Here is a 66,250-nt window from a genome sequence, read left to right as displayed (position 1 = left end):
TTCAATCTATCTATATTCTGCTGTATTCTCTGACAGTCCCCTTCACTATCTGCTACTCCACCAATCTTAGTGTCGTCTGCAAATTTGCTAATCAGTCCACCTATACTTTCCTCCAAATCATTAATGTATATCACAAACAACAGTGGTCCCAGCACGGATCCCTGTGGAACACCACTGGTCACACGTCTCCATTTTGAGAAACTCCCTTCTACTGCTACTCTCTGTCTCCTGTTGCCCAGCCAGTTCTTTATCCATCTAGCTAGGACACCTTGGACCCCAAGCACCTTCACTTTCTCCATCAGCCTGCCATGGGGAACCTTATCAAACGCCTTACTGAAGTCCATGTATATGACATCGACAGCCCTTCCCTCATCAATCAACTTTGTCACTTCCTCAAAGAATTCTATTAAGTTGGTAAGACATGACCTTCCCTGCACAAAACCATGTTGCCTATCACTGATGAGCCCATTTTCTTCCAAATGGGAATAGATCCTATCCCTCAGTATCTTCTCCAGCAGCTTCCCTACCACTGACGTCAGGCTCACCGGTCTATAATTACCTGGATTATCCCTGCTACCCTTCTTAAACAAGGGGACAACATTAGCAATTCTCCAGTCCTCCGGGACCTCACCCGTGTTTAAGGATGCTGCAAAGATATCTGTTAAGGCCCCAGCTATTTCCTCTCTAGCTTCCCTCAGTAACCTGGGATAGATCCCATCCGGACCTGGGGACTTGTCCACCTTAATGCCCTTTAGAATACCCAACACTTCCTCCCTCCTTATGCCGACTTGACCTAGAGTAATCAAATATCTGTTCCTAACCTCAACATCCGTCATGTCCCTCTCCTCGGTGAATACCGATGCAAAGTACTCGTTTAGAATCTCACCCATTTTCTCTGAGTCCAAGCATAACATTCCTCCTTTGTCCTTTAGTGGGCCAATCCTTTCTCTAGTTACCCTCTTTCTCCTTATATATGAATAAAAGGCTTTGGGATTTTCCTTAACCCTGTTTGCTAAAGATATTTCATGACCCCTTTTAGCCCTCTTAATTCCTCGTTTCAGATTGGTCCTACATTCCCGATATTCTTTCAAAGCTTCGTCTTTCATCAGCCGCCTAGACCTTATGTTTGCTTCCTTTTTCCTCTTAGCTAGTCTCACAATTTCACCTGTCATCCATGGTTCCCTAATCTTGCCATTTCTATCCCTCATTTTCACAGGAACATGTCTCTCCTGCACGCTAATCAACCTCTCTTTAAAAGCCTCCCACATATCACATGTGGATTTACCTTCAAACAGCTGCTCCCAATCTACATTTCCCAGCTCCTGCCGAATTTTGGTATAGTTGGCCTTCCCCCAATTTAGCACTCTTCCTTTCGGACCACTCTCGTCTTTGTCCATGAGTATTTTAAAGCTTACGGAATTGTGATCACTATTCCCAAAGTAGTCCCCTACTGAAACTTCAACAACCTGGCCGGGCTCATTCCCCAACACCAGGTCCAGTATGGCCCCTTCCCGAGTTGGACTATTTACATACTGCTCTAGAAAACCCTCCTGGATGCTCCTTACAAATTCTGCTCCATCTGGACCTCTAACACTAAGCGAATCCCAGTCAATGTTGGGAAAATTAAAATCTCCTATCACCACCACCCTGTTGCTCCTACATCTTTCCATAATCTGTTTACATATTTGTACCTCTATCTCACGCTCGCTGTTGGGAGGCCTGTAGTACAGCCCCAACATTGTTACCGCACCCTTCCTATTTCTGATTTCTGTCCATATTGCCTCACTGCTCGAGTCCTCCATAGTGCCCTCCTTCAGCACAGCTGTGATATCCTCTTTGACCAGTAATGCAACTCCTCCACCCCTTTTACCTCCCTCTCTATCCCGCCTGAAGCATCGATATCCTGGGATATTTAGTTGCCAATCATGCCCTTCCCTCAACCAAGTCTCAGTAATAGCAATAACATCATACTCCCAGGTACTAATCCAAGCCCTAAGTTCATCTGCCTTACCTACTACACTTCTTGCATTAAAACAAATGCACCTCAGACCACCAGTCCCTTTATATTCATCATCTGCTCCCTGCCTGCTCTTCCCCTTAGTCACACTGACTTCATTATCTAGTTCCTTACAGGCTTTTGTTACTACCTCCTTACTGTCAACTGACCTCAATTGGTTCCCATCCCCCTGCCACATTAGTTTAAACCCTCCCCAACAGCGTTAGCAAAAGCACCTCCAAGGACATTGGTTCCAGTCCGGCCCAGGTGTAGACCGTCCAATTTGTAATAGTCCCACCTCCTCCAGAACCGGTCCCAATGTCCCAAAAATCTGAACCCCTCCTTCCTGCACCATCTCTCAAGCCACGCATTCATCCTGACTATTCTTTCATTTTTACTCTGACTATCACGTGGCACTGGTAGTAATCCTGAGATTACTACCTTTGAGGTCCTACTTTTTAACTTGGCTCCTAACTCCCTAAACTCTGCATGTAGGACCTCATCCCGTTTTTTACCTATATCATTAGTGCCTATGTGCACAATGACAACTGGCTGTTCACCCTCCCCCTTTAGAATGTTCTGCAGCCGATCTGAGACGTCCCTGACCCGTGCACCTGGGAGGCAACATACCATTCGGGAGCCTCGTTTTCGACCACAGAACCGCCTATCTACTCCCCTTACAATCGAATCCCCTACGACTATAGCCCTTCCACTCTTTTTCCCGCCCTTCGGAACAGCAGAGCCAGCCACGGTGCCATGGACCTGGCTACTGCTGCCTTCCCCTGGTGAGCCATCTCCCTCAACAGTATCCAAAACGGTATACTTGTTTTGGAGGGAGATGACCGCAGGGGATTCCTGCGCTGCCTTCCTGCTCTTCCTCTGCCTTTTGGTCACCCATTCCCTTTCTCCCTCAGCAATCCTAATCTGCGGTGTGACCAATTCACTAAACGTGCTATCCACGACCTCCTCAGCATCGCGCATGCTCCAAAGTGAGTCCATCCGCAGCTCGAGAGCCGTCATGCGGTCTAACAAGAGCTGCAGCTGGACACACTTCCTGCACGTGAAGGGGTCAGGGTCATCAGCCATGTCCCTGAGCTCCCACATTGAGCAAGAGGAGCATGATACGGGTCTGAGATCTCCTGCCATTTTTAATCTTAAGTTTAAACTTAGTTAAATGAAAAAGGAACGAAAAGTTTTTACCAATCACAATAAAACCAGAGAAATCGAAAAAGCCTTACCTTATAAACACCCCACCGAGTCCTTTTTTTTGGTTAGAGGAGGAGGGTGGGTGGGAGACACTACAAGTGTGGTGTCTCGGGTTCAGAAACCGCCCAAATATATAGTGTTTTACTTACCCAGCAGCCCCCTGGCCTCCGCCTGGGGAAGGTGTCTCAGTGTGTGGGGAAGGGGTTTCAGTGTGTGTGAGGAAGGTGTTTCAGTGTTTGGGGAAGGTGTTTCAGTGTGTGGGGAAGGTGTTTCAGTGTGTGGGGAAGGGGCTTCAGTGTGTGGGGAAGGGTTTCAGTGTGTGGGAATGGGTTTCAGTTTGTGGGGAAGGGTATCAGTGTGTGGTGAAAATGTTTCAATGTGTGCGGAAGGGGTTTCAGTGCGTGGAGAAGGTATTTCAGTGTGTGGCGAAGTGTTTCAGTGTGTGGGGAAGGGGTTTCAGTGAGTGGGGAAGGGGTTTCAGCGTGTGGGGAAGAGGTTTCAGTGTGTGGGGAAGCTGTTTCAGTGTGTGGGGAAGGGGTTTCAAAGTGTGGGGAAGGGTTTCAGTGTGTGGGGATGGGTTTCAGTGTGTGGGGATGGGATTCAGTGTGTGCGGAAGGGGTTTCAGTGTGTGGGGAAGGTATTTCAGTGTGTGGCGAAGTGTTTCAGTGTGTGGGGATGGGTTTCAGTTTGTGGGGATGGGTTTCATTGTGTGCAGAAGGGGTTTCAGTGTTTGGGGAAGGTGTTTCAGTGTGTAGGGTAGCTGTTTCAGTGTGTGGGGAAGGGGTTTCAGTGTGTGGGGTAGGGGTTTCAGAGTGTGGGGAAGGGTTTCAGTGTTTGGGGTAGGGATTTCAGTGTGTGGGGAAGGTGTTTCAGTGTGTGGGGAAGGTGTTTCAGTGTGTTGGGAAGGTGTTTCAGTGCGTGGGGATGTGCTTCAGTGTGTGGGGATGTGTTTCAGTGCGTGGGGAAGGGTTTCAGTGTGTGGGCAAGGTGTTTCAGTGTGTGTGGATGGGCTTCAGTGTGTGGGGATGGGTTTCAGTGTGTGCGGAAGGGGTTTCAGTGTGTGGGGATGTGTTGCAGTGTGTGCGGAAGGGGTTTCAGTGTGTGGGGATGGGTTTCAGTTTGTGGGGATGGGTTTTAGTGTGTGGGAATTGGTTTCAGGGTGTGGGGAAGGGGTTTCAGTGTGTGGGGAATGTGTTTCAGTGTGTGGGGAAGGGGTTTCAGAGTGTGGGAATGGGTTTCAGTGTGTGGGGAAGGTGTTTCAGTGTGTGGGGAAGTTCTTTCAGATTGTGGGGAATCGTTTCAGTGTGGGGGGAAGGTGTGTCAGTGTGTGGGGAAGGGGTTTCAGTGTGAGGGGCATTGTTTCACTGTGTGCGGAAGGGATTTCAGTGTGAGGGGAAGGGGTTTCAGTGTGTGGGGAAGGTGTTTCAGTGTGTGGGGAAGGGTTACAGTGTTTGGGGCGGTGTTTCAGTGTGTGGGGAAGGTGTTCCAGTGTGTGGGGAACTTATTTCAGTATGTGGGGAAGGTATTTCAGTATGTGGGGAAGGGGTTTCAGTGTGTGGGGAAGGGGTTTCAGTGTGTGGGGAAGATGTTTCTGTGTTTGGGGATGTGTTTCCGTGGGTGGGGATGTGTTTCAGTGTGTGGGGAAGGGTTTCAGTGTGTCGGGAAGGTGTTTCACTGTGTGCGGACGGGTTTCAGTGTGAGGGCATGGGTTTCAGTGTGTGCGGAAGGTGTTTCAGTGTGTGTGGTTGGTATTCCAGAGTGTGGGGATGTGTTTCAGTGTGTGGGGAAGGAGTTTCAGTGTGTGGGGAATGTGTTTCAGTGTGTGTTGTAGGGGTTTCAGTGTGTGGGGAGGGGGTTTCAGTGTGTGGGGATGGGTTTCAGTGTGTGCGGAAGGAGTTTCAGTGTGTGGGGAAGTGGGTTCAGTGTGTGGGGATGGGTTTGTGTCTCTGGGGATGGGTTTCAGTGTGTGGGGATGGGTTTCTGTGTGTGCGGAAGGGGTTTCAGTGCGTGGGGATGGTGTTTCAGTGCGTGGGGATGGGGTGTCAGTGTGTGGGCATGGGTTTCAGAGTGTGGGGAAGGGGTTTCAGTGTGTGGGGTAGGGGTTTCAGTGTGTGGGGAAGGTGTTTCAGTGTGTGCAGAAGGGGTTTCATTGTGTGGGGATGTGTTTCAGTGTGTGGGGAAGGGGTTTCAGTGTGTGGGGAAGCGTTTCACTTTGTGAGGAAGGGGTTTCAGTGTGTGGGGAAGGGGTTTCAGTGTGTGGGGATGGGTTTCAGTGTGTGCGGAAGGGGTTTCAGTGTGTGGGGATGGTGTTTCAGTGGGTGGGGATGGGGTGTCAGTGTGTGGGCATGGGTTTCAGAGTATGCAGAAGGGGTTTCAGAGTGTTGGGTAGGGGTTTCAGTTTGTGGGGAAGGTCTTTCAGTGTGTGCGGAAGGGGTTTCAACGAGTGGGGAAGGGGTTTCAGTGTGTGGGGATGTGTTTCAGTGTGTGGGGAAGGCGTTTCAGTGTGTGGGGAAGGGTTTCGCTGTGTGAGGAAGGGGTTTCAGTGAGTGGGGAAGGGGTTTCAGTGTGTGGGGAAGGTGTTTCAGTGTGTGGAGATGTCTTTCAGTGTGTGGGGAAGGGGTTTCATTGTGTGGGGATGTATTTCAGTGTGTGAAGAAGGGGTTTGAGAGTGTGGGGATGTGTTTCAGTGTGTGGGGAAGCGGTTTCAGTGTGTGCGGAAGGGTTTCACTGTGTGCGGAAGGGGTTTCATTGTGTGGGGAAGGTGTTTCAGTGTGTGTGGAAGGGGTTTCAGTGTGTGGGGAAGGGTTTCACTGTGTGGGCATGGGTTTCAGTGTATGCGGAAGGGGTTTCAGTGTGTGGGGAAGGTGGTTCAGTGTGTGGGGATCTGTTTCGGTGTGTGGGGAAGGGGTTTCAGTGTGTGGGGGTGGGGTTTCAGTGTGTGGGGATGATTTTCAGTGTTTGGGGAAGGGGTATCAGTGTGTGGGGAAGGTGTTGCATTGTGTGGGGAAGGTATTTCAGTGTGTGGGGAAGGGATTTCAGTGTGTGGGGAAGGGTTTCACTGTGGGCTGAAGGGGTTTCATTGTGTGGGGATGTAGTTTTGGAGTTTGTGGAAGGTGTTTCAGTTTGTGAGGAATGGATTTCATTGTGTGTGGAAGGGGTTTCAGTGTGTGTGGAAGATGTTTCAGTCTGTGTGGAAGGGGTTTCAGTGTGTGGGGAAGGGGTTTTTGTGAGTGGGGATATGTTTCAGTGTGTGGGGAATGTGTTTCAGTGTGTGGGGTAGGGGTTTCAGTTTGTGGGGAAGGGGTTTCAGTGTGTGGGGATGGGTTTCAGTGTGTGTGGAAAGAGTTTCAGTGTGTGGGGAAGTGGTTTCAGTGTGTGGGGATGGGTTTGTGTCTCTGGGGATGGGTTTCAGTGTGTGGGGATGGGTTTCTGTGTGTGCGGAAGGGGTGTCAGTGTGTTTGGATGGTGTTTCAGTGTGTGGGGATGGGTTGTCAGTGTGTGGGCATGGGTTTCAGAGTGTGGGGAAGGGGTTTCAGTGTGTGGGGTAGGGGTTTCAGTGTGTGGGGAAGGTGTTTCAGTGTGTGCAGAAGGGGTTTCAGCGTGTGGGGAAGGGGTTTCAGTGTGTGGGGATGTGTTTCAGTGTGTGGGGAAGGGGTTTCACTGTGTGGGGAAGGGTTTCACTGTGTGAGGAAGGGGTTTCAGTGTGTGGGGAAGGGGTTTCAGTGTGTGGGGATGGGTTTCAGTGTGTGCGGAAGGGGTTTCAGTGAGTGGGGATGGTGTTTCAGTGTGTGAGGATGGGGTGTCAGTGTGTGGGCATGGGTTTCAGAGTATGCGGAAGGGGTTTCAGTTGTGGCGAAGGGGTTTCAGTGTGAGGGGAAGGGGTTTCAGTGTGTGGGGAAGGGTTTCAGTGTGTGGGGAAGTGTTTCAGTGTGTGGGGAAGGTGTTTCAGTGTGTGGGGAAGGGTTTCAGTGTGTGGGGAAGGTGTTTCATTGTGTGCAGAAGGGGTTTCAGTGTGTGGGGAAGGTGTTTCAGTGTGTGGGGAAGGTGGATCAGTGTATGGGGAAGGTGTCTCAGTGTGTGGGGAAGGGGTTTCAGTGTGTGTGAGGAAGGTGTTTCAGTGTTTGGGGAAGGTGTTTCAGTGTGTGGGGAAGGTGTTTCAGTGTGTGGGGAAGGGGTTTCAGTGTGTGGGGAAGGGTTTCAGTGTGTGGGAATGGGTTTCAGTTTGTGGGGAAGGGTATCAGTGTGTGGTGAAAATGTTTCAATCTGTGCAGAAGGGGTTTCAGTGCGTGGAGAGGTATTTCAGTGTGTGGCGAAGTGTTTCAGTGTGTGGGGAAGGGGTTTCAGTGAGTGGGGAAGGGGTTTCAGCGTGTGGGGAAGAGGTTTCAGTGTGTGGGGAAGCTGTTTCAGTGTGTGGGGAAGGGGTTTCAAAGTGTGGGGAAGGGTTTCAGCGTGTGGGGAAGGTGATTCAGTGTAAGGGGATGGGTTTCAGTGTGTGGGGATGGGTTTCAGTGTGTGGGGATGGGATTCAGTGTGTGCGGAAGGGGTTTCAGTGTGTGGGGAAGGTATTTCAGTGTGTGGCGAAGTGTTTCAGTGTGTGGGGAAGGGGTTTCAGTGAGTGGGGAAGGGGTTTCAGTGTGTGGGGATAGGTTTCAGTTTGTGGGGATGGGTTTCATTGTGTGCAGAAGGGGTTTCAGTGTTTGGGGAAGGTGTTTAAGTGTGTGGGGAAGTGATTTCAGTGTGTGCGGTAGGGGTTTCAGAGTGTGGGGAAGGGTTTCAGTGTTTGGGGTAGGGATTTCAGTGTGTGGGGAAGGTGTTTCAGTGTGTGGGGAAGGTGTTTCAGTGTGTTGGGAAGGTGTTTCAGTGCGTGGGGATGTGCTTCAGTGTGTGGGGATGTGTTTCAGTGCGTGGGGAAGGGTTTCAGTGTGTGGGCAAGGTGTTTCAGTGTGTGTGGATGGGCTTCAGTGTGTGGGGATGGGTTTCAGTGTGTGCGGAAGGGGTTTCAGTGTGTGGGGAAGGTGTTTCAGAGTGTGGGGATGGGTTTCAGTTTGTGGGGATGGGTTTTAGTGTGTGGGAATTGGTTTCAGGGTGTGGGGAAGGGGTTTCAGTGTGTGGGGAAGGTGTTTCAGTGTGTGGGGAAGGGCTTTCAGATTGTGGGGAATCGTTTCAGTGTGGGGGGAAGGTGTTTCAGTGTGTGGGGAAGGGGTTTCAGTGTGAGGGGCATTGTTTCACTGTGTGCGGAAGGGATTTCAGTGTGAGGGGAAGGGGTTTCAGTGTGTGGGGAAGGTGTTTCAGTGTGTGGGGAAGGGTTACAGTGTTTGGGGCGGTGTTTCTGTGTGTGGGGAAGGTGTTTCAGTGTGTGGGGAACTTATTTCAGTATGTGGGGAAGGTATTTCAGTGTGTGGGGAAGGGGTTTCAGTGTGTGGGGAAGGGGTTTCAGTGTGTGGGGAAGATGTTTCTGTGTTTGGGGATGTGTTTCCGTGGGTGGGGATGTGTTTCAGTGTGTGGGGAAGGGTTTCAGTGTGTCGGGAAGGTGTTTCACTGTGTGCGGACGGGTTTCAGTGTGAGGGCATGGGTTTCAGTGTGTGCGGAAGGTGTTTCAGTGTGTGTGGTTGGTATTCCAGAGTGTGGGGATGTGTTTCAGTGTGTGGGGAAGGAGTTTCAGTGTGTGGGGAATGAGTTTCAGTGTGTGGGGTAGGGGTTTCAGTGTGTGGGGAAGGGGTTTCAGTGTGTGGGGATGGGTTTCAGTGTGTGCGGAAGGAGTTTCAGTGTGTGGGGAAGTGGGTTCAGTGTGTGGGGATGGGTTTGTGTCTCTGGGGATGGGTTTCAGTGTGTGGGGATGGGTTTCTGTGTGTGCGGAAGGGGTTTCAGTGTGTGGGGATGGTGTTTCAGTGCGTGGGGATGGGGTGTCAGTGTGTGGGCATGGGTTTCAGAGTTTGGGGAAGGGGTTTCAGTGTGTGGGGTAGGGGTTTCAGTGTGTGGGGAAGGTGTTTCAGTGTGTGCAGAAGGGGTTTCAGTGTGTGGGGATGTGTTTCAGTGTGTGGGGAAGGGGTTTCAGTGTGTGGGGAAGGGTTTCACTTTGTGAGGAAGGGGTTTCAGTGTGTGGGGAAGGGGTTTCAGTGTGTGGGGGTGGGGTTTCAGTGTGTGGGGATGATTTTCAGTGTTTGGGGAAGGGGTATCAGTGTGTCGGGAAGGTGTTGCATTGTGTGGGGAAGGTATTTCAGTGTGTGGGGAAGGTATTTCAGTGTGTGGGGAAGGGTTTCACTGTGGGCTGAAGGGGTTTCATTGTGTGGGGATGTAGTTTTAGAGTGTGTGGAAGGTGTTTCAGTTTGTGAGGAATGGATTTCATTGTGTGGGGAAGGGGTTTCAATGTTTGGGGAAGGTGTTTCAGTGAATGCGGACGTGGTTTCAGTGTGTGCGGAAGGGGTTTCAGTGTGTGGGGAAGGGGTTTCAGTGTGTGTGGAAGATGTTTCAGTCTGTGTGGAAGGGGTTTCAGTGTGTGGGGAAGGGGCTTTTGTGAGTGGGGATATGTTTCAGTGTGTGGGGAATGTGTTTCAGTGTGTGGGGTAGGGGTTTCAGTGGGTGGGGAAGGGGTTTCAGTGTGTGGGGATGGGTTTCAGTGTGTGCGGAAAGAGTTTCAGTGTGTGGGGAAGTGGTTTCAGTGTGTGGGGATGGGTTTGTGTCTCTGGGGATGGGTTTCAGTGTGTGGGGATGGGTTTCTGTGTGTGCGGAAGGGCTGTCAGTGTGTTTGGATGGTGTTTCAGTGTGTGGGGATGGGGTGTCAGTGTGTGGGCATGGGTTTCAGAGTGTGGGGAAGGGGTTTCAGTGTGTGGGGTAGGGGTTTCAGTGTGTGCGGAAGGTGTTTCAGTGTGTGCAGAAGGGGTTTCAGCGTGTGGGGAAGGGGTTTCAGTGTGTGGGGATGTGTTTCAGTGTGTGGGGAAGGGGTTTCAGTGTGTGGGGAAGGGTTTCACTGTGTGAGGAAGGGTTTTCAGTGTGTGCGGAAGGGGTTTCAGTGTGTGGGGATGGGTTTCAGTGTGTGCGGAAGGGGTTTCAGTGAGTGGGGATGGTGTTTCAGTGTGTGAGGATGGGGTGTCAGTGTGTGGGCATGGGTTTCAGAGTATGCGGAAGGGGTTTCAGTGTGTGGGGTAGGGGTTTCAGTGTGTGGGGAAGGTGTTTCAGTGTGTGCGGAAGGGGTTTCAACGTGTGGGGAAGGGGTTTCAGTGTGTGGGGATGTGTTTCAGTGTGTGGGGAAGGCGTTTCAGTGTGTGGGGAAGGGTTTCGCTGTGTGAGGAAGGGGTTTCCGTGTGTGGGGAAGGGGTTTCAGTGTGTGGGGAAGGTGTTTCAGTGTGTGGAGATGTCTTTCAGTGTGTGGGGAAGGGGTTTCATTGTGTGGGGATGTATTTCAGTGTGTGAAGAAGGGGTTTGAGAGTGTGGGGATGTGTTTCAGTGTGTGGGGAAGCGGTTTCAGTGTGTGCGGAAGGGTTTCACTGTGTGCGGAAGGGGTTTCATTGTGTGGGGAAGGTGTTTCAGTGTGTGTGGAAGGGGTTTCAGTGTGTGGGGAAGGGTTTCACTGTGTGGGCATGGGTTTCAGTGTATGCGGAAGGGGTTTCAGTGTCTGGGGAAGGTGTTTCAGTGTGTGGGAATGTAGTTTCGGTGTGTGTGGAAGGTGTTTCAGTTTGTGCGGAATGGATTTCATTGTGTGGGGAAGGGGTTTTTGTGAGTGGGGATATGTTTCAGTGTGTGGGGAAGGAGTTTCAGTGTGTGGGGAAGGGTTTCACTGTGTGCGGAAGGGGTTTCAGTGTGTGGGGAAGGGGTTTCAGTGTGTGGGGAAGGTGTTTCACAGTGTGTGGAAGGTGTTTCAGTGTGTGGGGAAGGGGTTTCAGTGTGTGGGGAAGGGTTTCACAGTGTGCGGAAGGTGTTTCAGTGTGTGGGGTGGTGGTTTCAGTGTGTGGGGAAGGTGTTTCAGTATGTGCGGAAGGGGTTTCAGTGTGGGGTAAGGGGTTTCAGTGTGTGGGGATGGCGATTCAGTGTGTGCGGAAGGGGATTCAGTGTGTGCGGAAGGCGTTTCAGTGTGTGGGAAAGGGGTTTCAGTGTGTGGGGAAGGAGTTTCAGTGTGTGGGGAATGTGTTTCAGTGTGTGGGGAAGGGTTTCAGTGTGTGGGGAATGTGTTTCACTGTGTGGTGAATGGGTTTCAGTGTTTGGGGAAGGGTTTCAGTCTGTGGGGAAGGGGTTTCAGTGTGTGGGGAATGTGTTTCAGTGTGTGGGGTTGTGTTTCAGTGAGTGGGGATGGGGTTTCAGTGTGTGGGGAAGGTGTTTCAGTGTGTGGCGAAGGGGTTTCAGTGTGAGGGGAAGGGGTTTCAGTGTGTGGGGAGGGTGTTTCAGTGTGTGGGGAAGTGTTTCAGTGTGTGGGGAAGTTGTTTCAGTGTGTGGGGAAGGGTTTCAGTGTGTGGGGAAGGTGTTTCATTGTGTGCAGAAGGGGTTTCAGTGTGTGGGGAAGGTGTTTCAGTGTGTGGGGAAGGTGGATCAGTGTATGGGGAAGGTGTCTCAGTGTGTGGGGAAGGGGTTTCAGTGTGTGTGAGGAAGGTGTTTCAGTGTTTGGGGAAGGTGTTTCAGTGTGTGGGGAAGGTGTTTCAGTGTGTGGGGAAGGGGCTTCAGTGTGTGGGGAAGGGTGTCAGTGTGTGGGAATGGGTTTCAGTTTGTGGGGAAGGGTATCAGTGTGTGGTGAAAATGTTTCAATGTGTGGGGAAGGGGTTTCAGTGCGTGGAGAAGGTATTTCAGTGTGTGGCGAAGTGTTTCAGTGTGTGGGGAAGGGGTTTCAGTGATTGGGGAAGGGGTTTCAGCGTGTGGGGAAGAGGTTTCAGTGTGTGGGGAAGGTGATTCACTGTATGGGGATGGGTTTCAGTGTGTGGGGAAGGTGTTTCAGTGTGTGGGGAAGGTATTTCAGTGTGTGGCGAAGTGTTTCAGTGTGTGGGGAAGGGGTTTCAGTGAGTGGGGAAGGGGTTTCAGTGTGTGGGGATGGGTTTCAGTTTGTGGGGATGGGTTTCATTGTGTGCAGAAGGGGTTTCAGTGTTTGGGGAAGGTGTTTCAGTGTGTAGGGAAGCTGTTTCAGTGTGTGGGGAAGGGGTTTCAGTGTGTGGGGTAGGGGTTTCAGTGTGTGGGGAAGGGGTTTCAATGTTTGGGGAAGGTGTTTCAGTGTGTGCGGACGTGGTTTCAGTGTGTGCGGAAGGGGTTTCAGTGTGTGGGGAAGGGGTTTCAGTGTGTGTGGAAGATGTTTCAGTGTGTGCGGAAAGGGTTTCAGTGTGTGGGGAAGGGGTTTTTGTGAGTGGGGATATGTTTCAGTGTGTGGGGAAGGAGTTTCAGTGTGTGGGGAAGGAGTTTCAGTGTGTGGGGAAGGTGTTTCACAGTGTGGGGAAGGTGTTTCAGTGTGTGGGGAAGGGGTTGCAGTGTGTGGGGAAGGGTTTCACTGTGTGCGGAAGGGGTTTCAGTGTGTGGGGAAGGGGTTTCAGTGTGTGGGGAAGGTGTTTCAGTATGTGCGGAAGGGGTTTCAGCGTGGGGGAGTGGGTTTCAGTGTGTGCGGAAGGCGGTTCAGTGTGTGCGGAAGGGGATTCAGTGTGTGCGGAAGGCGTTTCAGTGTGTGGGAAAGGGGTTTCAGTGTGTGGGGCAGGGGTTTCAGTGTGTGGGGAATGTGTTTCAGTGTGTGGGGAAGGGTTTCAGTGTGTGGGGAATGTGTTTCACTGTGTGCTGAATGGGTTTCAGTATTTGGAGAAGGGTTTCAGTCTGTTGGGAAGGGGTTTCAGTGTGAGGGGCATGTGTTTCAGTCTGTGGGGATGTGTTTTAATGAGTGGGGATGGGGCTTCAGTGTGTGGGGAAGGTGTTTCAGTGTGTGGCGAAGGGGTTTCAGTGTGTGGGGAAGGTGTTTCAGTGTGTGGGGAAGTGTTTCAGTGTGTGGGAAAGGTGTTTCAGTGTGTGGGGAAGGGTTTCAGTGTGTGGGGAAGGTGATTCATTGTGTGCAGAAGGGGTTTCAGTGTGTGGGGAAGGTGTTTCAGTGTGTGGGGAAGGTGGATCAGTGAATGGGGAAGGTGTCTCAGTGTGTGGGGATGGGTTTTAGTGTGTGGGAATTGGTTTCAGGGTGTGGGGAAGGGGTTTCAGTGTGTGGGGAATGTGTTTCAGTGTGTGGGGAAGGGGTTTCAGAGTGTGGGAATGGGTTTCAGTGTGTGGGGAAGGTGTTTCAGTTTGTGGGGAAGGGCTTTCAGATTGTGGGGAATCGTTTCAGTGTGGGGGGAAGGTGTTTCAGTGTGTGGGGAAGGGGTTTCAGTGTGAGGGGCATTGTTTCACTGTTTGCGGAAGGGATTTCAGTGTGAGGGGAAGGGGTTTCAGTGTGTGGGGAAGGTGTTTCAGTGTGTGGGGAAGGGTTACAGTGTTTGGGGCGGTGTTTCAGTGTGTGGGGAAGGTGTTTCAGTGTGTGGGGAACTTATTTCAGTATGTGGTGAAGGTATTTCAGTGTGTGGGGAAGGGGTTTCAGTGTGTGGGGAAGGGGTTTCAGTGTGTGGGGAAGATGTTTCTGTGTTTGGGGATGTGTTTCCGTGGGTGGGGATGTGTTTCAGTGTGTGGGGAAGGGTTTCAGTGTGTCGGGAAAGTGTTTCACTGTGTGCGGACGGGTTTCAGTGTGAGGGCATGGGTTTCAGTGTGTGCGGAAGGTGTTTCAGTGTGTGTGGTTGGTATTCCAGAGTGTGGGGATGTGTTTCAGTGTGTGGGGAAGGAGTTTCAGTGTGTGGGGAATGTGTTTCAGTGTGTGGGGTAGGGGTTTCAGTGTGTGGGGAAGGGGTTTCAGTGTGTGGGGATGGGTTTCAGTGTGTGCGGAAGGAGTTTCAGTGTGTGGGGAAGTGGGTTCAGTGTGTGGGGATGGGTTTGTGTCTCTGGGGATGGGTTTCAGTGTGTGGGGATGGGTTTCTGCGTGTGCGGAAGGGGTTTCAGTGTGTGGGGATGGTGTTTCAGTGTGTGGGGATGGGGTGTCAGTGTGTGGGCATGGGTTTCAGAGTGTGGGGAAGGGGTTTCAGTGTGTGGGGTAGGGGTTTCAGTGTGTGGGGAAGGTGTTTCAGTGTGTGCAGAAGGGGTTTCAGTGTGTGGGGATGTGTTTCAGTGTGTGGGGAAGGGGTTTCAGTGTGTGGGGAAGGGTTTCACTTTGTGAGGAAGGGGTTTCAGTGTGTGGGGAAGGGGTTTCAGTGTGTGGGGGTGGGGTTTCAGTGTGTGGGGATGATTTTCAGTGTTTGGGGAAGGGGTATCAGTGTGTGGGGAAGGTGTTGCATTGTGTGGGGAAGGTATTTCAGTGTGTGGGGAAGGTATTTCAGTGTGTGGGGAAGGGTTTCACTGTGGGCTGAAGGGGTTTCATTGTGTGGGGATGTAGTTTTAGAGTGTGTGGAAGGTGTTTCAGTTTGTGAGGAATGGATTTCATTGTGTGGGGAAGGGGTTTCAATGTTTGGGGAAGGTGTTTCAGTGAATGCGGACGTGGTTTCAGTGTGTGCGGAAGGGGTTTCAGTGTGTGGGGAAGGGGTTTCAGTGTGTGTGGAAGATGTTTCAGTCTGTGTGGAAGGGGTTTCAGTGTGTGGGGAAGGGGCTTTTGTGAGTGGGGATATGTTTCAGTGTGTGGGGAATGTGTTTCAGTGTGTGGGGTAGGGGTTTCAGTGTGTGGGGAAGGGGTTTCAGTGTGTGGGGATGGGTTTCAGTGTGTGCGGAAAGAGTTTCAGTGTGTGGGGAAGTGGTTTCAGTGTGTGGGGATGGGTTTGTGTCTCTGGGGATGGGTTTCAGTGTGTGGGGATGGGTTTCTGTGTGTGCGGAAGGGGTGTCAGTGTGTTTGGATGGTGTTTCAGTGTGTGGGGATGGGGTGTCAGTGTGTGGGCATGGGTTTCAGAGTGTGGGGAAGGGGTTTCAGTGTGTGGGGTAGGGGTTTCAGTGTGTGGGGAAGGTGTTTCAGTGTGTGCAGAAGGGGTTTCAGCGTGTGGGGAAGGGGTTTCAGTGTGTGGGGATGTGTTTCAGTGTGTGGGGAAGGGGTTTCAGTGTGTGGGGAAGGGTTTCACTGTGTGAGGAAGGGGTTTCAGTGTGTGGGGAAGGGGTTTCAGTGTGTGGGGATGGGTTTCAGTGTGTGCGGAAGGGGTTTCAGTGAGTGGGGATGGTGTTTCAGTGTGTGAGGATGGGGTGTCAGTGTGTGGGCATGGGTTTCAGAGTATGCGGAAGGGGTTTCAGTGTGTGGGGTAGGGGTTTCAGTGTGTGGGGAAGGTGTTTCAGTGTGTGCGGAAGGGGTTTCAACGTGTGGGGAAGGGTTTTCAGTGTGTGGGGATGTGTTTCAGTGTGTGGGGAAGGCGTTTCAGTGTGTGGGGAAGGGTTTCGCTGTGTGAGGAAGGGGTTTCCGTGTGTGGGGAAGGGGTTTCAGTGTGTGGGGAAGGTGTTTCAGTGTGTGGAGATGTCTTTCAGTGTGTGGGGAAGGGGTTTCATTGTGTGGGGATGTATTTCAGTGTGTGAAGAAGGGGTTTGAGAGTGTGGGGATGTGTTTCAGTGTGTGGGGAAGCAGTTTCAGTGTGTGCGGAAGGGTTTGACTGTGTGCGGAAGGGGTTTCATTGTGTGGGGAAGGTGTTTCAGTGTGTGTGGAAGGGGTTTCAGTGTGTGGGGAAGGGTTTCACTGTGTGGGCATGGGTTTCAGTGTATGCGGAAGGGGTTTCAGTGTGTGGGGAAGGTGTTTCAGTGTGTGGGGATCTGTTTCGGTGTGTGGGGAAGGGGATTCATTGTGTGGGGAAGGGGTTGCAGTGTGTGGGGGTGGGGTTTCAGTGTGTGGGGATGATTTTCAGTGTTTGGGGAAGGGGTATCAGTGTGTGGTGAAGGTGTTTCATTGTGTGGGGAAGGTATTTCAGTGTGTGGGGAAGGGATTTCAGTGTGTGGGGAAGGGTTTCACTGTGGGCTGAAGGGGTTTCATAGTGTGGGGATGTAGTTTCGGAGTGTGTGGAAGGTGTTTCAGTTTGTGCGGAATGGATTTCATTGTGTGGGGAAGGGGTTTCAATGTTTGGGGAAGGTGTTTCAGTGTGTGCGGACGTGGTTTCAGTGTATGCGGAAGGGGTTTCAGTGTGTGGGGAAGGGGTTTCAGTGTGTGTGGAAGATGTTTCAGTGTGTGCGGAAGGGGTTTCAGTGTGTGGGGAAGGGGTTTTTGTGAGTGGGGATATGTTTCAGTGTGTGGGGAAGGAGTTTCAGTGTGTGGGGAAGGGTTTCACTGTGTGCGGAAGGGGTTTCAGTGTGTGGGGAAGGGGTTTCAGTGTGTGGGGAAGGTGTTTCACAGTGTGTGGAAGGTGTTTCAGTGTGTGGGGAAGGGGTTTCAGTGTGTGGGGAACGGTTTCACTGTGTGCGGAAGGTGTTTCAGTGAGTGGGGTGGGGGTTTCAGTGTGTGGGGAAGGTGTTTCAATATGTGCGGAAGGGGTTTCAGTGTGGGGTAAGGGCTTTCAGTGTGTGGGGAAGGCGATTCAGTGTGTGCGGAAGGGGATTCAGTGTGTGCGGAAGGCGTTTCAGTGTGTGGGAAAGGGGTTTCAGTGTGTGGGGAAAAAGTTTCAGTGTGTGGGGAAAGTGTTTCAGTGTGTGGGGAAGGGTTTCAGTGTGTGGGGAATGTGTTTCACTGTGTGGTGAATGGGTTTCAGTGTTTGGGGAAGGGTTTCAGTCTGTGGGGAAGGGGTTTCAGTGTGTGGGGAATGTGTTTCAGTGTGTTGGGTTGTGTTTCAGTGAGTGGGGATGGGGTTTCAGTGTGTGGGGAAGGTGTTTCAGTGTGTGTCGAAGGGGTTTCAGTGTGAGGGGAAGGGGTTTCAGTGTGTGGGGAAGGTGTTTCAGTGTGTGGGGAAGTGTTTCAGTGTGTGGGGAAGTTGTTTCAGTGTGTGGGGAAGGGTTTCAGTGTGTGGGGAAGGTGTTTCATTGTGTGCAGAAGGGGTTTCAGTGTGTGGGGAAGGTGTTTCAGTGTGTGGGGAAGGTGGATCAGTGTATGGGGAAGGTGTCTCAGTGTGTGGGGAAGGGGTTTCAGTGTGTGTGAGGAAGGTGTTTCAGTGTTTGGGGAAGGTGTTTCAGTGTGTGGGGAAGGTTGTTTCAGTGTGTGGGGAAGGGGCTTCAGTGTGTGGGGAAGGGTTTCAGTGTGTGGGAATGGGTTTCAGTTTGTGGGGAAGGGTATCAGTGTGTGGTGAAAATGTTTCAATGTGTGCGGAAGGTGTTTCAGTGCGTGGAGAAGATATTTCAGTGTGTGGCGAAGTGTTTCAGTGTGTGGGGAAGGGGTTTCAGTGATTGGGGAAGGGGTTTCAGCGTGTGGGGAAGAGGTTTCAGTGTGTGGGGAAGCTGTTTCAGTGTGTGGGGAAGGGGTTTCAAAGTGTGGGGAAGGGTTTCAGCGTGTGGGGAAGGTGATTCAGTGTATGGGGATGGGTTTCAGTGTGTGGGGATGGGTTTCAGTGTGTGGGGATGGGATTCAGTGTGTGCGGAAGGGGTTTCAGTGTGTGGGGAAGGTATTTCAGTGTGTGGCGAAGTGTTTCAGTGTGTGGGGAAGGGGTTTCAGTGAGTGGGGAAGGGGTTTCAGTGTGTGGGGAAGGGGTTTCAGTGTGTGTGTGGAAGGTGTTTCAGTGTTTGGGGAAGGTGTTTCAGTGTGTGGGGAAGGTGTTTCAGTGTGTGAGGAAGGGGCTTCAGTGTGTGGGGAAGGGTGTCAGTGTGTGGGAATGGGTTTCAGTTTGTGGGGAAGGGTATCAGTGTGTGGTGAAAATGTTTCAATGTGTGCGGAAGGGGTTTCAGTGCGTGGAGAAGGTATTTCAGTGTGTGGCGAAGTGTTTCAGTGTGTGGGGAAGGGGTTTCAGTGATTGGGGAAGGGGTTTCAGCGTGTGGGGAAGAGGTTTCAGTGTGTGGGGAAGGTGATTCACTGTATGGGGATGGGTTTCAGTGTGTGGGGAAGGTGTTTCAGTGTGTGGGGATGGGATTCAGTGTGTGCGGAAGGGGTTTCAGTGTGTGGGGAAGGTATTTCAGTGTGTGGCGAAGTGTTTCAGTGTGTGGGGAAGGGGTTTCAGTGAGTGGGGAAGGGGTTTCAGTGTGTGGGGATGGGTTTCAGTTTGTGGGGATGGGTTTCATTGTGTGCAGAAGGGGTTTCAGTGTTTGGGGAAGGTGTTTCAGTGTGTAGGGAAGCTGTTTCAGTGTGTGGGGAAGGGGTTTCAGTGTGTGGGGTAGGGGTTTCAGTGTGTGGGGAAGGGGTTTCAATGTTTGGGGAAGGTGTTTCAGTGTGTGCGGACGTGGTTTCAGTGTGTGCGGAAGGGGTTTCAGTGTGTGGGGAAGGGGTTTCAGTGTGTGTGGAAGATGTTTCAGTGTGTGCGGAAAGGGTTTCAGTGTGTGGGGAAGGGGTTTTTGTGAGTGGGGATATGTTTCAGTGTGTGGGGAAGGAGTTTCAGTGTGTGGGGAAGGGGTTTTTGTGAGTGTGGAAGGGTTTCACTGTGTGTGCAAGGGGTTTCAGTGTGTGGGGAAGGAGTTTCAGTGTGTGGGGAAGGTGTTTCACAGTGTGGGGAAGGTGTTTCAGTGTGTGGGGAAGGGGTTGCAGTGTGTGGGGAAGGGTTTCACTGTGTGCGGAAGGGGTTTCAGTGTGTGGGGAAGGGGTTTCAGTGTGTGGGGAAGTTGTTTCAGTATGTGCGGAAGGGGTTTCAGCGTGGGGGAGTGGGTTTCAGTGTGTGCGGAAGGCGGTTCAGTGTGTGCGGAAGGGGATTCAGTGTGTGCGGAAGGCGTTTCAGTGTGTGGGAAAGGGGTTTCAGTGTGTGGGGCAGGGGTTTCAGTGTGTGGGGAATGTGTTTCAGTGTGTGGGGAAGGGTTTCAGTGTGTGGGGAATGTGTTTCACTGTGTGCTGAATGGGTTTCAGTATTTGGAGAAGGGTTTCAGTCTGTTGGGAAGGGGTTTCAGTGTGAGGGGCATGTGTTTCAGTCTGTGGGGATGTGTTTTAGTGAGTGGGGATGGGGCTTCAGTGTGTGGGGAAGGTGTTTCAGTGTGTGGCGAAGGGGTTTCAGTGTGTGGGGAAGGTGTTTCAGTGTGTGGGGAAGTGTTTCAGTGTGTGGGAAAGGTGTTTCAGTGTGTGGGGAAGGGTTTCAGTGTGTGGGGAAGGTGATTCATTGTGTGCAGAAGGGGTTTCAGTGTGTGGGGAAGGTGTTTCAGTGTGTGGGGAAGGTGGATCAGTGAATGGGGAAGGTGTCTCAGTGTGTGGGGATGGGTTTTAGTGTGTGGGAATTGGTTTCAGGGTGTGGGGAAGGGGTTTCAGTGTGTGGGGAATGTGTTTCAGTGTGTGGGGAAGGGGTTTCAGATTGTGGGAATGGGTTTCAGTGTGTGGGGAAGGTGTTTCAGTTTGTGGGGAAGGGCTTTCAGATTGTGGGGAATCGTTTCAGTGTGGGGGGAAGGTGTTTCAGTGTGTGGGGAAGGGGTTTCAGTGTGAGGGGCATTGTTTCACTGTGTGCGGAAGGGATTTCAGTGTGAGGGGAAGGGGTTTCAGTGTGTGGGGAAGGTGTTTCAGTGTGTGGGGAAGGGTTACAGTGTTTGGGGCGGTGTTTCAGTGTGTGGGGAAGGTGTTTCAGTGTGTGGGGAACTTATTTCAGTATGTGGGGAAGATATTTCAGTGTGTGGGGAAGGGGTTTCAGTGTGTGGGGAAGGGGTTTCAGTGTGTGGGGAAGATGTTTCTGTGTTTGGGGATGTGTTTCCGTGGGTGGGGATGTGTTTCAGTGTGTGGGGAAGGGTTTCAGTGTGTCGGGAAAGTGTTTCACTGTGTGCGGACGGGTTTCAGTGTGAGGGCATGGGTTTCAGTGTGTGCGGAAGGTGTTTCAGTGTGTGTGGTTGGTATTCCAGAGTGTGGGGATGTGTTTCAGTGTGTGGGGAAGGAGTTTCAGTGTGTGGGGAATGTGTTTCAGTGTGTGGGGTAGGGGTTTCAGTGTGTGGGGAAGGGGTTTCAGTGTGTGGGGATGGGTTTCAGTGTGTGCGGAAGGAGTTTCAGTGTGTGGGGAAGTGGGTTCAGTGTGTGGGGATGGGTTTGTGTCTCTGGGGATGGGTTTCAGTGTGTGGGGATGGGTTTCTGTGTGTGCGGAAGGGGTTTCAGTGTGTGGGGATGGTGTTTCAGTGTGTGGGGATGGGGTGTCAGTGTGTGGGCATGGGTTTCAGAGTGTGGGGAAGGGGTTTCAGTGTGTGGGGTAGGGGTTTCAGTGTGTGGGGAAGGTGTTTCAGTGTGTGCAGAAGGGGTTTCAGTGTGTGGGGATGTGTTTCAGTGTGTGGGGAAGGGGTTTCAGTGTGTGGGGAAGGGTTTCACTTTGTGAGGAAGGGGTTTCAGTGTGTGGGGAAGGGGTTTCAGTGTGTGGGGGTGGGGTTTCAGTGTGTGGGGATGATTTTCAGTGTTTGGGGAAGGGGTATCAGTGTGTGGGGAAGGTGTTGCATTGTGTGGGGAAGGTATTTCAGTGTGTGGGGAAGGTATTTCAGTGTGTGGGGAAGGGTTTCACTGTGGGCTGAAGGGGTTTCATTGTGTGGGGATGTAGTTTTAGAGTGTGTGGAAGGTGTTTCAGTTTGTGAGGAATGGATTTCATTGTGTGGGGAAGGGGTTTCAATGTTTGGGGAAGGTGTTTCAGTGAATGCGGGCGTGGTTTCAGTGTGTGCGGAAGGGGTTTCAGTGTGTGGGGAAGGGGTTTCAGTGTGTGTGGAAGATGTTTCAGTCTGTGTGGAAGGGGTTTCAGTGTGTGGGGAAGGGGCTTTTGTGAGTGGGGATATGTTTCAGTGTGTGGGGAATGTGTTTCAGTGTGTGGGGTAGGGGTTTCAGTGTGTGGGGAAGGGGTTTCAGTGTGTGGGGATGGGTTTCAGTGTGTGCGGAAAGAGTTTCAGTGTGTGGGGAAGTGGTTTCAGTGTGTGGGGATGGGTTTGTGTCTCTGGGGATGGGTTTCAGTGTGTGGGGATGGGTTTCTGTGTGTACGGAAGGGGTGTCAGTGTGTTTGGATGGTGTTTCAGTGTGTGGGGATGGGGTGTCAGTGTGTGGGCATGGGTTTCAGAGTGTGGGGAAGGGGTTTCAGTGTGTGGGGTAGGGGTTTCAGTGTGTGGGGAAGGTGTTTCAGTGTGTGCAGAAGGGGTTTCAGCGTGTGGGGAAGGGGTTTCAGTGTGTGGGGATGTGTTTCAGTGTGTGGGGAAGGGGTTTCAGTGTGTGGGGAAGGGTTTCACTGTGTGAGGAAGGGGTTTCAGTGTGTGGGGAAGGGGTTTCAGTGTGTGGGGATGGGTTTCAGTGCGTGCGGAAGGGGTTTCAGTGAGTGGGGATGGTGTTTCAGTGTGTGAGGATGGGGTGTCAGTGTGTGGGCATGGGTTCCAGAGTATGCGGAAGGGGTTTCAGTGTGTGGGGTAGGGGTTTCAGTGTGTGGGGAAGGTGTTTCAGTGTGTGCGGAAGGGGTTTCAACGTGTGGGGAAGGGTTTTCAGTGTGTGGGGATGTGTTTCAGTGTGTGGGGAAGGCGTTTCAGTGTGTGGGGAAGGGTTTCGCTGTGTGAGGAAGGGGTTTCCGTGTGTGGGGAAGGGGTTTCAGTGTGTGGGGAAGGTGTTTCAGTGTGTGGAGATGTCTTTCAGTGTGTGGGGAAGGGGTTTCATTGTGTGGGGATGTATTTCAGTGTGTGAAGAAGGGGTTTGAGAGTGTGGGGATGTGTTTCAGTGTGTGGGGAAGCAGTTTCAGTGTGTGCGGAAGGGTTTCACTGTGTGCGGAAGGGGTTTCATTGTGTGGGGAAGGTGTTTCAGTGTGTGTGGAAGGGGTTTCAGTGTGTGGGGAAGGGTTTCACTGTGTGGGCATGGGTTTCAGTGTATGCGGAAGGGGTTTCAGTGTGTGGGGAAGGTGTTTCAGTGTGTGGGGATCTGTTTCGGTGTGTGGGGAAGGGGATTCATTGTGTGGGGAAGGGGTTGCAGTGTGTGGGGGTGGGGTTTCAGTGTGTGGGGATGATTTTCAGTGTTTGGGGAAGGGGTATCAGTGTGTGGTGAAGGTGTTTCATTGTGTGGGGAAGGTATTTCAGTGTGTGGGGAAGGGATTTCAGTGTGTGGGGAAGGGTTTCACTGTGGGCTGAAGGGGTTTCATAGTGTGGGGATGTAGTTTCGGAGTGTGTGGAAGGTGTTTCAGTTTGTGCGGAATGGATTTCATTGTGTGGGGAAGGGGTTTCAATGTTTGGGGAAGGTGTTTCAGTGTGTGCGGACGTGGTTTCAGTGTGTGCGGAAGGGGTTTCAGTGTGTGGGGAAGGGGTTTCAGTGTGTGTGGAAGATGTTTCAGTGTGTGCGGAAGGGGTTTCAGTGTGTGGGGAAGGGGTTTTTGTGAGTGGGGATATGTTTCAGTGTGTGGGGAAGGAGTTTCAGTGTGTGGGGAAGGGTTTCACTGTGTGCGGAAGGGGTTTCAGTGTGTGGGGAAGGGGTTTCAGTGTGTGGGGAAGGTGTTTCACAGTGTGTGGAAGGTGTTTCAGTGTGTGGGGAAGGGGTTTCAGTGTGTGGGGAACGGTTTCACTGTGTGCGGAAGGTGTTTCAGTGAGTGGGGTGGGGGTTTCAGTGTGTGGGGAAGGTGTTTCAATATGTGCGGAAGGGGTTTCAGTGTGGGGTAAGGGCTTTCAGTGTGTGGGGAAGGCGATTCAGTGTGTGCGGAAGGGGATTCAGTGTGTGCGGAAGGCGTTTCAGTGTGTGGGAAAGGGGTTTCAGTGTGTGGGGAAAAAGTTTCATTGTGTGGGGAAAGTGTTTCAGTGTGTGGGGAAGGGTTTCAGTGTGTGGGGAATGTGTTTCACTGTGTGGTGAATGGGTTTCAGTGTTTGGGGAAGGGTTTCAGTCTGTGGGGAAGGGGTTTCAGTGTGTGGGGAATGTGTTTCAGTGTGTGGGGTTGTGTTTCAGTGAGTGGGGATGGGGTTTCAGTGTGTGGGGAAGGTGTTTCAGTGTGTGGCGAAGGGGTTTCAGTGTGAGGGGAAGGGGTTTCAGTGTGTGGGGAAGGTGTTTCAGTGTGTGGGGAAGTGTTTCAGTGTGTGGGGAAGTTGTTTCAGTGTGTGGGGAAGGGTTTCAGTGTGTGGGGAAGGTGTTTCATTGTGTGCAGAAGGGGTTTCAGTGTGTGGGGAAGGTGTTTCAGTGTGTGGGGAAGGTGGATCAGTGTATGGGGAAGGTGTCTCAGTGTGTGGGGAAGGGGTTTCAGTGTGTGTGAGGAAGGTGTTTCAGTGTTTGGGGAAGGTGTTTCAGTGTGTGGGGAAGGTTGTTTCAGTGTGTGGGGAAGGGGCTTCAGTGTGTGGGGAAGGGTTTCAGTGTGTGGGAATGGGTTTCAGTTTGTGGGGAAGGGTATCAGTGTGTGGTGAAAATGTTTCAATGTGTGCGGAAGGTGTTTCACTGCGTGGAGAAGGTATTTCAGTGTGTGGCGAAGTGTTTCAGTGTGTGGGGAAGGGGTTTCAGTGATTGGGGAAGGGGTTTCAGCGTGTGGGGAAGAGGTTTCAGTGTGTGGGGAAGCTGTTTCAGTGTGTGGGGAAGGGGTTTCAAAGTGTGGGGAAGGGTTTCAGCGTGTGGGGAAGGTGATTCAGTGTATGGGGATGGGTTTCAGTGTGTGGGGATGGGTTTCAGTGTGTGGGGATGGGATTCAGTGTGTGCGGAAGGGGTTTCAGTGTGTGGGGAAGGTATTTCAGTGTGTGGCGAAGTGTTTCAGTGTGTGGGGAAGGGGTTTCAGTGAGTGGGGAAGGGGTTTCAGTGTGTGGGGATGGGTTTCAGTTTGTGGGGATGGGTTTCATTGTGTGCAGAAGGGGTTTCAGTGTTTGGGGAAGGTGTTTCAGTGTGTAGGGAAGCTGTTTCAGTGTGTGGGGAAGGGGTTTCAGTGTGTAGGGTAGGGGTTTCAGTGTGTGGGGAAGGGGTTTCAATGTTTGGGGAAGGTGTTTCAGTGTGTGCGGACGTGGTTTCAGTGTGTGCGGAAGGGGTTTCAGTGTGTGGGGAAGGGGTTTCAGTGTGTGTGGAAGATGTTTCAGTGTGTGCGGAAAGGGTTTCAGTGTGTGGGGAAGGGGTTTTTGTGAGTGGGGATATGTTTCAGTGTGTGGGGAAGGAGTTTCAGTGTGTGGGGAAGGGTTTCACTGTGTGTGCAAGGGGTTTCAGTGTGTGGGGAAGGGGTTTCAGTGTGTGGGGAAGGTGTTTCACAGTGTGGGGAAGGTGTTTCAGTGTGTGGGGAAGGGGTTTCAGTGTGTGGGGAAGGGTTTCACTGTGTGAGGAAGGGGTTTCAGTGTGTGGGGAAGGGGTTTCAGTGTGTGGGGAAGGTGTTTCAGTATGTGCGGAAGGGGTTTCAGTGTGGGGGAGTGGGTTTCAGTGTGTGCGGAAGGCGGTTCAGTGTCTGCGGAAGGGGATTCAGTGTGTGCGGAAGGCGTTTCAGTGTGTGGGAAAGGGGTTTCAGTGTGTGGGGCAGGGGTTTCAGTGTGTGGGGAATGTGTTTCAGTGTGTGGGGAAGGGTTTCAGTGTGTGGGGAATGTGTTTCACTGTGTGCTGAATGGGTTTCAGTATTTGGAGAAGGGTTTCAGTCTGTTGGGAAGGGGTTTCAGTGTGAGGGGCATGTGTTTCAGTGTGTGGGGATGTGTTTTAGTGAGTGGGGATGGGGCTTCAGTGTGTGTGGAAGGTGTTTCAGTGTGTGGCAAAGGGGTTTCAGTGTGTGGGGAAGGTGTTTCAGTGTGTGGGGAAGTGTTTCAGTGCGTGGGAAAGGTGTTTCAGTGTGTTGGGAAGGGTTTCAGTGTGTGGGGAAGGTGTTTCATTGTGTGCAGAAGGGGTTTCAGTGTGTGGGGAAGGTGTTTCAGTGTGTGGGGAAGGTGGATCAGTGAATGGGGAAGGTGTCTCAGTGTGTGGGGAAGGGGTTTCAGTGTGTGTGAGGAAGGTGTTTCAGTGTTTGGGGAAGGTGTTTCAGTGTGTGGGGAAGGTGTTTCAGTGTGTGGGGAAGGGGTTTCAGTGTGTGGGGAAGGGTTTCAGAGTGTGGGAATGGGTTTCAGTTTGTGGGGAAGGGTATCAGTGTGTGGTGAAAATGTTTCAATCTGTGCGGAAGGGGTTTCAGTGCGTGGAGAAGGTGTTTAAGTGTGTGGGGATGGTGTTTCAGCGTGTGGGGAAGGTGTTTCAGCGTGTGGGGAAGAGGTTTCAGTGTGTGGGGAAGCTGTTTCAGTGTGTGGGGAAGGGGTTTCAGAGTGTGGGGAAGCATTTCAGCGTGTGGGGAAGGTGATTCAGTGTATGGGGATGGGTTTCAGTGTGTGGGGATGGGTTTCAGTGTGTGGGGATGGGATTCAGTGTGAGCGGAAGGGGTTTCAGTGTGTGGGGAAGGTATTTCAGTGTGTGGCGAAGTGTTTCAGTGTGTGGGGAAGGGGTTTCAGTGAGTGGGGAAGGGGTTTCAGTGTGTGAGGAAGGGGTTTAAATGTTTGGGGAAGGTGTTTCAGTGTGTAGGGAAGCTGTTTCAGTGTGTGGGGAAGGGGTTTCAGTGTGTGGGGAAGGTGTTTCAGTGTGTAGGGAAGCTGTTTCAGTGTGTGGGGAAGGGGTTTCAGTGTGTGGGGAAGATGTTTCAGTGTGTGGGGAAGTGGTTTCAGTGTGTGGGGAAGATGTTTCAGTGCGTGGGTATGTGTGTCAGTGTGTGGGGATGAGTTTCAGTGCGTGGGGAAGGGTTTCAGTGAGTGCGCAAGGTGTTTTAGTGTGTTTGGATGGGTTTCAGTGTGTGGGGATGGGTTTCAGTGTGTGGGGATGGGTTTCAGTATGTGCAGAAGGGGTTTCAGTGTTTGGGGAAGGTGTCTCAGAGTGTGGGGATGTGTTGCAGTGTGTGGGGAAGGGGTTTCAGTGTGTGGGGATGGGTTTAAGTGTATGGGGATGGGTTTTAGTGTGTGGGGAATTGGTTTCAGGGTGTGGGCAAGGGGTTTCAGTGTGTGGGGAAGGTGTTTCAGTGTGTGGGGAATGAGTTTCAGTGTGTGAGGAAGGGTTTCAGTGTGTGGGGAATGTGTCTCAGTGTGTGGTGAATGGGTTTCAGTGTTTGGGGAAGGGTTTCAGTCTGTGGGGAAGGGGTTTCAGTGTGTGGGGAATGTGTTTCAGTGTGTGGGGATGTGTTTCAGTGTGTGGGGAAGGGATTCAGTGTGTGGGGAAATAGTTTCAGTGTGTGGCGAAGGTCTTTCAGTGTGTGGGGAAGGGGTTTCTGTGTGTGGGGAAGGTGTTTCAGTGTGTGGGGAAGTGTTTCAGTGTGTGGGGAAGGTGTTTCAGTGTGCGGGGAAGTGTTTCAGTGTGTGGGGAAGGTGTTTCAGTGTGTGCGGAAGGTGTTTCAGTGTGTGGGGAAGGGGTTCAGTGTGTGGGGAAGGGGTTTCAGTGTGTGGGGAAGGGTATCAGTGTGTGGGGATGGGTTTCCGTGTGTAAGGAACGTGTTTCAGTGTTTGGTGAAGGTGTTTCAGTGTGTGGGGAAGGTGTTTCAGTGTGTGGGGAAGGTGTTTCAGTGTGTGGGGAAGGGTGTCAGTGTGTGGGGAAGGGGTTTTAGTGTGTGGGGAAGGGTATCAGTGTGTGGGGAATATGTTTCAGTGTGTGCGGAAGGTGTTTCAGCGCATGGAGAAGGTGTTTAAGTGTGTGGAGATGGTGTTTCAGTGTGTGGGGAAGGTGTTTCAGCGTGAGGGGAAGGGGTTTCAGTGTGTGGGGAAGCTTTTTCTGTGTGTGGGGAAGGGGTTTCAGTGTTTGGGGATGGGTTTCAGTGTGTGGGGATGGGATTCAGTGTGTGCGGAAGGGGTTTCAGTGTGTGGGGAATGTGTTTCAGTGTGTGGCGAAGTGTTTCAGTGTGTGGGGAAGGGGTGTGAGTGAGTGGGGAAGGGGTTTCAGTGTGTGGTGATGGGTTTCAGTTTGTGGGGATGGATTTCATTGTGTGCGGAAGGGGTTTCAGTGTGTGGGGAAGGTGTTTCAGTGTGTGGGGAAGGGGTCTCATAGTGAGGGGAAGGTGTTTCAGTGGGTGGGTTAGGGGTTTCACAGTGTGGGGAAGGGTTTCACTGTTTGCGGTGAGGATTTCAGTGTGTGGGGAAGGTGTTTCAGTGTGTGGGGAAGGTGTTTCTGTGTGTTGGGAAGGTGTTTCAGTGCGTGGGGATGTGCTTCAGTGTGTGGGGATGTGTTTCAGTGCGTGGGGAAGGGCTTCAGTGTGTGGGCAAGTTGTTTCAGTTTGTTTGGATGGGTTTCAGTGTGTGGGTATGGGTTTCAGTGTGTGCGGAAGGGGTTTCAGTGTGCGGGGAAGGTGTTTCAGGGTGTGGGGATGTGTTTCAGTGTGTGGGGAAGGGGTTTCAGTGTGTGGGGATGGGTTTCAGTTTGTGGGGATGGGTTTTGGTGTGTGGGAATTGGTTTCAGGGTGTGGGGAAGGGGTTTCAGTGTGTGGGGAATGTGTTTCAGTGTGTGGGGAAGGGGTTTCAGAGTGTGGGAATGGGTTTCAGTGTGTGGGGAAGGGGTTTCAGTGTCTGGGGAAGGTGTTTCAGTGTGTGGGGAATGGTTTCATTGTTTGGGGCGGTGTTTCAGTGTGTGGGGAAGGGGTTCAGTGTGTGGGGAAGGGGTTTCAGTGTGTGGGGAAGGGTATCAGTGTGTGGGGAAGGTGTTTCAGTGTGTGGGGAACTTATTTCAGTGTGTGGGGAAGCTGTTTCAGTGTGTGGGAAAGGTGTTTCAGTATGTTGGGAAGGTATTTCAGTGTGTGGGGAAGGTGTTTCAGTGTGTGCGGAAGGGGTTTCAGTGTGTGGGGAAGATGTTTCAGTGTGTGGGGAAGGTGTTTCAGTGTTTGCGTGATGATTTCAGTGTGTGGGGAAGGTGTTTCAGTGTGTGGGGAAGGTGTTTCAGTGTGTTGGGAAGGTGTTTCAGTGCGTGGGGATGTGCTTCAGTGTGTGGGGATGTGTTTCAGTGCGTGGGGAAGGGCTTCAGTGTGTGGGCAAGTTGTTTCAGTTTGTTTGGATGGGTTTCAGTGTGTGGGTATGGGTTTCAGTGTGTGCGGAAGGGGTTTCAGTGTGCGGGGAAGGTGTTTCAGAGTGTGGGGATGTGTTTCAGTGTGTGGGGAAGGGGTTTCAGTGTGTGGGGATGGGTTTCAGTTTGTGGGGATGGGTTTTGGTGTGTGGGAATTGGTTTCAGGGTGTGGGGAAGGGGTTTCAGTGTGTGGGGAATGTGTTTCAGTGTGTGGGGAAGGGGTTTCAGAGTGTGGGAATGGGTTTCATTGTGTGGGGAAGGGGTTTCAGTGTCTGGGGAAGGTGTTTCAGTGCGTGGGGAATGGTTTCATTGTTTGGGGCGGTGTTTCATTGTGTGGGGAAGGGGTTCAGTGTGTGGGGAAGGGGTTTCAGTGTGTGGGGAAGGGTATCAGTGTGTGGGGAAGGTGTTTCAGTGTGTGGGGAACTTATTTCAGTGTGTGGGGAAGGTGTTTCAGTGTGTGGGAAAGGTGTTTCAGTATGTTGGGAAGGTATTTCAGTGTGTGGGGAAGGTGTTTCAGTGTGCGCGGAAGGGGTTTCAGTGTGTGGGGAAGATGTTTCTGTGTTTGGGGATGTGTTTCAGTGGTTGGGAATGTGTTTCAGTGTGTGGGGAAGGGTTTCAGTGTGAGGGCATGGGTTTCAGTGAGTGCGGAAGGTGTTTCAGAGTGTGTGGATGGTATTCCAGAGTGTGGGGATGTGTTTCAGTGTTTGGGGAAGGACTGTCAGTGTGTGGGGAATGTGTTTCAGTGTGTGGGGTAGGGGTTTCAGTGTGTGGTGAAGTGGGTTCAGTGTGTGTGGAAGGTGTTTCAGTGAGTGAGGAAGGGGTTTCAGAGTATGGGGAAGGATTTCAGTGTGTGGGGAAGGGATTTCAGTATGTGTGGAAGGTTGTTCAGTGTGTGGGGAAGGTGTTTCAGTGTGTGGGGAAGGGTTTTCAGTGTGTGGGGAAGGTGCTTCAGTGTGTGGGGATGTGTGTCAATGTGTGTGGATGTGTTTCAGTGGGTGGGGAAGGGTTTCAGTGTGTGGGGAAGGTATTTCAGTGTGTGGGGATGGGTTTCAGTGTGTGGGGAAGGGGTCTCAGTGTGTGGGGATGGGTTTCAGTGTGTGCGGAAGGGGTTTCAGTGTGTGGGGAAGTGGTTTCAGTGTGTGGGGATGGGTTTGTGTGTCTGGGGATAGGTTTCAGTGTGTGGGGTTGTGTTTCAGTGTGTGGGGAAGGGGTTCCAGTGTGTGGGGAAGTGGTTTCAGTGTGTGGGGAAGGGTTTCACTGTGGGTTGAAGGGGTTTCATTGTGTGGGGATGTAGTTTCGGAGTGTGTGGTAGATGTTTCAGTGTGTGCGGAAGTGGTTTCAGTGTGTGCGGAAGGGGTTTCAGTGTGTGGGGAAGGGGTTTCAGTGTGTGTGGAAGATGTTTCAGTGTGTGCGGAAGGGGTTTCAGTGTGTGGGGAAGGGGTTTTTGTGAGTGGGGATATGTTTCAGTGTGTGCGGAAGGAGTTTCAGTGTGTGGGGAAGGGTTTCACTGAGTGCGGAAGGGGTTTCAGTGTGTGGGGAAGGGGTTTCAGTGTGTGGGGAAGGTGTTTCACAGTGTGGGGAAGGTGTTTCAGTGTGTGGGGAAGGGGTTTCAGTGTGTGGGGATGTGTTTCAGTGTGTGGGGAAGGGGTTTCAGTGTGTGGGGATGTGTTTCAGTGTGTGGGGAAGGTGTTTCAGTGTGTGGGGATGTGTTTCAGTGTGTGGGGAAGGTGTTTCAGTATGTGCGGAAGGGGTTTCAGTGTGGGGGAAGGGGTTTCAGTGTGTGGGGAAGGCGATTCAGTGTGTGCTGAAGGGTATTCAGTGTGTGGGGATGGGTTTCAGTTTGTGGGGATGGATTTCATTGTGTGCGGAATGGGTTTCAGTGTGTGGGGAAGGTGTTTCAGTGTGTGGGGAAGGGGTTTCAGTGTGTGGGGAAGGTGTTTGAGTGGGTGGGTTAGGGGTTTCACAGTGTGGGGAAGGGTTTCAATGTTTGGGGTAGGGATTTCAGTGTGTGGGGAAGGTGTTTCAGTGTGTGGGGAAGGTGCTTCAGTGTGTTGGGAAGGTGTTTCAGTGCGTGGGGATGTGCTTCAGTGTGTGGGGATGTGTTTCAGTGCGTGGGGAAGGGTTTCAGTGTGTGGGCAAGGTGTTTGAGTTTGTTTGGATGGGTTTCAGTTTGTGGGGATGGGTTTCAGTGCGTGGGGAAGGTGTTTCAGTGTGTGGGGAAGGTGTTTCAGAGTGTGGGGATGTATTTCAGTGTGTGAAGAAGGGGTTTGAGAGTGTGGGGATGTGTTTCAGTGTGTGGGGAAGCGGTTTCAGTGTGTGCGGAAGGGTTTCACTGTGTGCGGAAGGGGTTTCATTGTGTGGGGAAGGGTTTCACTGTGTGGGCATGGGTTTCAGTGTATGCGGAAGGGGTTTCAATGTGTGGGGAAGGTGTTTCAGTGTGTGGGGATCTGTTTCGGTGTGTGGGGAAGGGGATTCATTGTGTGGGGAAGGGGTTGCAGTGTGTGGGGGTGGGGTTTCAGTGTGTGGGGATGATTTTCAGTGTTTGGGGAAGGGGTATCAGTGTGTGGTGAAGGTGTTTCATTGTGTGGGGAAGGTATTTCAGTGTGTGGGGAAGGGATTTCAGTGTGTGGGGAAGGGTTTCACTGTGGGCTGAAGGGGTTTCATTGTGTGGGGATGTAGTTTCGGAGTGAGCGGAAGGTGTTTCAGTTTGTGCGGAATGGATTTCAGTGTGTGGGGAAGGGGTTTCAATGTTTGGGGAAGGTGTTTCAGTGTGTGCGGACGTGGTTTCAGTGTGTGCGGAAGGGGTTTCAGTGTGTGGGGAAGGGGTTTCAGTGTGTGTGGAAGATGTTTCAGTGTGTGCGGAAGGGGTTTCAGTGTGTGGGGAAGGGGTTTTTGTGAGTGGGGATATGTTTCAGTGTGTGGGGAAGGAGTTTCAGTGTGTGGGGAAGGGTTTCACTGTGTGCGGAAGGGGTTTCAGTGTGTGGGGAAGGGGTTTCAGTGTGTGGGGAAGGTGTTTCACAGTGTGTGGAAGGTGTTTCAGTGTGTGGGGAAGGGGTTTCAGTGTGTGGGGAAGGGTTTCACTGTGTGCGGAAGGTGTTTCAGTGTGTGGGGTGGGGGTTTCAGTGTGTGGGGAAGGTGTTTCAGTATGTGCGGAAGGTGTTTCAGTGTGGGGTAAGGGGTTTCAGTGTGTGGGGAAGGCGATTCAGTGTGTGCGGAAGGGGATTCAGTGTGTGCGGAAGGCGTTTCAGTGTGTGGGAAAGGGGTTTCAGTGTGTGGGGAAGGAGTTTCAGTGTGTGGGGAATGTGTTTCAGTGTGTGGGGAAGGGTTTCAGTGTGTGGGGAATGTGTTTCACTGTGTGGTGAATGGGTTTCATTGTTTGGGGAAGGGTTTCGGTCTGTGGGGAAGGGGTTTCAGAGTGTGGGGAATGTGTTTCAGTGTGTGGGGTTGTGTTTCAGTGAGTGGGGATGGGGTTTCAGTGTGTGGGGAAGGTGTTTCAGTGTGTGGCGAAGGGGTTTCAGTGTGTGGGGATGGGTTTCAGTGTGTGGGGAAGGGGTCTCAGTGTGTGGGGATGGGTTTCAGTGTGTGCGGAAGGGGTTTCAGTGTGTGGGGAAGTGGTTTCAGTGTGTGGGGATGGGTTTGTGTGTCTGGGGATAGGTTTCAGTGTGTGGGGTTGTGTTTCAGTGTGTGGGGAAGGGGTTCCAGTGTGTGCCGAAGTGGTTTCAGTGTGTGGGGAAGGGTTTCACTGTGGGTTGAAGGGGTTTCATTGTGTGGGGATGTAGTTTCGGAGTGTGTGGTAGATGTTTCAGTGTGTGCGGAAGTGGTTTCAGTGTGTGCGGAAGGGGTTTCAGTGTGTGGGGAAGGGGTTTCAGTGTGTGTGGAAGATGTTTCAGTGTGTGCGGAAGGGGTTTCAGTGTGTGGGGAAGGGGTTTTTGTGAGTGGGGATATGTTTCAGTGTGTGCGGAAGGAGTTTCAGTGTGTGGGGAAGGGTTTCACTGAGTGCGGAAGGGGTTTCAGTGTGTGGGGAAGGGGTTTCAGTGTGTGGGGAAGGTGTTTCACAGTGTGGGGAAGGTGTTTCAGTGTGTGGGGAAGGGGTTTCAGTGTGTGGGGATGTGTTTCAGTGTGTGGGGAAGGGGTTTCAGTGTGTGGGGATGTGTTTCAGTGTGTGGGGAAGGTGTTTCAGTGTGTGGGGATGTGTTTCAGTGTGTGGGGAAGGTGTTTCAGTATGTGGGGAAGGGGTTTCAGTGTGTGGGGGAAGGGGTTTCAGTGTGTGGGGAAGGCGATTCAGTGTGTGCTGAAGGGGATTCAGTGTGTGGGGATGGGTTTCAGTTTGTGGGGATGGATTTCATTGTCTGCGGAAGGGGTTTCAGTGTGTGGGGAAGGTGTTTCAGTGTGTGGGGAAGGGGTTTCAGTGTGTGGGGAAGGTGTTTGAGTGGGTGGGTTAGGGGTTTCACAGTGTGGGGAAGGGTTTCAGTGTTTGGGGTAGGGATTTCAGTGTGTGGGGAAGGTGTTTCAGTGTGTGGGGAAGGTGTTTCAGTGTGTTGGGAAGGTGTTTCAGTGCGTGGGGATGTGCTTCAGTGTGTGGGGATGTGTTTCAGTGCGTGGGGAAGGGTTTCAGTGTGTGGGCAAGGTGTTTGAGTTTGTTTGGATGGGTTTCAGTTTGTGGGGATGGGTTTCAGTGCGTGGGGAAGGTGTTTCAGTGTGTGGGGAAGGTGTTTCAGAGTGTGGGGATGTATTTCAGTGTGTGAAGAAGGGGTTTGAGAGTGTGGGGATGTGTTTCAGTGTGTGGGGAAGCGGTTTCAGTGTGTGCGGAAGGGTTTCACTGTGTGCGGAAGGGGTTTCATTGTGTGGGGAAGGGTTTCACTGTGTGGGCATGGGTTTCAGTGTATGCGGAAGGGGTTTCAGTGTGTGGGGAAGGTGTTTCAGTGTGTGGGGATCTGTTTCGGTGTGTGGGGAAGGGGATTCATTGTGTGGGGAAGGGGTTGCAGTGTGTGGGGGTGGGGTTTCAGTGTGTGGGGATGATTTTCAGTGTTTGGGGAAGGGGTATCAGTGTGTGGTGAAGGTGTTTCATTGTGTGGGGAAGGTATTTCAGTGTGTGGGGAAGGGATTTCAGTGTGTGGGGAAGGGTTTCACTGTGGGCTGAAGGGGTTTCATTGTGTGGGGATGTAGTTTCGGAGTGTGCGGAAGGTGTTTCAGTTTGTGCGGAATGGATTTCAGTTTGTGGGGAATGGGTTTCAATGTTTGGGGAAGGTGTTTCAGTGTGTGCGGACGTGGTTTCAGTGTGTGCGGAAGGGGTTTCAGTGTGTGGGGAAGGGGTTTCAGTGTGTGTGGAAGATGTTTCAGTGTGTGCGGAAGGGGTTTCAGTGTGTGGGGAAGGGGTTTTTGTGAGTGGGGATATGTTTCAGTGTGTGGGGAATTTGTTTCAGTGTGTGGGGAAGGGTTTCACTGTGTGCGGAAGGGGTTTCAGTGTGTGGGGAAGGGGTTTCAGTGTGTGGGGAAGGTGTTTCACAGTGTGTGGAAGGTGTTTCAGTGTGTGGGGAAGGGGTTTCAGTGTGTGGGGAAGGGTTTCACTGTGTGCGGAAGGTGTTTCAGTGTGTGGGGTGGGGGTTTCAGTGTGTGGGGAAGGTGTTTCAGTATGTGCGGAAGGTGTTTCAGTGTGGGGTAAGGGGTTTCAGTGTGTGGGGAAGGCGATTCAGTGTGTGCGGAAGGGGATTCAGTGTGTGCGGAAGGCGTTTCAGTGTGTGGGAAAGGGGTTTCAGTGTGTGGGGAAGGAGTTTCAGTGTGTGGGGAATGTGTTTCAGTGTGTGGGGAAGGGTTTCAGTGTGTGGGGAATGTGTTTCACTGTGTGGTGAATGGGTTTCATTGTTTGGGGAAGGGTTTCGGTCTGTGGGGAAGGGGTTTCAGAGTGTGGGGAATGTGTTTCAGTGTGTGGGGTTGTGTTTCAGTGAGTGGGGATGGGGTTTCAGTGTGTGGGGAAGGTGTTTCAGTGTGTGGCGAAGGGGTTTCAGTGTGAGGGGAAGGGGTTTCAGTGTGTGGGGAAGGTGTTTCAGTGTGTGGGGAAGTGTTTCAATGTGTGGGGAAGTTGTTTCAGTGTGTGGGGAAGGGTTTCAGTGTGTGGGGAAGGTGTTTCATTGTGTGCAGAAGGGGTTTCAGTGTGTGGGGAAGGTGTTTCAGTGTGTGGAGAAGGTGGATCAGTGTATGGGGAAGGTGTCTCAGTGTGTGGGGAAGGGGTTTCAGTGTGTGTGAGGAAGGTGTTTCAGTGTTTGGTGAAGGTGTTTCAGTGTGTGGGGAAGGTGTTTCAGTGTGTGGGGAAGGGGCTTCAGTGTGTGGGGAAGGGTTCCAGTGTGTGGGAATGGGTTTCAGTTTGTGGGGAAGGGTATCAGTGTGTGGTGAAAATGTTTCAATGTGTGCGGAAGGGGTTTCAGTGCGTGGAGAAGGTATTTCAGTGTGTGGCGAAGTGTTTCAGTGTGTGGGGAAGGGGTTTCAGTGATTGGGGAAGGGGTTTCAGCGTGTGGGGAAGAGGTTTCAGTGTGTGGGGAAGCTGTTTCAGTGTGTGGGGAAGGGGTTTCAAAGTGTGGGGAAGGGTTTCAGCGTGTGGGGAAGGTGATTCAGTGTATGGGGATGGGTTTCAGTGTGTGGGGATGGGTTTCAGTGTGTGGGGATGGGATTCAGTGTGTGCGGAAGGGGTTCCAGTGTGTGGGGAAGGTATTTCAGTGTGTGGCGAAGTGTTTCAGTGTATGGGGAAGGGGTTTCAGTGAGTGGGGAAGGGGTTTCAGTGTGTGGGGATGGGTTTCAGTTTGTGGGGATGGGTTTCATTGTGTGCAGAAGGGGTTTCAGTGTTTGGGGAAGGTGTTTCAGTGTGTAGGGAAGCTGTTTCAGTGTGTGGGGAAGGGGTTTCAGTGTGTAGGGTAGGGGTTTCAGTGTGTGGGGAAGGGGTTTCAATGTTTGGGGAAGGTGTTTCAGTATGTGCGGACGTGGTTTCAGTGTGTGCGGAAGGGGTTTCAGTGTGTGGGGAGGGGGTTTCAGTGTGTGTGGAAGATGTTTCAGTGTGTGCGGAAAGGGTTTCAGTTTCTGGGGAAGGGGTTTTTGTGAGTGGGGATATGTTTCAGTGTGTGGGGAAGGCGTTTCAGTGTGTGGGGAAGGGTTTCACTGTGTGTGCAAGGGGTTTCAGTGTGTGGGGAAGGGGTTTCAGTGTATGGGGAAGGTGTTTCACAGTGTGGGGAAGGTGTTTCAGTGTGTGGGGAAGGGGTTTCAGTGTGTGGGGAAGGGTTTCACTGTGTGCGGAAGGGGTTTCAGTGTGTGGGGAAGGGGTTTCAGTGTGTGGGGAAGGTGTTTCAGTATGTGCGGAAGGGGTTTCAGTGTGGGGGAGTGGGTTTCAGTGTGTGCGGAAGGCAGTTCAGTGTGTGCGGAAGGGGATTCTGTGTGTGCGGAAGGCGTTTCAGTGTGTGGGAAAGGGGTTTCAGTGTGTGGGGCAGGGGTTTCAGTGTGTGGGGAATGTGTTGCAGCGTGTGGGGAAGGGTTTCAGTGTGTGGGGAATGTGTTTCACTGTGTGCTGAATGGGTTTCTGTATTTGGAGAAGGGTTTCAGTCTGTTGGGAAGGGGTTTCAGTGTGAGGGGCATGTGTTTCAGTGTGTGGGGATGTGTTTTAGTGAGTGGGGATGGGGCTTCAGTGTGTGGGGAAGGTGTTTCAGTGTGTGGCGAAGGGGTTTCAGTGTGTGGGGAAGGTGTTTCAGTGTGTGGGGAAGTGTTTCAGTGTGTGGGAAAGGTGTTTCAGTGTGTGGGGAAGGGTTTCAGTGTGTGGGGAAGGTGTTTCATTGTGTGCAGAAGGGGTTTCAGTGTGTGGGGAAGGTGTTTCAGTGTGTGGGGAAGGTGGATCAGTGAATGGGGAAGGTGTCTCAGTGTGTGGGGAAGGGGTTTCAGTGTGTGTGAGGAAGGTGTTTCAGTGTTTGGGGAAGGTGTTTCAGTGTGTGGGGAAGGTGTTTCAGTGTGTGGGGAAGGGGTTTCAGTGTGTGGGGAAGGGTTTCAGTGTGTGGGAATGGGTTTCAGTTTGTGGGGAATGGTATCAGTGTGTGGTGAAAATGTTTCAATGTGTGCGGAAGGGGTTTCAGTGCGTGGAGAAGGTGTTTAAGTGTGTGGGGATGATGTTTCAGCGTGTGGGGAAGGTGTTTCAGCGTGTGGGGAAGAGGTTTCAGTGTTTGGGGAAGCTGTTTCAGTGTGTGGGGAAGGGGTTTCAGAGTGTGGGGAAGCATTTCAGCGTGTGGGGAAGGTGATTCAGTGTATGGGGATGGGTTTCAGTGTGTGGGGATGGGTTTCAGTGTGTGGGGATGGGATTCAGTGTGAGCGGAAGGGGTTTCAGTGTGTGGGGAAGGTATTTCAGTGTGTGGGGAAGGTGTTTCAGTGCGTGGGTATGTGTGTCAGTGTGTGGGGATGAGTTTCAGTGCGTGGGGAAGGGTTTCAGTGAGTGCGCAAGGTGTTTTAGTGTGTTTGGATGGGTTTCAGTGTGTGGGGATGGGTTTCAGTGTGTGGGGATGGGTTTCAGTGTGTGCAGAAGGGGTTTCAGTTTGTGGGGAAGGTGTTTCAGAGTGTGGGGATGTGTTGCAGTGTGTGGGGAAGGGGTTTCAGTGTGTGGGGATGGGTTTCAGTGTATGGGGATGGGTTTTAGTGTGTGGGGAATTGGTTTCAGGGTGTGGGCAAGGGGTTTCAGTGTGTGGGGAAGGTGTTTCAGTGTGTGGGGAATGTGTTTCAGTGTGTGAGGAAGGGTTTCAGTGTGTGGGGAATGTGTCTCAGTGTGTGGTGAATGGGTTTCAGTGTTTGGGGAAGGGTTTCAGTCTGTGGGGAAGGGGTTTCAGTGTGTGGGGAATGTGTTTCAGTGTGTGGGGATGTGTTTCAGTGTGTGGGGAAGGGATTCAGTGTGTGGGGAAATAGTTTCAGTGTGTGGCGAAGGTCTTTCAGTGTGTGGGGAAGGGGTTTCTGTGTGTGGGGAAGGTGTTTCAGTGTGTGGGGAAGTGTTTCAGTGTGTGGGGAAGGTGTTTCAGTGTGCGGGGAATTGTTTCAGTGTGTGGGGAAGGTGTTTCAGTGTGTGCGGAAGGGGTATCAGTGTGTCGGGAAGGTGTTTCAGTGTATGGGGATGGGTTTCATTGTGTGTGGAACGTGATTCAGTGTTTGGGGAAGGTGTTTCAGTGTGTGGGGAAGGTGTTTCAGTGTGTGGGGAAGGTGTTTCAGTGTGTGGGGAAGGGGTTCAGTGTGTGGGGAAGGGGTTTCAGTGTGTGGGGAAGGGTATCAGTGTGTGGGGATGGGTTCCAGTGTGTGAGGAACGTGTTTCAGTGTTTGGGGAAGGTGTTTCAGTGTGTGGGGAAGGTGTTTCAGTGTGTGGGGAAGGTGTTTCAGTGTGTGGGGAAGGGTGTCAGTGTGTGGGGAAGGGGTTTTAGTGTGTGGGGAAGGGTATCAGTGTGTGGGGAATATGTTTCAGTGTGTGCGGAAGGTGTTTCAGCGCATGGAGAAGGTGTTTAAGTGTGTGGAGATGGTGTTTCAGTGTGAGGCGAAGGTGTTTCAGTGTGTGGGGAAGCTTTTTCTGTGTGTGGGGAAGGGGTTTCAGTGTTTGGGGATGGGTTTCAGTGTGTGGGGATGGGATTCAGTGTGTGCGGAAGGGGTTTCAGTGTGTGGGGAATGTGTTTCAGTGTGTGGCGAAGTGTTTCAGTGTGTGGGGAAGGGGTGTGAGTGAGTGGGGAAGGGGTTTCAGTGTGTGGGGATGGGTTTCAGTTTGTGGGGATGGATTTCATTGTGTGCAGAAGGGGTTTCAGTGTGTGGGGAAGGTGTTTCTGTGTTTGGGGATGTGTTTCAGTGGTTGGGAATGTGTTTCAGTGTGTGGGGAAGGGTTTCAGTGTGTCGGGAAGGTGTTTCACTGTGTGCGGATGGGTTTCAGTGTGAGGGCATGGGTTTCAGTGAGTGCGGAAGGTGTTTCAGAGTGTGTGGATGGTATTCCAGAGTGTGGGGATGTGTTTCAGCGTTTGGGGAAGGATTGTCAGTGTGTGGGGAATGTGTTTCAGTGTGTGGGGTAGGGGTTTCAGTGTGTGGTGAAGTGGTTTCAGTGTGTGTGGAAGGTGTTTCAGTGAGTGAGGAAGGGGTTTCAGAGTATGGGGAAGGATTTCAGTGTGTGGGGAAGGGATTTCAGTATGTGTGGAAGGTTGTTCAGTGTGTGGGGAAGGTGTTTCAGTGTGTGGGGAAGGGTTTTCAGTGTGTGGGGAAGGTGCTTCAGTGTGTGGGGATGTGTGTCAATGTGTGTGGATGTGTTTCAGTGGGTGGGGAAGTGTTTCAGTGTGTGGGGAAGGTATTTCAGTGTGTGGGGATGGGTTTCAGTGTGTGGGGAAGGGGTCTCAGTGTGTGGGGATGGGTTTCAGTGTGTGCGGAAGGGGTTTCAGTGTGTGGGGAAGTGGTTTCAGTGTGTGGGGATGGGTTTGTGTGTCTGGGGATAGGTTTCAGTGTGTGGGGTTGTGTTTCAGTGTGTGGGGAAGGGGTTCCAGTGTGTGGGGAAGTGGTTTCAGTGTGTGGGGAAGGGTTTCACTGTGGGTTGAAGGGGTTTCATTGTGTGGGGATGTAGTTTCGGAGTGTGTGGTAGATGTTTCAGTGTGTGTGGAAGTGGTTTCAGTGTGTGCGGAAGGGGTTTCAGTGTGTGGGGAAGGGGTTTCAGTGTGTGTGGAAGATGTTTCAGTGTGTGCGGAAGGGGTTTCAGTGTGTGGGGAAGGGGTTTTTGTGAGTGGGGACATGTTTCAGTGTGTGCGGAAGGAGTTTCAGTGTGTGGGGAAGGGTTTCACTGAGTGCGGAAGGGGTTTCAGTGTGTGGGGAAGGGGTTTCAGTGTGTGGGGAAGGTGTTTCACAGTGTGGGGAAGGTGTTTCAGTGTGTGGGGAAGGGGTTTCAGTGTGTGGGGATGTGTTTCAGTGTGTGGGGAAGGGGTTTCAGTGTGTGGGGATGTGTTTCAGTGTGTGGGGAAGGTGTTTCAGTGTGTGGGGATGTGTTTCAGTGTGTGGGGAAGGTGTTTCAGTATGTGCGGAAGGGGTTTCAGTGTGGGGGAAGGGGTTTCAGTGTGTGGGGAAGGCGATTCAGTGTGTGCTGAAGGGGATTCAGTGTGTGGGGATGGGTTTCAGTTTGTGGGGATGGATTTCATTGTGTGCGGAAGGGGTTTCAGTGTGTGGGGAAGGGGTTTCAGTGTGTGGGGAAGGGGTTTCAGTGTGTGGGGAAGGTGTTTGAGTGGGTGGGTTAGGGGTTTCACAGTGTGGGGAAGGGTTTCAGTGTTTGGGGTAGGGATTTCAGTGTTTGGGGAAGGTGTTTCAGTGTGTGGGGAAGGTGTTTCAGTGTGTTGGGAAGGTGTTTCAGTGCGTGGGGATGTGCTTCAGTGTGTGGGGATGTGTTTCAGTGCGTGGGGAAGGGTTTCAGTGTGTGGGCAAGGTGTTTCAGTTTGTTTGGATGGGTTTCAGTTTGTGGGGATGGGTTTCAGTGCGTGGGGAAGGTGTTTCAGTGTGTGGGGAAGGTGTTTCAGAGTGTGGGGATGTGTTGCAGTGTGTGGGAAAGGGGTTTCAGTGTGTGGGGATGGGTTTCAGTTTGTGGGGATGGGTTTTAGTGTGTGGGAATTGGTTTCAGGGTGTGGGGAATGGGTTTCAGTGTGTGGTGAAGGTGTTTCATTGTGTGGGGAAGGTATTTCAGTGTGTGGGGAAGGGATTTCAGTGTGTGGGGAAGGGTTTCACTGTGGGCTGAAGGGGTTTCATTGTGTGGGGATGTAGTTTCGGAGTGTGTGGAAGGTGTTTCAGTTTGTGCGGAATGGATTTCATTGTGTGGGGAAGGGGTTTCAATGTTTGGGGAAGGTGTTTCAGTGTGTGCGGACGTGGTTTCAGTGTGTGCGGAAGGGGTTTCAGTGTGTGGGGAAGGGGTTTCAGTGTGTGTGGAAGATGTTTCAGTGTGTGCGGAAGGGGTTTCAGTGTGTGGGGAAGGGGTTTTTGTGAGTGGGGATATGTTTCAGTGTGTGGGGAAGGAGTTTCAGTGTGTGGGGAAGGGTTTCACTGTTTGCGGAAGGGGTTTCAGTGTGTGGGGAAGGGGTTTCAGTGTGTGGGGAAGGTGTTTCACAGTGTGTGGAAGGTGTTTCAGTGTGTGGGGAAGGCGATTCAGTGTGTGCGGAAGGGGATTCAGTGTGTGCGGAAGGCGTTTCAGTGTGTGGGAAAGGGGTTTCAGTGTGTGGGGAAGGAGTTTCAGTGTGTGGGGAATGTGTTTCAGTGTGTGGGGAAGGGTTTCAGTGTGTGGGGAATGTGTTTCACTGTGTGGTGAATGGGTTTCAGTGTTTGGGGAAGGGTTTCAGTCTGTGGGGAAGGGGTTTCAGTGTGTGGGGAATGTGTTTCAGTGTGTGGGGTTGTGTTTCATTGATTGGGGATGGGGTTTCAGTGTGTGGGGAAGGTGTTTCAGTGTGTGGCGAAGGGGTTTCAGTGTGAGGGGAAGGGGTTTCAGTGTGTGGGGAAGGTGTTTCAGTGTGTGGGGAAGTGTTTCAGTGTGTGGGGAAGTTGTTTCAGTGTGTGGGGAAGGGTTTCAGTGTGTGGGGAAGGTGTTTCATTGTGTGCAGAAGGGGTTTCAGTGTGTGGGGAAGGTGTTTCAGTGTGTGGGGAAGGTGGATCAGTGTATGGGGAAGGTGTCTCAGTGTGTGGGGAAGGGGTTTCAGTGTGTGTGAGGAAGGTGTTTCAGTGTTTGGGGAAGGTGTTTCAGTGTGTGGGGAAGGTGTTTCAGTGTGTGGGGAAGGGGCTTCAGTGTGTGGGGAAGGGTTTCAGTGTGTGGGAATGGGTTTCAGTTTGTGGGCAAGGGTATCAGTGTGTGGTGAAAATGTTTCAATGTGTGCGGAAGGGGTTTCAGTGCGTGGAGACGGTATTTCAGTGTGTGGCGAAGTGTTTCAGTGTGTGGGGAAGGGGTTTCAGTGATTGGGGAAGGGGTTTCAGCGTGTGGGGAAGAGGTTTCAGTGTGTGGGGAAGCTGTTTCAGTGTGTGGGGAAGGCTTTTCAAAGTGTGGGGAAGGGTTTCAGCGTGTGGGGAAGGTGATTCAGTGTATGGGGATGGGTTTCAGTGTGTGGGGATGGGTTTCAGTGTGTGGGGATGGGATTCAGTGTGTGCGGAAGGGGTTTCAGTGTGTGGGGAAGGTATTTCAGTGTGTCGCGAAGTGTTTCAGTGTGTGGGGAAGGGGTTTCAGTGAGTGGGGAAGGGGTTTCAGTGTGTGGGGATGGGTTTCAGTTTGTGGGGATGGGTTTCATTGTGTGCAGAAGGGGTTTCAGTGTTTGGGGAAGGTGTTTCAGTGTGTAGGGAAGCTGTTTCAGTGTGTGGGGAAGGGGTTTCAGTGTGTAGGGTAGGGGTTTCAGTGTGTGGGGAAGGGGTTTCAATGTTTGGGGAAGGTGTTTCAGTGTGTGCGGACGTGGTTTCAGTGTGTGCGGAAGGGGTTTCAGTGTGTGGGGAAGGGGTTTCAGTGTGTGTGGAAGATGTTTCAGTGTGTGCGGAAAGGGTTTCAGTGTGTGGGGAAGGAGTTTTTGTGAGTGGGGATATGTTTCAGTGTGTGGGGAAGGAGTTTCAGTGTGTGGGGAAGGGTTTCCCTGTGTGTGCAAGGGGTTTCAGTGAGTGGGGAAGGGGTGTCAGTGTGTGGGGAAGGCGTTTCACTGTGTGGGGAAGGTGTTTCAGTGTGTGGGGAAGGGGTTTCAGTGTGTGGGGAAGGGTTTCACTGTGTGCGGAAGGGGTTTCAGTGTGTGGGGAAGGGGTTTCAGTGTGTGGGGAAGGTGTTTCAGTATGTGCGGAAGGGGTTTCAGTGTGGGGGAGTGGGTTTCAGTGTGTGCGGAAGGCGGTTCAGTGTGTGCGGAAGGGGATTCAGTGTGTGCGGAAGGCGTTTCAGTGTGTGGGAAAGGGGTTTCAGTGTGTGGGGCATGGGTTTCAGTGTGTGGGGAATGTGTTTCAGTGTGTGGGGAAGGGTTTCAGTGTGTGGGGAATGTGTTTCACTGTGTGCTGAATGGGTTTCAGTATTTGGAGAAGGGTTTCAGTCTGTTGGGAAGGGGTTTCAGTGTGAGGTGCATGTGTTTCAGTGTGTGGGGATGTGTTTTAGTGAGTGGGGATGGGGCTTCAGTGTGTGGGGAAGGTGTTTCAGTGTGTGGCGAAGGGGTTTCAGTGTGTGGGGAAGGTGTTTCAGTGTGTGGGGAAGTGTTTCAGTGTGTGGGAAAGGTGTTTCAGTGTGTGGGGAAGGGTTTCAGTGTGTGGGGAAGGTGTTTCATTGTGTGCAGAAGGGGTTTCAGTGTGTGGGGAAGGTGTTTCAGTGTGTGGGGAAGGTGGATCAGTGAATGGGGAAGGTGTCTCAGTGTGTGGGGAAGGGGTTTCAGTGTGTGTGAGGAAGGTGTTTCAGTGTTTGGGGAAGGTGTTTCAGTGTGTGGGGAAGGTGTTTCAGTGTGTGGGGAAGGGGTTTCAGTGTGTGGGGAAGGGTTTCAGTGTGTGGGAATGGGTTTCAGTTTGTGGGGAAGGGTATCAGTGTGTGGTGAAAATGTTTCAATGTGTGCGGAAGGGGTTTCAGTGCGTGGAGAAGGTGTTTAAGTGTGTGGGGATGGTGTTTCAGCGTGTGGGGAACGTGTTTCAGCGTGTGGGGAAGAGGTTTCAGTGTGTGGGGAAGCTGTTTCAGTGTGTGAGGAAGGGGTTTCAGAGTGTGGGGAAGCATTTCAGCGTGTGGGGAAGGTGATTCAGTGTATGGGGATGGGTTTCAGTGTGTGGGGATGGGTTTCAGTGTGTGGGGATGGGATTCAGTGTGAGCGGAAGGGGTTTCAGTGTGTGGGGAAGGTATTTCAGTGTGTGGCGAAGTGTTTTAGTGTGTGGGGAAGGGGTTTCTGTGTGTGGGGAAGGAGTTTTTGTGAGTGGGGATATGTTTCAGTGTTTGGGGAAGGAGTTTCAGTGTGTGGGGAAGGGTTTCACTGTGTGTGCAAGGGGTTTCAGTGAGTGGGGAAGGGGTTTCAGAGTGTGGTGAAGGCGTTTCACAGTGTGGGGAAGGTGTTTCAGTGTGTGGGGAAGGGGTTTCAGTGTGTGGGGAAGGGTTTCACTGAGTGCGGAAGGGGTTTCAGTGTGTGGGGAAGGGGTTTCAGTGTGTGGGGAATGTGTTTCAGTATGTGCGGAAGGGGTTTCAGTGTGGGGGAGTGGGTTTCAGTGTGTGCGGAAGGCGGTTCAGTGTGTGTGGAAGGGGATTCAGTGTGTGCGGAAGGCGTTTCAGTGTGTGGGAAAGGGGTTTCAGTGTGTGGGGCAGGGGTTTCAGTGTGTGGGGAATGTGTTTCAGTGTGTGGGGAAGGGTTTCAGTGTGTGGGGAATGTGTTTCACTGTGTGCTGAATGGGTTTCAGTATTTGGAGAAGGGTTTCAGTCTGTTGGGAAGGGGTTTCAGTGTGAGGGGCATGTGTTTCAGTGTGTGGGGATGTGTTTTAGTGAGTGGGGATGGGGCTTCAGTGTGTGGGGAAGGTGTTTCAGTGTGTGGCGAAGGGGTTTCAGTGTGTGGGGAAGGTGTTTCAGTGTGTGGGGAAGTGTTTCAGTGTGTGGGAAAGGTGTTTCAGTGTGTGGGGAAGGATTTCAGTGTGTGGGGAAGGTGTTTCATTGTGTGCAGAAGGGGTTTCAGTGTGTGGGGAAGGTGTTTCAGTGTGTGGGGAAGGTGGATCAGTGAATGGGGAAGGTGTCTCAGTGTGTGGGGAAGGGGTTTCAGTGTGTGTGAGGAAGGTGTTTCAGTGTTTGGGGAAGGTGTTTCAGTGTGTGGGGAAGGTGTTTCAGTGTGTGGGGAAGGGGTTTCAGTGTGTGGGGAAGGGTTTCAGTGTGTGGGAATGGGTTTCAGTTTGTGGGGAAGGGTATCAGTGTGTGGTGAAAATGTTTCAATGTGTGCGGAAGGGGTTTCAGTGCGTGGAGAAGGTGTTTAAGTGTGTGGGGATGGTGTTTCAGCGTGTGGGGAAGGTGTTTCAGCGTGTGGGGAAGAGGTTTCAGTGTGTGGGGAAGCTGTTTCAGTGTGTGGGGAAGGGGTTTCAGAGTGTGGGGAAGCATTTCAGCGTGTGGGGAAGGTGATTCAGTGTATGGGGATGGGTTTCAGTGTGTGGGGATGGGTTTCAGTGTGTGGGGATGGGATTCAGTGTGAGCGGAAGGGGTTTCAGTGTGTGGGGAAGGTATTTCAGTGTGTGGCGAAGTGTTTTAGTGTGTGGGGAAGGGGTTTCAGTGAGTGGGGAAGGGGTTTCAGTGTGTGGGGATGGGTTTCAGTTTGTGGGGATGGGTTTCATTGTGTGCGGAAGGGGTTTCAATGTTTGAGGAAGGTGTTTCAGTGTGTAGGGAAGCTGTTTCAGTGTGTGGGGAAGGGGTTTCAGTGTGTGGGGAAGGTGTTTCAGTGTGTGGGGAAGGGGTTTCAGTGTGTGGGGAAGGTGTTTCAGTGCGTGGGTATGTGTGTCAGTGTGTGGGGATGAGTTTCAGTGCGTGGGGAAGGGTTTCAGTGAGTGCGCAAGGTGTTTTAGTGTGTTTGGATGGGTTTCAGTGTGTGGGGATGGGTTTCAGTGTGTGGGGATGGGTTTCAGTGTGTGCAGAAGGGGTTTCAGTGTGTGGGGAAGGTGTTTCAGAGTGTGGGGATGTGTTGCAGTGTGTGGGGAAGGGGTTTCAGTGTGTGGGGATGGGTTTCAGTGTATGGGGATGGGTATTATTGTGTGGGGAATTGGTTTCAGGGTGTGGGCAAGGGGTTTCAGTGTGTGGGGAAGGTGTTTCAGTGTGTGGGGAATGTGTTTCAGTGTGTGAGGAAGGGTTTCAGTGTGTGGGGAATGTGTCTCAGTGTGTGGTGAATGGGTTTCAGTGTTTGGGGAAGGGTTTCAGTCTGTGGGGAAGGGGTTTCAGTGTGTGGGGAATGTGTTTCAGTGTGTGGGGATGTGTTTCAGTGTGTGGGGAAGGGATTCAGTGTGTGGGGAAATAGTTTCAGTGTGTGGCGAAGGTCTTTCAGTGTGTGGGGAAGGGGTTTCAGTGTGTGGGGAAGATGTTTCAGTGTGTGGGGAAGTGTTTCAGTGTGTGGGGAAGGTGTTTCAGTGTGCGGTGAAGTGTTTCAGTGAGTGGGGAAGGTGTTTCAGTGTGTGCGGAAGGGGTATCAGTGTGTCGGGAAGGTGTTTCAGTGTATGGGGATGGGTTTCATTGTGTGTGGAACGTGATTCAGTGTTTGGGGAAGGTGTTTCAGTGTGTGGCTAAGGTGTTTCAGTGTGTGGGGAAGGTGTTTCAGTGTGTGGGGAAGGGGTTCAGTGTGTGGGGAAGGTGTTTCAGTCTGTGGGGAAGGGTATCAGTGTGTGGGGATGGGTTTCAGTGTGTGAGGAACGTGTTTCAGTGTTTGGGGAAGGTGTTTCAGTGTGTGGGGAAGGTGTTTCAGTGTGTGGGGAAGGTGTTTCAGTGTGTGGGGAAGGGTGTCAGTGTGTGGGGAAGGGGTTTTAGTGTGTGGGGAAGGGTATCAGTGTGTGGGGAATATGTTTCAGTGTGTGCGGAAGGTGTTTCAGCGCATGGAGAAGGTGTTTAAGTGTGTGGAGATGGTGTTTCAGTGTGTGGGGAAGGTGTTTCAGCGTGAGGGGAAGGGGTTTCAGTGTGTGGGGAAGCTTTTTCTGTGTGTGGGGAAGGGGTTTCAGTGTTTGGGGATGGGTTTCAGTGTGTGGGGATGGGATTCAGTGTGTGCTGAAGGGGTTTCAGTGTGTGGGGAAGGTGTTTCAGAGTGTGGGGATGTGTTGCAGTGTGTGGGGAAGGGGTTTCAGTGTGTGGGGATGGGTTTCAGTTTGTGGGGATGGGTTTTAGTGTGTGGGAATTGGTTTCAGGGTGTGGGGAAGGTGGTTCAGTGTGTGGGGAATGTGTTTCAGTGTGTGGGGAAGGGGTTTCAGAGTGTGGGAATGGGTTTCAGTGTGTGGGGAAGGGGTTTCAGTGTCTGGGGAAGGGTTTTCAAATTGTGGGGAATGTTTGCAGTGTGGGGGGAAGGTGTTTCAGTGTGTCGGGAAGGGGTTTCAGTGTGAGGGGAAGGGGTTTCAGTGTGTGGGGAAGGTGTTTCAGTGTGTGCGGAATGGTTTCAGTGTTTGGGGCGGTGTTTCAGTGTGTGGGGAAGGTGTTTCAGTGTGTGGGGAACTTATTTCAGTGTGTGGGGAAGGTGTTTCAGTGTGTGGGGAAGGTGTTTCAGTATGTTGGGAAGGTATTTCAGTGTGTGGGGAAGGTGTTTCAGTGTGTGGGGAAGGGGTTTCAGTGTGTGGGGAAGATGTTTCTGTGTTTGGGGATGTGTTTCAGTGGTTGGGAATGTGTTTCAGTGTGTGGGGAAGGGTTTCAGTGTGTCGGGAAGGTGTTTCACTGTGTGCGGATGGGATTCAGTGTGAGGGCATGGGTTTCAGTGAGTGCGGAAGGTGTTTCAGAGTGTGTGGATGGTATTCCAGAGTGTGGGGATGTGTTTCAGTGTTTGGGGAAGGAGTGTCAGTGTGTGGGGAATGTGTTTCAGTGAGTGGGGTAGGGGTTTCAGTGTGTGGTGAAGTGGTTTCAGTGTGTGTGGAAGGTGTTTCAGTGAATGAGGAAGGGGTTTCAGAGTATGGGGAAGGATTTCAGTGTGTGGGGAAGGGATTTCAGTATGTGTGGAAGGTTGTTCAGTGTGTGCGGAAATTGTTTCAGTGTGTGGGGAAGGGTTTTCAGTGTGTGAGGAAGGTGCTTCAGTGTGTGGGGATGTGTGTCAATGTGTGTGGATGTGTTTCAGTGGGTGGGGAAGGGTTGCAGTGTGTGGGGAAGGTATTTCAGTGTGTGGGGATGGGTTTCAGTGTGTGGGGAAGGGGTCTCAGTGTGTGGGGATGGGTTTCAGTGTGTGCGGAAGGGGTTTCAGTGTGTGGGGAAGTGGTTTCAGTGTGTGGGGATGGGTTTGTGTGTCTGGGGATAGGTTTCAGTGTGTGGGGTTGTGTTTCAGTGTGTGGGGAAGGGGTTCCAGTGTGTGGGGAAGTGGTTTCAGTGTGTGGGGAAGGGTTTCACTGTGGGTTGAAGGGGTTTCATTGTGTGGGGATGTAGTTTCGGAGTGTGTGGTAGATGTTTCAGTGTGTGCGGAAGATGTTTCAGTGTGTGCAGAAGGGGTTTCAGTGTGTGGGGAAGGGGTTTTTGTGAGTGGGGATATGTTTCAGTGTGTGCGGAAGGAGTTTCAGTGTGTGGGGAAGGGTTTCACTGAGTGCGGAAGGGGTTTCAGTGTGTGGGGAAGGGGTTTCAGTGTGTGGGGAAGGTGTTTCACAGTGTGGGGAAGGTGTTTCAGTGTGTGGGGAAGGGGTTTCAGTGTGTGGGGATGTGTTTCAGTGTGTGGGGAAGGGGTTTCAGTGTGTGGGGATGTGTTTCAGTGTGTGGGGAAGGTGTTTCAGTGTGTGGGGATGAGTTTCAGTGTGTGGGGAAGGTGTTTCAGTATGTGCAGAAGGGGTTTCAGTGTGGGGGAAGGGGTTTCAGTGTGTGGGGAAGGCGATTCAGTGTGTGCTGAAGGGGATTCAGTGTGTGGGGATGGGTTTCAGTTTGTGGGGATGGATTTCATTGTGTGCGGAAGGGGTTTCAGTGTGTGGGGAAGGTGTTTCAGTGTGTGGGGAAGGGGTTTCAGTGTGTGGGGAAGGTGTTTGAGTGGGTGGGTTAGGGGTTTCACAGTGTGGGGAAGGGTTTCAGTGTTTGGGGTAGGGATTTCAGTGTGTGGGGAAGGTGTTTCAGTGTGTGGGGAAGGTGTTTCAGTGTGTTGGGAAGGTGTTTCAGTGCGTGGGGATGTGCTTCAGTGTGTGGGGATGTGTTTCAGTGCGTGGGGAAGGGTTTCAGTGAGTGGGCAAGGTGTTTCAGTTTGTTTGGATGGGTTTCAGTTTGTGGGGATGGGTTTCAGTGCGTGGGGAAGGTGTTTCAGTGTGTGGGGAAGGTGTTTCAGAGTGTGGGGATGTGTTGCAGTGTGTGGGAAAGGGGTTTCAGTGTGTGGGAAAGGGGTTTCAGTGTGTGGGGATGGGTTTCAGATTGTGGGGAATGGGTTTCAGTGTGTGGGGAATGTGTTTCAGTGTGTGGGGAAGGGGTTTCAGAGTGTGGGAATGGGTTTCAGTGTGTGGGGAACGGGTTTCAGTGTCTGGGGAAGGGGTTTCAGATTGTGGGGAATGGTTTCAGTGTGGGGGGAAGGTGTTTCAGTGTGTGGGGAAGGGGTTTCAGTGTGAGGGGCATTGTTTCACTGTGTGCGGAAGGGATTTCAGTGTGAGGGGAAGGGGTTTCAGTGTGTGGGGAAGGTGTTTCAGTGTGTGGGGAAGTGTTACAGTGTTTGGGGCGGTGTTTCAGTGTGTGGGGAAGGTGTTTCAGTGTGTGGGGAACTTATTTCAGTGAGTGGGGAAGTTGTTTCAGTGTGTGGGGAAGGTGTTTCAGTATGTGGGGAAGGTATTTCAGTGTGTGGGGCAGGTGTTTCAGTGTGTGGGGAAGGGGTTTCAGTGTGTGGGGAAGATGTTTCTGTGTTTGGGGATGTGTTTCATGGGGAGGGGATGTGTTTCAGTGTGTGGGGAAGGTATTCAGTGTGTCGGGAAGGTGTTTCAATGTGTGCGGATGGGTTTCAGTGTGAGGGCATGGGTTTCAGAGAGTGCGGAAGATGTTTCAGTGTGTGTGGATGTTATTCCAGAGTGTGGGGATGTGTTTCAGTGTGTGGGGAAGGAGTGTCAGTGTGTGGGGAATGTGTTTCAGTGTGTGGGGTAGGGGTTTCAGTGTGTGGGGAAGTGGTTTGAATGTGTGTGGAAGGTGTTTCAGTGTGTGGGGAAGGGGTTTCAGAGTGTGGGGAAGGATTTCAGTGTGTGGGGAAGGGATTTCAGTATGTGGGGAAGGTTGTTCAGTGTGTGGGGAAGGTGTTTCAGTGTGTGGGGAAGGGTTTTCAGTGTGTGGGGAAGGTGTTTCAGTGTGTGGGGATGTGTGTCAATGTGTGGGGATGTGTTTCAGTGGGTGGGGAAGGCGTTTCAGTGTGTGGGGAAGGTATTTCAGTGTGTGGGGATGAGTTTCAGTGTGTGGGGAAGGGGTCCCAGTGTGTGGGGATGGGTTTCAGTGTGTGCGGAAGGGGTTTCAGTGTGTGGGGAAGTGGTTTCAGTGTGTGGGGATGGGTTTGTGTGTCTGGGGATAGGTTTCAGTGTGTGGGGTTGTGTTTCAGTGTGTGGGGAAGGGGTTTCGGTGTGTGTGGTAGGTGTTTCAGTGTGTGCGGAATGGATTTCATTGTGTGGGGAAGGGGTTCAATGTTTGGGAAAGGTGTTTCAGTGTGTGCGGAAGTGGTTTCAGTGTGTGCGGAAGGGGTTTCAGTGTGTGGGGAAGGGGCTTCGGTGTGTGTGGAAGATGTTTCAGTGTGTGCGGAAGGGGTTTCAGTGTGTGCGGAAGGGGTTTTTATGAGTGGGGATATGTTTCAGTGTGTGGGGAAGGAGTTTCAGTGTGTGGGGAAGGGTTTCACTGTGTGCAGAAGGGGTTTCAGTGTGTGGGGAAGGGGTTTCAGTGTGTGGGGAAGGTGTTTCACAGTGTGGGGAAGGTGTTTCAGTGTGTGGGGAAGGGGTTTCAGTGTGTGGGGATGTGTTTCAGTGTGTGGGGAAGGGGTTTCAGTGTGTGGGGATGTGTTTCAGTGTGTGGGGAAGGGTTTCACTGTGTGCCCAAGGGGTTTCAGTGTGTGGGGAAGGGGTTTCAGTGTGTGTGAAAGGTGTTTCAGTATGTGCGGAAGGGGTTTCAGTGTGGGGGAAGGGGTTTCAGTGTGTGGGGAAGGCGATTCAGTGTGTGCGGAAGAGGATTCAGTGTGTGCGGAAGGCGTTTCAGTGTGTGGGGAAGGGGTTTCAGTGTGTGGGGAAGGGGTTTCAGTGTGTGGGGAATGTGTTTCAGTGTGTGGGGAACGTTTTCGGTGTGTGGGGAATGTGTTTCACTGTGTGATGAATGGGTTTCAGTGTTTGGGGAAGGGTTTCAGTCGGTGGGGAAGGGGTTTCAGTGTGTGGGGAATGTGTTTCAGTGTGTGGGGATGTGTTTCAGTGTGTGGGGATGGGGTTTCAGTGTGTGGGGAAGGTGTTTCACTGTGTGGCAAAGGGGTTTCACTGTGTGGGGAAGGGGTTTCAGTGTGTGGGGAAGGTGTTTCAGTGTGTGGGGAAGTGTTTCAGTGTGTGGGGAAGGTGTTTCAGTGTGTGGGGAAGGGTTTCAGTGTGTGGGGAAGGTGTTTCAGTGTGTGCAGAAGGGTTTTCAGTGTGTGGGGAAGGTGTTTCAGTGTGTGGGGAAGGTGTTTCAGTGTATGGGGAAGGTGTCTCAGTGTGTGGGGAAGGGGTTTCAGTGTGTGGGGAAGGTGTTTCAGTGTTTGGGGAAGGTGCTTCAGTGTGTGGGGAAGGTGTTTCAGTGTGTGGGGAAGGGGTTTCAGTGTGTGGGGAAGGGTTTCAGTGTGTGGTTAGGGGTTTCAGTTTGTGGGGAAGGGTATCAGTGTGTGGTGAAAATGTTTCAATGTGTGCGGAAGGGGTTTCAGTGCGTGAAGAAGGTGTTTTAGTGTGAGGGGATGGTGTTTCAGCGTGTGGGGAAGGTGTTTCAGCGTGTGCGGAAGAGGTTTCAGTGTGTGGGGAAGCTGTTTCCGTGTGTGGGGAAGGGGTTTCAGAGTGTGGGGAAGGGTTTCAGCGAGTGGGGAAGGTGATTCAGTGTGTGGGGATGGGTTTCAGTGTGTGGGGTTGGGTTTCAGTGTGTGGGGATGGGATTCAGTGTGTGCGGAAGGGGTTTCAGTGTTTGGGGAAGGTGTTTCAGTGTGTGGCGAAGTGTTTCAGTGTGTGGGGAAGGGGTTTCAGTGAGTGGGGAAGGGGTGTCAGTGTGTGGGGATGGGTTTCAGTTTGTGGGGATGGGTTTCATTGTGTGCGGAAGGGGTTTCAGTGTTTGGGGAAGGTGTTTCAGTGTGTAGGGAAGCTGTTTCAGTGTGTGGGGAAGGGGTTTCAGTGTGTGGGGAAGGTGTTTCAGTGTGTGGGGAAGGGGTTTCAGTGTGTGGGGAAGGTGTTTCAGTGCGTGGGGATGTGCGTCAGTGTGTGGGGATGAGTTTCAGTGCGTGGGGAAGGGTTTCAGTGAGTGCGCAAGGTGTTTTAGTGTGTTTGGATGGGTTTCAGTGTGTGGGGATGGGTTTCACTGTGTGGGGATGGGTTTCAGTGTGTGCAGAAGGGGTTTCAATGTGTGGGGAAGGTGTTTCAGAGTGTGGGGATGTGTTGCAGTGTGTGGGTAAGGGGTTTCAGTGTGTGGGGATGGGTTTCAGTGTGTGGGGATGGGTTTTAGTGTGTGGGAACTGGTTTCATGGTGTGGGCAAGGGGTTTCAGTGTGTGGTGAAGGTGTTTCAGTGTGTGGGGAATGTGTTTCAGTGTGTGGGGAAGGGTTTCAGCGAGTGGGGAAGGTGTCTCAGTGTGTGGTGAATGGGTTTCAGTGTTTGGGAAAGGGTTTCAGTCTGTGGGGAAGGGGTTTCAGTGTGTGGGGAATGTGTTTCAGTGTGTGGGGATGTGTTTCATTGTATGGGGATGGGATTCAGTGTGTGGGGAAGGTGTTTCAGTGTGTGGCAAAGGGGTTTCAGTGCGTGGGGAAGGGGTTTCAGTGTGTGGGGAAGGTGTTTCAGTGTGTGGGGAAGTGTTTCAGTGTGTGGGGAAGGTGTTTCAGAGAGTGGGGAAGGGGTTTCAGAGTGTGGGGAAGGATTTCAGTGTGTGGGGAAGGGATTTCAGTATGTGGGGAAGGTTGTTCAGTGTGTGGGGAAGGTGTTTCAGTGTGTGGGGAAGGGTTTTTTGTGTGTGGGGAAGGTGTTTCAGTGTGTGGGGATGTGTGTCAATGTGTGGGGATGTGTTTCAGTGGGTGGGGAAGGGTTTCAGTGTGTGGGGAAGGTATTTCAGTGTGTGGGGATGGGTTTCAGTGTGTGTGTAAGGGGTCCCAGTGTGTGGGGATGGGTTTCAGTGTGTGCGGAAGGGGTTTCAGTGTGTGGGGAAGTGGTTTCAGTGTGTGGGGATGGGTTTGTGTGTCTGGGGATAGGTTTCAGTGTGTGGGGTTGTGTTTCAGCGTGTGGGGACGGGGTTTCGGTGTGTGTGGTAGGTGTTTCAGTGTGTGCGGAAAGGATTTCATTGTGTGGGGAATGGGATTCAATGTTTGGGGAAGGTGTTTCATTGTGTTCGGAAGTGGTTTCAGTGTGTGCGGAAGGGGTTTCAGTGTGTGGGGAAGGGGTTTCAGTGTGTGTGGAAGATGTTTTAGTGTGTGCGGAAGGGGTTTCAGTGTGTGGGGAAGGGGTTTTTGTGAGTGGGGATATGTTTCAGTGTGTGGGGAAGGAGTTTCAGTGTGTGGGGAAGGGTTTCACTGTGTGCAGAAGGGGTTTCAGTGTGTGGGGAAGGGGTTTCAGTGTGTGGGGAAGGTGTTTCACAGTGTGGGGAAGGTGTTTCAGTGTGTGGGGAAGTGGTTTCAGTGTGTGGGGATGTGTTTCAGTGTGTGGGGAAGGGGTTTCAGTGTGTGGGGATGTGTTTCAGTGTGTGGGGAAGGGTTTCACTGTGTGCGCAAGGGGTTTCAGTGTGTGGGGAAGGGGTTTCAGTGTTTGCGAAAGGTGTTTCAGTATGTGCGGAAGGGGTTTCAGTGTGGGGGAAGGGGTTTCAGTGTGTGGGGAAGGCGATTCAGTGTGTGCGGAAGAGGATTCAGTGTGTGCGGAAGGCGTTTCAGTGTGTGGGGAAGGGGTTTCAGTGTGTGGGGAAGGGGTTTCAGTGTGTGGGGAATGTGTTTCAGTGTGTGGGGAACGTTTTCAGTGTGTGGGGAATGTGTTTCACTGTGTGATGAATGGGTTTCAGTGTTTGGGGAAGGGTTTCAGTCAGTGGGGAAGGGGTTTCAGTGTGTGGGGAATGTGTTTCAGTGTGTGGGGATGTGTTTCAGTGTGTGGGGATGGGGTTTCAGTGTGTGGGGAAGGTGTTTCACTGTGTGGCAAAGGGGTTTCACTGTGTGGGGAAGGGGTTTCAGTGTGTGGGGAAGGTGTTTCAGTGTGTGGGGAAGTGTTTCAGTGTGTGGGGAAGGTGTTTCAGTGTGTGGGGAAGGGTTTCAGTGTGTGGGGAAGGTGTTTCAGTGTGTGCAGAAGGGTTTTCAGTGCGTGGAGAAGGTGTTTAAGTGTGAGGGGATGGTGTTTCAGCGTGTGGGGAAGGTGTTTCAGCGTGTGCGGAAGGTGTTTCAGCGTGTGCGGAAGAGGTTTCAGTGTGTGGGGAAGCTGTTTCAGTGTGTGGGGAAGGGGTTTCAGAGTGTGCGGAAGGGTTTCAGCGAGTGGGGAAGGTGATTCAGTGTGTGGGGATGGGTTTCAGTGTGTGGGGATGGGTTTCAGTGTGTGGGGATGGGATTCAGTGTGTGCGGAAGGGGTTTCAGTGTTTGGGGAAGGTGTTTCAGTGTGTGGTGAAGTGTTTCAGTGTGTGGGGAAGGGGTTTCAGTGAGTGGGGAAGGGGTGTCAGTGTGTGGGGATGGGTTTCAGTTTGTGGGGATGGGTTTCATTGTGTGCGGAAGGGGTTTCAGTGTTTGGGGAAGGTGTTTCAGTGTGTAGGGAAGCTGTTTCAGTGTGTGGGGAAGGGGTTTCAGTGTGTGGGGAAGGTGTTTCAGTGTGTGGGGAAGGGGTTTCAGTGTGTGGGGAAGGTGTTTCAGTGCGTGGGGATGTGCGTCAGTGTGTGGGGATGAGTTTCAGTGCGTGGGGAAGGGTTTCAGTGAGTGCGCAAGGTGTTTTAGTGTGTTTGGATGGGTTTCAGTGTGTGGGGATGGGTTTCAGTGTGTGGGGATGGGTTTCAGTGTGTGGGGATGGGTTTCAGTGTGTGGTTAGGGGTTTCAGTTTGTGGGGAAGGGTATCAGTGTGTGGTGAAAATGTTTCAACGTGTGCGGAAGGGGTTTCAGTGCGTGGAGAAGGTGTTTAAGTGTGAGGGGATGGTGTTTCAGCGTGTGGGGAAGGTGTTTCAGCGTGTGCGGAAGAGGTTTCAGTGTGTGGGGAAGCTGTTTCAGTGTGTGGGGAAGGGGTTTCAGAGTGTGGGGAAGCTGTTTCAGTGTGTGGGGAAGGGGTTTCAGAGTGTGGGGAAGGGTTTCAGCGAGTGGGGAAGGTGATTCAGTGTGTGGGGATGGGTTTCAGTGTGTGGGGTTGGGTTACAGTGTGTGGGGATGGGATTCAGTGTGTGCGGAAGGGGTTTCAGTGTTTGGGGAAGGTGTTTCAGTGTGTGGCGAAGTGTTTCAGTGTGTGGGGAAGGGGTTTCAGTGAGTGGGGAAGGGGTGTCAGTGTGTGGGGATGGGTTTCAGTTTGTGGGGATGGGTTTCATTGTGTGCGGAAGGGGTTTCCGTGTTTGGGGAAGGTGTTTCAGTGTGTAGGGAAGCTGTTTCAGTGTGTGGGGATGGGTTTCAGTGTGTTGGGAAGGTGTTTCAGTGTGTGGGGAAGGGGTTTCAGTGTGTGGGGAAGGTGTTTCAGTGCGTGGGGATGTGCGTCAGTGTGTGGGGATGAGTTTCAGTGCGTGGGGAAGGGTTTCAGTGAGTGCGCAAGGTGTTTTAGTGTGTTTGGATGGGTTTCAGTGTGTGGGGATGGGTTTCAGTGTGTGGGGATGGGTTTCAGTGTGTGCAGAAGGGGTTTCAATGTGTGGGGAAGGTGTTTCAGAGTGTGGGGATGTGTTGCAGTGTGTGGGTAAGGGGTTTCAGTGTGTGGGGATGGGTTTCAGTGTGTGGGGATGGGTTTTAGTGTGTGGGAACTGGTTTCATGGTGTGGGCAAGGGGTTTCAGTGTGTGGTGAAGGTGTTTCAGTGTGTGGGGAATGAGTTTCAGTGTGTGGGGAAGGGTTTCAGTGTGTGGGGAATGTGTCTCAGTGTGTGGTGAATGGGTTTCAGTGTTTGGGAAAGGGTTTCAGTCTGTGGGGAAGGGGTTTCAGTGTGTGGGGAATGTGTTTCAGTGTGTGGGGATGTGTTTCATTGTGTGGGGATGGGATTCAGTGTGTGGCGAAGGGGTTTCAGTGTGTGGCAAAGGGGTTTCAGTGCGTGGGGAAGGGGTTTCAGTGTGTGGGGAAGGTGTTTCAGTGTGTGGGGAAGTGTTTCAGTGTGTGGGGAAGGTGTTTCAGAGAGTGGGGAAGGGGTTTCAGAGTGTGGGGAAGGATTTCAGTGTGTGGGGAAGGGATTTCAGTATGTGGGGAAGGTTGTTCAGTGTGTGGGGAAGGTGTTTCAGTGTGTGGGGAAGGGTTTTTTGTGTGTGGGGAAGGTGTTTCAGTGTGTGGGGATGTGTGTCAATGAGTGGGGATGTGTTTCAGTGGGTGGGGAAGGGTTTCAGTGTGTGGGGAAGGTATTTCAGTGTGTGGGGATGGGTTTCAGTGTGTGTGGAAGGTATTTCAGTGTGTGGGGATGGGTTTCAGTGTGTGTGGAAGGGGTCCCAGTGTGTGGGGATGGGTTTCAGTGTGTGCGGAAGGGGTTTCAGTGTGTGGGGAAGTGGTTTCAGTGTGTGGGGATGGGATTGTGTGTCTGGGGATAGGTTTCAGTGTGTGGGGTTGTGTTTCAGCGTGTGGGGACGGGGTTTCGGTGTGTGTGGTAGGTGTTTCAGTGTGTGCGGAATGGATTTCATTGAGTGGGGAAGGGGTTTCAATGTTTGGGGAAGGTGTTTCATTGTGTGCAGAAGTGGTTTCAGTGTGTGCGGAAGGGGTTTCAGTGTGAGTGGAAGATGTTTCACTGTGTGCGGAAGGGGTTTCAGTGTGTGGGGAAGGGGTTTTTGTGAGTGGGGATATGTTTCAGTGTGTGGGGAAGGAGTTTCAGTGTGTGGGGAAGGGTTTCACTGTGTGCAGAAGGGGTTTCAGTGTGTGGGGAAGGGGTTTCAGTGTGTGGGGAAGGTGTTTCACAGTGTGGGGAAGGTGTTTCAGTGTGTGGGGAAGGGGTTTCAGTGTGTGGGGATGTGTTTCAGTGTGTGGGGAAGGGGTTTCAGTGTGTGGGGATGTGTTTCAGTGTGTGGGGAAGAGTTTCACTGTGTGCGCAAGGGGTTTCAGTGTGTGGGGAAGGGGTTTCAGTGTGTGCGAAAGGTGTTTCAGTATGTGCGGAAGGGGTTTCAGTGTGTGGGATGGGGTTTCAGTGTGTGGGGAAGGCGATTCAGTGTGTGCGGAAGAGGATTCAGTGTGTGCAGAAGGCGTTTCAGTGTGTGGGGAAGGGGTTTCAGTGTGTGGGGAAGGGGTTTCAGTGTGTGGGGAATGTGTTTCAGTGTGTGGGGAACGTTTTCAGTGTGTGGGGAATGTGTTTCACTGTGTGATGAATGGGTTTCAGTGTTTGGGGAAGGGTTTCAGTCTGTGGGGAAGGGGTTTCAGTGTGTGGGGAATGTGTTTCAGTGTGTGGGGATGTGTTTCAGTGTGTGGGGATGGGGTTTCAGTGTGTGGGGAAGGTGTTTCACTGTGTGGCAAAGGGGTTTCACTGTGTGGGGAAGGGGTTTCAGTGTGTGGGGAAGGTGTTTCAGTGTGTGGGGAAGTGTTTCAGTGTGTGGGGAAGGTGTTTCAGTGTGTGGGGAAGGGTTTCAGGGTGTGGGGAAGGTGTTTCAGTGTGTGCAGAAGGGTTTTCAGTGTGTGGGGAAGGTGTTTCAGTGTGTGGGGAAGGTGTTACAGCGTGTGCGGAAGAGGTTTCAGTGTGTGGGGAAGCTGTTTCAGTGTGTGGGGAAGGGGTTTCAGAGTGTGCGGAAGGGTTTCAGCGACTGGGGAAGGTGATTTAGTGTGTGGGGATGGGTTTCAGTGTGTGGGGATGGGTTTCAGTGTGTGGGGATGGGATTCAGTGTGTGCGGAAGGGGTTTCAGTGTTTGGGGAAGGTGTTTCAGTGTGTGGCGAAGTGTTTCAGTGTGTGGGGAAGGGGTTTCAGTGAGTGGGGAAGGGGTGTCAGTATGTGGGGATGGGTTTCAGTTTGTGGGGATGGGTTTCATTGTGTGCGGAAGGGGTTTCAGTGTTTGGGGAAGGTGTTTCAGTGTGTAGGGAAGCTGTTTCAGTGTGTGGGGAAGGGGTTTCAGTGTGTGGGGAAGGTGTTTCAGTGTGTGGGGAAGGGGTTTCAGTGTGTGGGGAAGGTGTTTCAGTGCGTGGGGATGTGCGTCAGTGTGTGGGGATGAGTTTCAGTGCGTGGGGAAGGGTTTCAGTGAGTGCGCAAGGTGTTTTAGTGTGTTTGGATGGGTTTCAGTGTGTGGGGATGGGTTTCAGTGTGTGGGGATGGGTTTCAGTGTGTGGGGATGGGTTTCAGTGTGTGGGGAAGGGTATCAGTGTGTGGTGAAAATGTTTCAATGTGTGCGGAAGGGGTTTCAGTGCGTGGAGAAGGTGTTTAAGTGTGAGTGGATGGTGTTTCAGCGTGTGGGGAAGGTGTTTCAGCGTGTGCGGAAGAGGTTTCAGTGTGTGGGGAAGCTGTTTCAGTGTGTGGGGAAGGGGTTTCAGAGTGTGGGGAAGCTGTTTCAGTGTGTGTGGAAGGGGTTTCAGAGTGTGGGGAAGGGTTTCAGCGAGTGGGGAAGGTGATTCAGTGTGTGGGGATGGGTTTCAGTGTGTGGGGTTGGGTTTCAGTGTGTGGGGATGGGATTCAGTGTGTGCGGAAGGGGTTTCAGTGTTTGGGGAAGGTGTTTCAGTGTGTGGCGAAGTGTTTCAGTGTGTGGGGAAGGGGTTTCAGTGAGTGGGGAAGGGGTGTCAGTGTGTGGGGATGGGTTTCAGTTTGTGGGGATGGGTTTCATTGTGTGCGGAAGGGGTTTCAGTGTTTGGGGAAGGTGTTTCAGTGTGTAGGGAAGCTGTTTCAGTGTGTGGGGAAGGGGTTTCAGTGTGTGGGGAAGGTGTTTCAGTGTGTGGGGAAGGGGTTTCAGTGTGTGCGGAAGGTGTTTCAGTGCCTGGGGATGTGCGTCAGTGTGTGGGGATGAGTTTCAGTGCGTGGGGAAGGGTTTCAGTGAGTGCGCAAGGTGTTTTAGTGTGTTTGGATGGGTTTCAGTGTGTGGGGATGGGTTTCACTGTGTGGGGATGGGTTTCAGTGTGTGCAGAAGGGGTTTCAATGTGTGGGGAAGGTGTTTCAGAGTGTGGGGATGTGTTGCAGTGTGTGGGTAAGGGGTTTCAGTGTGTGGGGATGGGTTTCAGTGTGTGGGGATGGGTTTTAGTGTGGGGGAACTGGTTTCATGGTGTGGGCAAGGGGTTTCAGTGTGTGGTGAAGGTGTTTCAGTGTGTGGGGAATGAGTTTCAGTGTGTGGGGAAGGGTTTCAGTGTGTGGGGAATGTGTCTCAGTGTGTGGTGAATGGGTTTCAGTGTTTGGGAAAGGGTTTCAGTCTGTGGGGAAGGGGTTTCAGTGTGTGGGGAATGTGTTTCAGTGTGTGGGGATGTGTTTCATTGTGTGGGGATGGGATTCAGTGTGTGGCGAAGGGGTTTCAGTGTGTGGCAAAGGGGTTTCAGTGCGTGGGGAAGGGGTTTCAGTGTGTGGGGAAGGTGTTTCAGTGTGTGGGGAAGTGTTTCAGTGTGTGGGGAAGGTGTTTCAGAGAGTGGGGAAGGGGTTTCAGAGTGTGGGGAAGGATTTCAGTGTGTGGGGAAGGGATTTCAGTATGTGGGGAAGGTTGTTCAGTGTTTAGGGAAGGTGTTTCAGTGTGTGGGGAAGGGTTTTTTGTGTGTGGGGAAGGTGTTTCAGTGTGTGGGGATGTGTGTCAATGTGTGGGGATGTGTTTCAGTGGGTGGGGAAGGGTTTCAGTGTGTGGGGAAGGTATTTCAGTGTGTGGGGATGGGTTTCAGTGTGTGTGGAAGGGGTCCCAGTGTGTGGGGATGGGTTTCAGTGTGTGCGGAAGGGGTTTCAGTGTGTGGGGAAGTGGTTTCAGTGTGTGGGGATGGGATTGTGTGTCTGGGGATAGGTTTCAGTGTGTGGGGTTGTGTTTCAGTGTGTGGGGACGGGGTTTCGGTGTGTGTGGTAGGTGTTTCAGTGTGTGCGGAATGGATTTCATTGTGTGGGGAAGGGGTTTCAATGTTTGGGGAAGGTGTTTCATTGTGTGCGGAAGTGGTTTCAGTGTGTGCGGAAGGGGTTTCAGTGTGTGGGGAAGGGGTTTCAGTGTGTGTGGAAGATGTTTCAGTGTGTGCGGAAGGGGTTTCAGTGTGTGGGGAAGGGGTTTTTGTGAGTGGGGATATGTTTCAGTGTGTGGGGAAGGAGTTTCAGTGTGTGGGGAAGGGTTTCACTGTGTGCATAAGGGGTTTCAGTGTGTGGGGAAGGGGTTTCAGTGTGTGGGGAAGGTGTTTCACAGTGTGGGGAAGGTGTTTCAGTGTGTGGGGAAGGGGTTTCAGTGTGTGGGGATGTGTTTCAGTGTGTGGGGAAGGGGTTTCAGTGTGTGGGGATGTGTTTCAGTGTGTGGGGAAGGGGTTTCAGTGTGTGGGGATGTGTTTCAGTGTGTGGGGAAGGGTTTCACTGTGTGCGCAAGGGGTTTCAGTGTGTGGGGAAGGGGTTTCAGTGTGTGCGAATGGTGTTTCAGTATGTGCGGAATTGGTTTCAGTGTGGGGGAAGGGGTTACAGTGTGTGGGGAAGGCGATTCAGTGTGTGCGGAAGAGGATTCAGTGTTTGCGGAAGGCGTTTCAGTGTGTGGGGAAGGGGTTTCAGTGTATGGGGAAGGGGTTTCAGTGTGTGGGGAATGTGTTTCAGTGTGTGGGGAACGTTTTCAGTGTGTGGGGAATGTGTTTCACTGTGTGATGAATGGGTTTCAGTGTTTGGGGAAGGGTTTCAGTGTGTGGGGAATGTGTTTCAGTGTGTGGGGATGTGTTTCAGTGCGTGGGGATGGGGTTTCAGTGTGTGGGGAAGGTGTTTCACTGTGTGGCAAAGGGGTTTCACTGTGTGGGGAAGGGGTTTCAGTGTGTGGGGAAGGTGTTTCAGTGTGTGGGGAAGTGTTTCAGTGTGTGGGGAAGGTGTTTCAGTGTGTGGGGAAGGGTTTCAGGGTGTGGGGAAGGTGTTTCAGTGTGTGCAGAAGGGTTTTCAGTGTTTGGGGAAGGGTTTCAGTCGGTGGGGAAGGGGTTTCAGTGTGTGGGGAATGTGTTTCAGTGTGTGGGGATGGGGTTTCAGTGTGTGGGGAAGGTGTTTCACTGTGTGGCAAAGGGGTTTCACTGTGTGGGGAAGGGGTTTCAGTGTGTGGGGAAGGTGTTTCAGTGTGTGGGGAAGTGTTTCAGTGTGTGGGGAAGGTGTTTCAGTGTGTGGGGAAGGGTTTCAGTGTGTGGGGAAGGTGTTTCAGTATGTGCAGAAGGGTTTTCAGTGTGTGGGGAAGGTGTTTCAGTGTGTGGGGAAGGTGTTTCAGTGTATGGGGAAGGTGTCTCAGTGTGTGGGGAAGGGGTTTCAATGTGTGTGAGGAAGGTGTTTCAGTGTTTGGGGAAGGTGCTTCAGTGTGTGGGGAAGGTGTTTCAGTGTGTGGGGAAGGGGTTTCAGTGTGTGGGGAAGGGTTTCAGTGTGTGGGTAGGGGTTTCAGTTTGTGGGGAAGGGTATCAGTGTGTGGTGAAAATGTTTCAATGTGTGCGGAAGGGGTTTCAGTGCGTGGAGAAGGTGTTTCAGTGTGAGGGGATGGTGTTTCAGCGTGTGGGGAAGGTGTTTCAGCGTGTGCGGAAGAGGTTTCAGTGTGTGGGGAAGCTGTTTCAGTGTGTGGGGAAGGGGTTTCAGAGTGTGCGGAAGGGTTTCAGCGAGTGGGGAAGGTGATTCAGTGTGTGGGGATGGGTTTCAGTGTGTGGGGATGGGTTTCAGTGTGTGGGGATGGGATTCAGTGTGTGCGGAAGGGGTTTCAGTGTTTGGGGAAGGTGTTTCAGTGTGTGGTGAAGTGTTTCAGTGTGTGGGGAAGGGGTTTCAGTGAGTGGGGAAGGGGTGTCAGTGTGTGGGGATGGGTTTCAGTTTGTGGGGATGGGTTTCATTGTGTGCGGAAGGGGTTTCAGTGTTTGGGGAAGGTGTTTCAGTGTGTAGGGAAGCTGTTTCAGTGTGTGGGGAAGGGGTCTCAGTGTGTGGGGAAGGTGTTTCAGTGTGTGGGGAAGGGGTTTCAGTGTGTGGGGAAGGTGTTTCAGTGCGTGGGGATGTGCGTCAGTGTGTGGGGATGAGTTTCAGTGCGTGGGGAAGGGTTTCAGTGAGTGCGCAAGGTGTTTTAGTGTGTTTGGATGGGTTTCAGTGTGTGGGGATGGGTTTCAGTGTGTGGGGATGGGTTTCAGTGTGTGGGGATGGGTTTCAGTGTGTGGTTAGGGGTTTCAGTTTGTGGGGAAGGGTATCAGTGTGTGGTGAAAATGTTTCAACGTGTGCGGAAGGGGTTTCAGTGCGTGGAGAAGGTGTTTAAGTGTGAGGGGATGGTGTTTCAGCGTGTGGGGAAGGTGTTTCAGCGTGTGCGGAAGAGGTTTCAGTGTGTGGGGAAGCTGTTTCAGTGTGTGGGGAAGGGGTTTCAGAGTGTGGGGAAGCTGTTTCAGTGTGTGGGGAAGGGGTTTCAGAGTGTGGGGAAGGGTTTCAGCGAGTGGGGATGGTGATTCAGTGTGTGGGGATGGGTTTCAGTGTGTGGGGTTGGGTTTCAGTGTGTGGGGATGGGATTCAGTGTGTGCGGAAGGGGTTTCAGTGTTTGGGGAAGGTGTTTCAGTGTGTGGCGAAGTGTTTCAGTGTGTGGGGAAGGGGTTTCAGTGAGTGGGGAAGGGGTGTCAGTGTGTGGGGATGGGTTTCAGTTTGTGGGGATGGGTTTCATTGTGTGCGGAAGGGGTTTCAGTGTTTGGGGAAGGTGTTTCAGTGTGTAGGGAAGCTGTTTCAGTGTGTGGGGATGGGTTTCAGTGTGTTGGGAAGGTGTTTCAGTGTGTGGGGAAGGTGTTTCAGTGTGTGGGGAAGGTGTTTCAGTGCGTGGGGATGTGCGTCAGTGTGTGGGGATGAGTTTCAGTGCGTGGGGAAGGGTTTCAGTGAGTGCGCAAGGTGTTTTAGTGTGTTTGGATGGGTTTCAGTGTGTGGGGATGGGTTTCAGTGTGTGGGGATGGGTTTCAGTGTGTGCAGAAGGGGTTTCAATGTGTGGGGAAGGTGTTTCAGAGTGTGGGGATGTGTTGCAGTGTGTGGGTAAGGGGTTTCAGTGTGTGGGGATGGGTTTCAGTGTGTGGGGATGGGTTTTAGTGTGGGGGAACTGGTTTCATGGTGTGGGCAAGGGGTTTCAGTGTGTGGTGAAGGTGTTTCAGTGTGTGGGGAATGGGTTTCAGTGTGTGGGGAAGGGTTTCAGTGTGTGGGGAATGTGTCTCAGTGTGTGGTGAATGGGTTTCAATGTGTTTGGGAAAGGGTTTCAGTCTGTGGGGAAGGGGTTTCAGTGTGTGGGGAATGTGTTTCAGTGTGTGGGGATGTGTTTCATTGTGTGGGGATGGGATTCAGTGTGTGGCGAAGGGGTTTCAGTGTGTGGCAAAGGGGTTTCAGTGCGTGGGGAAGGGGTTTCAGTGTGTGGGGAAGGTGTTTCAGTGTGTGGGGAAGTATTTCAGTGTGTGGGGAAGGTGTTTCAGAGAGTGGGGAAGGGGTTTCAGAGTGTGGGGAAGGATTTCAGTGTGTGGGGAAGGGATTTCAGTATGTGGGGAAGGTTGTTCAGTGTGTGGGGAAGGTGTTTCAGTGTGTGGGGAAGGGTTTTTTTGTGTGTGGGGAAGGTGTTTCAGTGTGTGGGGATGTGTGTCAATGTGTGGGGATGTGTTTCAGTGGGTGGGGAAGGGTTTCAGTGTGTGGGGAAGGTATTTCAGTGTGTGGGGATGGGTTTCAGTGTGTGTGGAAGGGGTCCCAGTGTGTGGGGATGGGTTTCAGTGTGTGCGGAAGGGGTTTCAGTGTGTGGGGAAGTGGTTTCAGTGTGTGGGGATGGGATTGTGTGTCTGGGGATAGGTTTCAGTGTGTGGGGTTGTGTTTCAGCGTGTGGGGACGGTGTTTCGGTGTGTGTGGTAGGTGTTTCAGTGTGTGCGGAATGGATTTCATTGAGTGGGGAAGGGGTTTCAATGTTTGGGGAAGGTGTTTCATTGTGTGCGGAAGTGGTTTCAGTGTGTGCGGAAGGGGTTTCAGTGTGTGGGGAAGGGGTTTCAGTGTGTGTGGAAGATGTTTCACTGTGTGCGGAAGGGGCTTCAGTGTGTGGGGAAGGGGTTTTTGTGAGTGGGGATATGTTTCAGTGTGTGGGGAAGGAGTTTCAGTGTGTGGGGAAGGGTTTCACTGTGTGCAGAAGGGGTTTCAGTGTGTGGGGAAGGGGTTTCAGTGTGTGGGGAAGGTGTTTCACAGTGTGGGGAAGGTGTTTCAGTGTGTGGGGAAGGGGTTTCAGTGTGTGGGGATGTGTTTCAGTGTGTGGGGAAGGGTTTCACTGTGTGCGCAAGGGGTTTCAGTGTGTGGGGAAGGGGTTTCAGTGTGTGCGAAAGGTGTTTCAGTATGTGCGGAAGGGGTTTCAGTGTGTGGGAAGGGGTTTCAGTGTGTGGGGAAGGCGATTCAGTGTGTGCGGAAGAGGATTCAGTGTGTGCGGAAGGCGTTTCAGTGTGTGGGGAAGGGGCTTCAGTGTGTGGGGAAGGGGTTTCAGTGTGTGGGGAATGTGTTTCAGTGTGTGGGGAACGTTTTCAGTGTGTGGGGAATGTGTTTCACTGTGTGATGAATGGGTTTCAGTGTTTGGGGAAGGGTTTCAGTCTGTGGGGAAGGGGTTTCAGTGTGTGGGGAATCTGTTTCAGTGTGTGGGGATGTGTTTCAGTGTGTGGGGATGGGGTTTCAGTGTGTGGGGAAGGTGTTTCACTGTGTGGCAAAGGGGTTTCACTGTGTGGGGAAGGGGTTTCAGTGTGTGGGGAAGGTGTTTCAGTGTGTGGGGAAGTGTTTCAGTGTGTGGGGAAGGTGTTTCAGTGTGTGGGGAAGGGTTTCAGGGTGTGGGGAAGGTGTTTCAGTGTGTGCAGAAGGGTTTTCAGTGTGTGGGGAAGGTGTTTCAGTGTGTGGGGAAAGTGTTTCAGCGTGTGCGGAAGAGGTTTCAGTATGTGGGGAAGCTGTTTCAGTGTGTGGGGAAGGGGTTTCAGAGTGTGCGGAAGGGTTTCAGCGAGTGGGGAAGGTGATTTAGTGTGTGGGGATGGGTTTCAGTGTGTGGGGATGGGTTTCAGTGTGTGGGGATGGGATTCAGTGTGTGCGGAAGGGGTTTCAGTGTTGGGGGAAGGTGTTTCAGTGTGTGGCGAAGTGTTTCAGTGTGTGGGGAAGGGGTTTCAGTGAGTGGGGAAGGGGTGTCAGTGTGTGGGGATGGGTTTCAGTTTGTGGGGATGGGTTTCATTGTGTGCGGAAGGGGTTTCAGTGTTTGGGGAAGGTGTTTCAGTGTGTAGGGAAGCTGATTCAGTGTGTGGGGAAGGGGTTTCAGTGTGTGGGGAAGGTGTTTCAGTGTGTGGGGAAGGGGTTTCAGTGTGTGGGGAATGTGTTTCAGTGCGTGGGGATGTGCGTCAGTGTGTGGGGATGGGTTTCAGTGTGTGGGGAAGGGTTTCAGTGAGTGCGCAAGGTGTTTTAGTGTGTTTGGATGGGTTTCAGTGTGTGGGGATGGGTTTCAGTGTGTGGGGATGGGTTTCAGTGTGTGGGGATGGGTTTCAGTGTGTGGGGAAGGGTATCAGTGTGTGGTGAAAATGTTTCAATGTGTGCGGAAGGGGTTTCAGTGCGTGGAGAAGGTGTTTAAGTGTGAGGGGATGGTGTTTCAGCGTGTGGGGAAGGTGTTTCAGCGTGTGCGGAAGAGGTTTCAGTGTGTGGGGAAGCTGTTTCAGTGTGTGGGGAAGGGGTTTCAGAGTGTGGGGAAGCTGTTTCAGTGTGTGTGGAAGGGGTTTCAGAGTGTGGGGAAGGGTTTCAGCGAGTGGGGAAGGTGATTCAGTGTGTGGGGATGGGTTTCAGTGTGTGGGGTTGGGTTTCAGTGTGTGGGGATGGGATTCAGTGTGTGCGGAAGGGGTTTCAGTGTTTGGGGAAGGTGTTTCAGTGTGTGGCGAAGTGTTTCAGTGTGTGGGGAAGGGGTTTCAGTGAGTGGGGAAGGGGTGTCAGTGTGTGGGGATGGGTTTCAGTTTGTGGGGATGGGTTTCATTGTGTGCGGAAGGGGTTTCAGTGTTTGGGGAAGGTGTTTCAGTGTGTAGGGAAGCTGTTTCAGTGTGTGGGGAAGGGGTTTCAGTGTGTGGGGAAGGTGTTTCAGTGTGTGGGGAAGGGGTTTCAGTGTGTGCGGAAGGTGTTTCAGTGCCTGGGGATGTGCGTCAGTGTGTGGGGATGAGTTTCAGTGCGTGGGGAAGGGTTTCAGTGAGTGCGCAAGGTGTTTTAGTGTGTTTGGATGGGTTTCAGTGTGTGGGGATGGGTTTCACTGTGTGGGGATGGGTTTCAGTGTGTGCAGAAGGGGTTTCAATGTGTGGGGAAGGTGTTTCAGAGTGTGGGGATGTGTTGCAGTGTGTGGGTAAGGGGTTTCAGTGTGTGGGGATGGGTTTCAGTGTGTGGGGATGGGTTTTAGTGTGGGGGAACTGGTTTCATGGTGTGGGCAAGGGGTTTCATTGTGTGGTGAAGGTGTTTCAGTGTGTGGGGAATGAGTTTCAGTGTGTGGGGAAGGGTTTCAGTTTGTGGGGAAAGTGTCTCAGTGTGTGGTGAATGGGTTTCAGTGTTTGGGAAAGGGTTTCAGTCTGTGGGGAAGGGGTTTCAGTGTGTGGGGAATGTGTTTCAGTGTGTGGGGATGTGTTTCATTGTGTGGGGATGGGATTCAGTGTGTGGGGAAGGTGTTTCAGTGTGTGGGGAAGTGTTTCAGTGTGTGGGGAAGGTGTTTCAGAGAGTGGGGAAGGGGTTTCAGAGTGTGGGGAAGGATTTCAGTGTGTGGGGAAGGGATTTCAGTATGTGGGGAAGGTTGTTCAGTGTGTGGGGAAGGTGTTTCAGTGTGTGGGGAAGGGTTTTTTGTGTGTGGGGAAGGTGTTTCAGTGTGTGGGGATGTGTGTCAATGTGTGGGGATGTGTTTCAGTGGGTGGGGAAGGGTTTCAGTGTGTGGGGAAGGTATTTCAGTGTGTGGGGATGGGTTTCAGTGTGTGTGGAAGGGGTCCCAGTGTGTGGGGATGGGTTTCAGTGTGTGCGGAAGGGGTTTCAGTGTGTGGGGAAGTGGTTTCAGTGTGTGGGGATGGGATTGTGTGTCTGGGGATAGGTTTCAGTGTGTGGGGTTGTGTTTCAGTGTGTGGGGACGGGGTTTCGGT

This window comes from Heterodontus francisci, unplaced genomic scaffold (assembly GCF_036365525.1).
Source record: "Heterodontus francisci isolate sHetFra1 unplaced genomic scaffold, sHetFra1.hap1 HAP1_SCAFFOLD_285, whole genome shotgun sequence".
Taxonomy (NCBI): domain Eukaryota; kingdom Metazoa; phylum Chordata; class Chondrichthyes; order Heterodontiformes; family Heterodontidae; genus Heterodontus; species Heterodontus francisci.
Note: the sequence above shows the minus strand (reverse complement) of the source record.